At 39.4% G+C, this 72,089-nt stretch overlaps 1 non-coding gene across 1 annotated transcript; it reads right to left on the reverse strand.

Moving 5' to 3' along the window:
* Window positions 1-45,872: 45,872 nt before the first annotated feature.
* TRNAL-CAA lies at window positions 45,873-45,983 on the reverse strand. Its single transcript has 2 exons — window positions 45,946-45,983; window positions 45,873-45,918 (listed from the first exon to the last, which is right to left on the reverse strand). It is a non-coding gene; the product is annotated as a tRNA-Leu (tRNA).
* Window positions 45,984-72,089: the final 26,106 nt, after the last annotated feature.

Below are 72,089 nucleotides of genomic sequence, written 5' to 3' on the forward strand. Positions count from 1 at the left end.
ACACACACATATAATGACATACTCATATATTTTATATGTATACATATATATTTTTTAATAAAATACATTACATATAATTTTTTAATAAAACGTATTTTTTATATATATGCATGATTTTAAACATATATATTTCAACATGCACATATATATATATATATATATATATATATATATATATATATATGTATGCATTTTTAAAATTATAAATGTCTGAGATTTTAACTTTAGCATTATATTTTTGCATTTTAATTTTTGAATCTGTGCAGTGTCTGAGAAGTTTAAAATAATCTGTTATGTGTATATACATTTTAAAGCATTGTATATTGTGGTTAGGATGGTTGGGATTTTATTTATACATTTATTTTATTTTATTTAATTCAATTTATGTGCCTGTGATTCGATCTGGAATAGTTTCACGAACATTTTCACTGGTTTGAGAAGTTTGGAATAATGTATGGTAAGAAAGTGTAATTTAGAGCATCATATTTTATGGTTAAGATACCTTTAATGAATTCAAATATTTAAATTTTTAATTGATTTGTTTTTGGCACCATTCTAGGATGAAGTATTCAAGAACTTATAAATACAAGCGCCTATGTGAGTGGGGAACTGTTTCTGAAGAAGTTCTGCAATTTAGCGGAACGAAAAACGTGGTGTATTTTTGCGTTTAAAGTTTAAATAAACGGTGTTAGTTGGAAGGCATCGCTTGTGGCATCTTTGTGATAGTTTGGTTCTTCTTTTTTCGAGATGCCCTATGCAGCTCGACTGAAGAAACTCCAGTTGTACTCGGTTGCATACTGCCTACTCAGAGGTGATCTCTGCCTGACATACAATGCCATGTCCAACCCAGAATTGATGGACATGCTTCACCTAAAGAAAACCTTATCCCCTCGATCCACATGCTCTAGGGATCTAAACCTTACCACAACAATAACTAGGACATGCTGGAGGGATAGATTCCTGTCCCAGAGACTTCCCATGCTTTGGAACAAGATCCCAAGCTACATTAGGCAGAGCTCCTCACTAACACTCTTCAAAAGAAACCTTGACGAGCGGATGGGAAACAGAAAGTTTACCTCGGGGATCACTTCAGTGGCTCTGCTGGACAGAGACACAGGGAACTAATCTAAGGGGGCGGCGAAAGCCAACACATTCTGGCCAGGCTTATAAATGCCTTCGGGCAGATAGCCTAGTACCAACCTCTGAACCTATGACCCTAAAAACTATCTCTACCCTTACAGCTTTGCAACCACAAAATAAATACTCAGCAGTATATCTACCACATGAGTTATTCTATTTCATAGGGTAGTTAGGAGACAAATAAAAAGGAGTTCTGTTGTGTATAGAAAAGTGTCTGTGTAACAGTTGACCAAGGAGTGCAAAACCAGTAGAATCTGATATACCAGTGTATGGTAGCAGGACACTGTAACAGTCTTGTTTGCAGCTGAAATGCAGTCCACTCAAACTGGACACAACCTGGTAGTGGCTGTAGGTGCAATGTATGCAGAAAAGAAAATTGGTTCATCTTCAGATTACCTTAAAATGCAAACTGAAACTGAAAAGACTAGAGCTGGAGGTAAGATATCCTGAAGCCGCCAAGAGAATGGATTAGCTTGAGGCAAAGGAAAGAGAAAAGCAGCACCAGCATATGGGAGTGAGATGATGCTGGTCCTCCATTAAAATCATAACTGATCTTGGAGCTTTACAAAATGGCACAGATATATAAAACATACACATCTACTAAGCTGATTATATAATGGTGCAGTCCAATAACAAAATGGCACAGATGTATAAAACATACACATCTACTAAGCTGATTATATAATGGTGCAGTCCAGTAACAAAATGGTACAGATATATAAAACATATACATCTACTAAGCTGATTATATAATGGTGCAGTCCAATAACAAAATGGCACAGATATATAAAACATACACATCTACTAAGCTGATTATATAATGGTGCAGTCCAATAACAAAATGGCACAGATATATAAAACATACACATCTACTAAGCTGATTATATAATGGTGCAGTCCAATAACAAAATGGCACAGATATATAAAACATACACATCCACTAAGCTGATTATATAGTGGTGCAGTCCAATAACAAAATGGCACAGATATATAAAACATATACATCCACTAAGCTGATTATATAATGGTGCAGTCCAATAACAAAATGGCACAGATATATAAAACATACACATCTACTAAGCTGATTATATAATGGTGCAGCCCAATAACAAAATGGCACAGATATATAAAACATACACATCTACTAAGCTGATTATATAATGGTGCAGTCCAATAACAAAATGGCACAGATATATAAAGCATATACATCTACTAAGCTGATTATATAATGGTGCAGCCCAATAACAAAATGGCACAGATATATAAAACATATACATCTACTAAGCTGATTATATAATGGTGTAGTCCAATAACAAAATGGCACAGATATATAAAACATGCACATCTACTAAGCTGATTATATAATGGTGTATTCCAATAACAAAATGCACAGATATATAAAACATGCACATCTACTAAGTTGATTATATAATGGTGCAGTCCAGTAACAAAATGGCACAGATATATAAAACATATACATCTACTAAGCTGATTATATAATGGTGCAGTCCAATAACAAAATGGCACAGATATATAAAACATATACATCTACTAAGCTGATTATATAATGGTGCAGTCCAATAACAAAATGGCACAGATATATAAAACATATACATCTACTAAACTGATTTTATAATGGTGCAGTCCAATAACAAAATGGCACAGATATATAAAACATACACATCTACTAAGCTGATTGTATAATTGTGTAGTCCAATAACAAAATGGCACAGATATATAAAACATATACATCTACTAAGCTGATTGTATAATGGTGCAGTCCAATAACAAAATGGCACAGATATATACAACATATACATCTGCTAAGCTGATTATATAATGGTGCAGTCCAATAACAAAATGGCACAGGTATATAAAACATATACATCTACTAAGCTGATTATATAATGGTGCAGTCCAATAACAAAATGGCACAGATATATAAAACATGCACATCTACTAAGCTGATTATATAATGGTGCAGTCCAATAACAAAATGGCACAGATATATAAAACATGCACATCTACTAAGCTGATTATATAATGGTGCAGTCCAATAACAAAATGGCACAGATATGTAAAACATATACATCTACTAAGCTGATTATATAATGGTGCAGTCCAATAACAAAATGGCACAGATATATAAAACATATACATCTACTAAGCTGATTATATAATGGTGCAGTCCAATAACAAAATGGCACAGATATATAAAACATATACATCTACTATGCTGATTATATAACGGTGCAGTCCAATAACAAAATGGCACAGATACATAAAACATATACATCTACTAAGCTGATTATATAATGGTGCAGTCCAGTAACTCCACAGGACTCCACAATACATCAGTCCATCTAACCTCCTGCAGTTCTAGAAATCACTGGCAGCTGCCTACAGCTGACCAAAAGATGGTCCAGAAAGTCCCAACAAGTGACCTCCAATACAGACACAAATCAACTGTAGCACCCATTCTAGATCCAAGCAGGAACTATTTGATAATAATCTAAAAACTGGCTACCTGACCCTAGGCAGCCTTAGTAACAAACTGGACAGTTTGAGTCATGTCTCCTCCTTTAATGACCTGGGTTTCGATGTGCCAATCCCATAGCAAGGATATCAGTTAAACAAGACACCTATGTCAGTCCTTTTGTGTGAAACAGATATCAGATATTTAGGTGTGTCAAACCAGCCTGAGATCTGGTGGTGATGTACTTCTATACGGAAGCCCACCTCCTAAACACAGCGTTTCACTAATTGATATTGTGCTCACATCATTAGCAATTCAAATGTTTGTGGACACCTTAAGCATTTTATAGCTATTACTTGTGTCCTTTTACTTCTCTTTCCTCAGCTATTAAAAAGTCTTCTAAACAGATGTCTGCACTCCGATCAACAGCTTAATTTTCAACTCTCCCAGTGTGAAAACAGAAACTGGGAAAAGGGAGTTAGGGGATTTGTCAGTCTGGGTAACATTCATTTACTGGCTAGTAAGTGCACTGCCTGGGTGCCAGCAAAGAACTAATTTGGATAACCTGAAAGAAGATCAACCAGAAAACGTGAAGAGAAAACCGTAGCTGGGAAGGATCGTGCAGCTGTTCAGTGAGAGCTGACTACTCTTTGCAAAGATAAAGCACAAGGACCAGATGGGCAGCCTCCCAGGGTGATAAGAAATCTAGCCAGTGTGTATTGGCAGACATCTTGATGGAGATGGTTAATGGGGCACTGGCTAGTACAGGACTGGAAAACACTGATTATGGATAGCTGCATGATTCAGTGGAAGGACACAAAGCATTAGGGTGAAAGGACAATGCAGGAATTTGGAAAATGAGAAATGGTGTATTGCAGGGGTCTGTTCTGTGTTCAGTAGTCCTCAATGTATTTTTCTCAGACAAATATGAGACACTAGAGAACAGCATCAATCTCTGCTGATGAAACAAAGATAGGTGCAGTAGCAGACGATGAGGGCAGATTCTAAAGAAAGATTTTAAAAGACTGAACAAGTAGGCAGAAAGATGGCAGCTGAGGTTCAATGCAAACAAATGCAAATTATTTCACTAGGTCAACAGCAATGCTGGTATGAAGTATCCCTAGAGGGAAGGAAACTGTTGGTAGCAGAGCAGGGACAGGAAAAGATCTAGGGAGTGTGATCATTCACACTTGGACTGGACTACTGAAAGTAGAGTGAGAAGGCAGTGGCACAATCAGACAGAAGTAGTTTGTTACCATTTACTGAATGAACATAGGATGTAATGGGATCCTATCTCGCTTACATTCATAACTGATGAGTTCGGAGCCGATCCGTCGGCTCCGACTCGGCCACTATACACTAGAACGAAGTCTCTCATTGGCTGGGCTACCCCTTATCCCATAATGCACCACACCTGCTTCCCCAGATCTCGTTTACCGCTTTTCAAGCCGGACGTGGTCTCGACTTGGCTGGAGCTAAGTGTTTTTTCTTGACCTTTTGGTCTTTTTTGACTAGGGTTTCTGTCAGAATTTAAACAAACAGCTGTTTTAACAGCTTTGTGAGCATTTGTGGTCAGTTTGGTGTGAAATTTAATTTATTCATTTTCGTGCTACTAGTGGACTGGGCAAGGCCCGTTTTAAGTTAGAGGGCCTTTGCCCTTATTGTGTATTTATCAAATTTTCTTTTAGTGTGACTGAAATAGTTTTCGGGCTAAGCCCGTTTAAGTTAGAGGGCTTTATCCCACGTAGTTCCTTCTCTGTGTGTTTGATCTGTTGTGTCGGGCTAAGCCCATTTAAGTTAGAGGGCTTTAGCCCATACATTTGTTACTGTTTTTTTTTTTCCTTGTGGTTAGTTAAATATTTTTTCCTCTGAAAATGTCTAAAGAGCAAAAGTCAGGTTTCAAAAAGTGTACAAAATGTAATTATAAAATGCCTATTACAGACAGCCATGCTGTCTGCGTGTACTGTTTCGGGCCAAAACATTTACAGGATAATTGCAGTGTGTGTCACGCTTTTTCCTCCAGAGTTCTCCAGGAGAGAAAAAATAAATTGATACTTAGAGGTTTGATTAAGCCTTCATTTGAAGAAGCTTTGGCTTCATCTCCAGCTTCAAAAAAGAAGAGATCGTTGGCTCCGACCAGTCCGTCGGGCCCGACACCCAAGAAGCATAGATCGTCGGCTCTGACCAGTCCGTTGGACCCGACAGCTAAGAAACAAGGGTCGACTTCTTCTTCCTCGGCTCCAATGGCTTTGGAGCCGATGGCTGAAGGGTCTGCCTCGGTGCTTCTTTCCTCGGCTCCATTGGTGTCGGAGCCGCAGGTTAGTGCATCGAGAGGCCAATCACCTACCTTGGCTCCATTGGTCTCGGAGCCGTTGGAGGTGTGCAGCTCAGACTCTTCCCCCTCAGCTTCGGAGCCTCCTTCGGCGCTGACACTGTTGCAAACGGTTCCGGTCTCGGCTCCGATAGTGCTGGAACCCTTTCGGAGCCGATCCCCTGCTTTGTCGGAGCCGAGACAGAAGTCTTCTCGGCCCCAATCTGTTTCCTCCAAATCCTCTAGGTTATCGGATTTGGATTTGGATAGGGTTATCCAGAGGCTGTTCCAGTCCCCAGCTTTTACTAAAATGATCTCGGCTCCAGCCCACGCAGCTTTGGAGCCTACTCCACATCCCATGCATTTGATTCCTCCTCCGACCCCCTTGGAGCCATTGGAGTCAGTGCAGGTAGAACGGAGCGGAATCGTCCAGTCGGAGCAGGGACCCCCTCGGAGTTTCGCTGCTCCGACTTTCATTCCTACCCTGTCCTCGGTGTCAGGGTTTGATACCGGGTCTTCCTCGGTGGGGGCTGAGGGCAACACTGTGGAGCTCGCCTTTTTGATGCCCAGTCTTCCCCTCGGAGCATCGGCCGCAGGTATTCCCGGTACCGTCATGGTCTCTCAGCAAGTGCCCTCTGCAGAGTCTGGAGGTCCTGCTTTTGAGGCCATGAGGAGTGCACTGGCCATGACCTTGCCGATTCAGCAGGTTTCTACCTCACCGTCCCAAGTTTTGGGTACTGGTGCCTCTGGAGACATTCTTTCCCATGACAGTGGGGCCCCAGGGCCTGAGGATACCCCCTTGGGGGGTTCCCTTCTTCCGGGGGGTCCTTCTGAATCTGCTTCGGATGAACCCCCAAGGAAGAAACTGTGTAAGAGGAAGCACGTTGATTCCCAAGATGAATCCGTCACTTCAGATACTGACCTCGATGATGCGGAGGGGTCCCCTAAATCATCCTCGGATGACGTCTCTTTCTCAGATATCCTTGAGATCTAGAGACAGAGAGGCGATTGGCAATCCAAAGCCCCTACCGCTGAGGAGTCAGTTTTCCTCAAGGCCTTCGGGGCCCAGCCCTCCTCCTCCTGGGTGTCTCCACCCTTCGACGAGCTATTGGACCTAATCTCTCAAAGGGTGTGGGAACATCCTGATATGGCAGAACCAGTGCCTGCCAGGCCCAATAAGTTTCTTTCAGCCCCTCCCCAGAAGGAATTCCTCACTAAAGGTGTTGCGGTTGATGCTATGGTGGTGGCATCTGCCACTCAGCAGGACGTGGCAGAGGCTTCAACGTCTATTCATCCTCCTAATAAGGATTCTAGGAGCATGGATAGGTACGGGAAGCATACCCTTTCTTCAGCGACCTTTACCATGCGGTCGCTGAACTATCTTTGTCATTTTACAAGGCTCCAAAGGGACCTCCTCAAGGAGTTAGGAGAGTCCCTTGCGGGTAACCTTCCTGAGGCGTTAGCACAGACTGTAAGCACCCAGATGACTACCCTAACTTCTATTCTCAACTCGTCCATGAGGCTCATTTCCTATGCAGCCGAAGGGGCGAGTAGAGCAGCAGGTACAGGAGTGGCTCTTAGGAGACAAGCCTGGTTATGCTTGTTTCCACTCGCGGAGGCCTTTAAGTCTTCCTTCGCCGATGCCCCCTTTGATGGGTCTTCTTTGTTTGGAACCAAGGTGAAGGACACTCTTACTCAGTGCGAGCAGGAGGGCAAGACCTTGACTGCCCTTGGGGCCCATTTTTCCGCTCCCTCTAGACCTTACCCCAAGGCCCAGAGAGGAGGGAAAATGTGGTTCAGGAAATCCCAAAAGTTCTTCTCTACTCCACCGAGTGATTCCCCCCTCCAGAGGCAGGGGGGGGATTCAGGAAGACGCCATCCTAGAGGTGGCAGAGGCCCCCATAACTCTGGAGACCGTGACTCCTTTCGTGGTTCCTCCTACCCTCAACATCCCTAGGATGTGGCCCGGCTGTGCTTCTCTGGAGCCGGTCGGGGGTCATTTTGCAAAACACCCACAGGCTTGGGAATCGATAACCAAGGATCAGTGGGTGCTTCGCATTGTAACCGGAGGCCACCTCATCCCCTTCTTCAAGCCCTCCTCCTACAAGGAGAATCCCGGATGTGCCACCCAGTCAACGGGATCTGGCAGCCGTAGAAGTTTCAAAGCTGCGAAGCAAAGGGGTCATCCAGCCCGTCCCCGCCGAACAGATCGGATCAGGAACTTACTCGAGATTATTTTTGGTGTCAAAAAAGACAGGGGACGTAAGGCCCATTTTGGACCTCAGCCTTTTGAATCGTTTTGTAAAGAAGTCCAAATTCCGAATGGTCACCCTTCAAGCCATTGGAGCCGATGGCTGAAGGGTCTGCCTCGGTGCTTCTTTCCTCGGCTCCATTGGTGTCGGAGCCGCAGGTTAGTGCATCGAGAGGCCAATCACCTACCTTGGCTCCATTGGTCTCGGAGCTGTTGGAGGTGTGCAGCTCAGACTCTTCCCCCTCAGCTCCGGAGCCTCCTTCGGCGCCAACACTGTTGCAAACGGTTCCGGTCTCGGCTCCGATAGTGCTGGAACCCTTTCGGAGCTGATCCCCTGCTTTGTCGGAGCCGAGACAGAAGTCTTCTCGGCCCCAATCTGTTTCCTCCAAATCCTCTAGGTTATCGGATTTGGATTTGGATAGGGTTATCCAGAGGCTGTTCCAGTCCCCAGCTTTTACTAAAATGATCTCGGCTCCAGCCCACGCGGCTTTGGAGCCTACTCCACATCCCATGCATTTGATTCCTCCTCCGACCCCCTTGGAGCCGTTGGAGTCAGTGCAGGTAGAACGGAGCGGAATCGTCCAGTCGGAGCAGGGACCCCCTCGGAGTTTCGCTGCTCCGACTTTCATTCCTACCCTGTCCTCGGTGTCAGGGTTTGGTACCGGGTCTTCCTCGGTGGGGGCTGAGGGCAACACTGTGGAGCTCACCTCTTTGATGCCCAGTCTTCCCCTCGGAGCATCAGCCGCAGGTATTCCCGGTACCGTCATGGTCTCTCAGCAAGTGCCCTCTGCAGAGTCTGGAGGTCCTGCTTTTGAGGCCATGAGGAGTGCACTGGCCATGACCTTGCTGATTCAGCAGGTTTCTACCTCACCGTCCCAAGTTTTGGGTACTGGTGCCTCTGGAGACATTCTTTCCCATGACAGTGGGGCCCCAGGGCCTGAGGATACCCCCTTGGGGGGTTCCCTTCTTCCGGGGGGTCCTTCTGAATCTGCTTCGGATGAACCCCCAAGGAAGAAACTGTGTAAGAGGAAGCACGTTGATTCCCAAGATGAATCCGTCACTTCAGATACTGACCTCGATGATGCGGAGGGGTCCCCTAAATCATCCTCGGATGACGTCTCTTTCTCAGATATCCTTGAGATCTTGAGACAGAGAGGCGATTGGCAATCCAAAGCCCCTACCGCTGAGGAGTCAGTTTTACTCAAGGCCTTCGGGGCCCAGCCCTCCTCCTCCTGGGTGTCTCCACCCTTCGACGAGCTATTGGACCTAATCTCTCAGAGGGTGTGGGAACATCCTGATATGGCAGAACCGGTGCCTGCCAGGCCCAATAAGTTTCTTTCAGCCCCTCCCCAGAAGGAATTCCTCACTAAGGGTGTTGCGGTTGATGCTATGGTGGTGGCATCTGCCACTCAGCAGGACGTGGCAGAGGCTTCAACGTCTATTCATCCTCCTAATAAGGATTCTAGGAGCATGGATAGGTACGGGAAGCATACCCTTTCTTCAGCGACCTTTACCATGCGGTCGCTAAACTATCTTTGTCATTTTACAAGGCTCCAAAGGGACCTCCTCAAGGAGTTAGGAGAGTCCCTTGCGGGTAACCTTCCTGAGGCGTTAGCACAGACTGTAAGCACCCAGATGACTACCCTAACTTCTATTGTCAACTCGTCCATGAGGCTCATTTCCTATGCAGCCGAAGGGGCGAGTAGAGCAGCGGGTACAGGAGTGGCTCTTAGGAGACAAGCCTGGTTATGCTTGTTTCCACTCGCGGAGGCCTTTAAGTCTTCCTTCGCCGATGCCCCCTTTGATGGGTCTTCTTTGTTTGGACCCAAGGTGAAGGACACTCTTACTCAGTGCGAGCAGGAGGGCAAGACCTTGACTGCCGTTGGGGCCCATTTTTCCGCTCCCTCTAGACCTTATCCCAAGGCCCAGAGAGGAGGGAAAATGTGGTTCAGGAAATCCCAAAAGTTCTTCTCTACTCCACCGAGTGATTCCCCCCGGCAGGGGGGGGGGGATTCAGGAAGACGCCGTCCTAGAGGTGGCAGAGGCCCCCATAACTCTGGAGACCGTGACTCCTTTCGTGGTTCCTCCTACCCTCAACATCCCTAGGATGTGGCCCGGCTGTGCTTCTCTGGAGCCGGTCGGGGTCATTTTGCGAAACACCCACAGGCTTGGGAATCGATAACCAAGGATCAGTGGGTGCTTCGCATTGTAACCGGAGGCCACCTCATCCCCTTCTTCAAGCCCCCTCCTCCTACAAGGAGAATCCCGGATGTGCCACCCAGTCAACGGGATCTGGCAGCCGTAGAAGTTTCAAAGCTGCTAAGCAAAGGGGTCATCCAGCCCGTCCCCGCCGACCAGATCGGATCAGGAACTTACTCGAGATTATTTTTGGTGTCAAAAAAGACAGGGGACGTAAGGCCCATTTTGGACCTCAGCCTTTTGAATCGTTTTGTAAAGAAGTCCAAATTCCGGATGGTCACCCTTCAGTCCATTCTCCAGTTATTGGAGAAGGATGTCTGGATGTGCTCCATAGACCTCAAGGACGCTTACTATCACATATTGATACGTCAGGAGTCCAGGAGTCATTTACGCTTCCGCCTAGGAACCAGTCATTTCCAGTTTCATGCACTGCCCTTTGGTCTCACCACAGCCCCCAGGGTGTTTACCAAGTGTCTGGCAGTGGTGACAGCTTACTTGAGAAGTCTCGGATTCCAGGTGTTTCCCTATCTCGACGACTGGCTCCTCACTGCCACCTCCAAGCATCTACTGATTCAAGCACTGATGACCACAGTAACCTTGGGTCTCTTGCTGGGAATCACTTTCAATTGGGAAAAATCTGTGCTGCGGCCATCTCAGCGTATCACCTTTATAGGCGCAGAGTTCGACACAAAAAGGATGTGGGCATTTTTGCCATCAGAGAGAATTCAGGTTCTACAATCACAGGTTCTAAATTTGTTACCCAAATCTCGAGTTCCTGCCAGACAGATTCTTCAGTTATTGGGTTCGATGGCTGCAACTATCCTCCTAGTACCATTAGCCAGGCTGCACATGCGAGTGCTGCAATGGCTATTATCGGTTCAATGGTCATACCAAGAACTTCCCCTGAACCACTTAGTTCTGGTTGTGGACAGCTGTCGTCGGGACCTCCGTTGGTGGCTTTGTCGGTCCAACCTGGACCGGGAGCGTCCCTTCGCCCTTCAGCCCCCTGTTGCCACAGTGACCACGGATGCCTCCCAGATAGGGTGGGGAGTCATTATCTGGACAGGTCTGTCCAAGGCACTTGGCAGGATTGCGAAGCGCATCTTCACATCAATATCCTGGAAATGAGAGTGGTGCTTCTGGTTTTACAAGCACTTCATCATGCTCTCCCCCAAGGTACTATTGCGATTCTATCTGACAACATGTCGGTAGTTTGGCACATAAACAAGCAGGGCGGAACCAGGTCCTACCCCCTTTGCAGGGAGGCCATGAGAGTATGGCGCTGGGCCATAGCCTCTCGACGTTTCTTAGTAGCCACGCACATTCCGGGAAAAGCCAATGTGATTGCAGACAGGCTCAGCAGGACTCTCCTGTTGCCCCACGAGTGGTCCCTCAACGACAGAGTGGCTGCGCAGATCTTCGTCAAATGGGGCCTCCCTTGTTGCGACTTGTTCGCCAACCCCAACAATGCGAAGTGCAGAGAGTTTTTCACTCTGACACCCTCTCAGGGACAGTCTCCCAGGGACGCTCTAGCCCACAATTGGCCCCCGGGTCTGCTTTATGCCTTCCCCCTGATTCCCCTTCTCCTGAGGGTGATTCAGAAGGCTCTTCATGTCGGGTGTCACATGATTTTGGTCGCCCCACATTGGTCCCGTCAGGTTTGGTTCCCATTTCTCCAGAAGTATACGGTACAGGGCCCCTGGATTCTGGACCCAGTGCCAGACCTGTTATCCAGTCTGTCGGGACTCTCTCATCAGTCCCTTCGGTCGCTGCAACTGGCTGCTTGGTTACTCCACTTCCATCCTTAGTTAGAGACCTTTCTCTTTCTTCAGAAGTGATGCACATCTTGTCTTCTTCCCACAAGCCGTCTACCGTTAAGCTGTATTCCAGCAAATGGAAAAGGTTTGTTTGTTGGGCCCAGCAGCGAGGCATTGATCCTCTTATGGCCCCAGTTCTGCAGGTCTTGGAATTTCTAGCTTCATTGTTTCATTCTGGCTCTTCAGTCTCCACACTTAAAGTTCAACTGGCGGCTATATCTAATTTTCATGTTGCTATAGAGCCTTCTTTAATGTCTAACACAAGTCTTTTCTTAAGGGAGCCTGGCTCCTCAGACCTCCTATGGCTCATCCCGTGCCCCCTTGGGACTTAAATTTGGTTTTGGCCTCCTTAACTGCCCGTCCCTTTGAGCCAGCGGCCACTTGTGATGTTAAATTCCTGTCGTGGAAAACTGCTTTTCTAGTGGCAATAACTTCTGCTAAGCGTGTTTCAGAGCTTCAGGCTCTCTGTTCTTCTTATTTGATCTTTCACAAAGACAGAGTTTCCCTTAGATTGAATCCTTCCTTTTTGCCTAAGGTAGCATCCCCTTTATGTATTCAGCAATCATTGGAGCTCCCAGTTTTCTTTCCAAATTTTTCTAATGGAGCAGAATATACCTTCCACCAGTTCGATGTTCACAGGCAACTGCGTTTTTACTTGGATAGGACCTCTCAGACTCGAAAATCTGACCAACTGTTTGTGTCTTTGCGGAGAATAGGTTAGGTCTTCCAGTTGCCAAAGCCACCATTGCCAAATGGATTAAGGATTGCATCTCTTTCATTTATTCCCAGTCAAGCAGAGAGTTGCCTTTCCCAATCAAAGCTCATTCTACCAGGGTTATGGCCACCTCTATAGCCTTTCATTCCAAAGTTTCAATAGATGATATTTGTGCGGCTGCTACTTGGTCTTCTCCGCACACCTTCATTTCTCATTACAAGCTTGATGTGGCTTCCCGAGGCAGAGCTTCATTTGGTTCCGCAGTTCTCAGGAGTGTGTTCCAGTGAGCCACCCAGGGTTTTAGTTCTAGGGACCGCTGTCCCATCAGTTATGAATGTAGGTGAGATAGGATCCCATTACATCTTTTAGTTATGTACCTACCATAACTTTGGATGTATGGGATCCATCTCGCCTACATTCATACATACCCACCCTCCTTCCCCCTACCTTTTGGATTTGGAGGAAACATTGGTCTTGCTGAGCTCTTCTCTGGAAGGTTTTTAGTTGGTTACAGTTATTGGTATGTTTTTCTGTACCTGTATGTATGTATGAAAGCGAACAAACAAGATCTGGGGAAGCAGGTGTGGTGCATTATGGGATAAGGGGTAGCCCAGCCAATGAGAGACTTCGTTCTAGTGTATAGTGGCCGAGTCGGAGCCGACGGATCGGCTCCGAACCCATCAGTTATGAATGTAGGCGAGATAGATCCCATACATCCAAAGTTATGGTAAGTACATAACTAAAAGTTTTGTAGTTAGTCAGGGTTTAGAACAAGTAGGATCCCTTTGTCAGAAGTCAGTTTAACTCTTGATGAAGGACTCATTATCTTAGTCTGAAATCTTGAGTAACAGTAAAACATATGTTGGCCATTAAAAAGTATCAGATCACCTCTGTTTTCAGTATTTTCCACAAAAAGAAGTAGATGAGAGGTAGAATCAAACATAAACAGGAACACAGTTGTGTTTATATGTATAGAGTCCTGGAGAAATGCATAAAGTTAGATCACGAGGAAGGAGGTGGAGAAGAAATTAGAATGGAACGTATGAGTTAAGAATACTTATAATTTCCAAAAAAAAAATAAAATCACCACAAGGAGTATACATAACCACTGTCCCAATTTCTGGGGCTTTGTCTTTTTCTGAAAATATTTCAAGTCCTGCATAAACTAAAAACACTGCTTGTAATTCCCTGCTGGGTGAGGAAAGTAAACCTATGTCTTTTTGTCTGTGAGTGATAGAGTTGCTTTCTGTTTTACCTGCTCCATTTTGTTTTCTGTTTTAAGAAATCTTCTTGGCTTGGTGTTTTTGTTCTCTGTGAGAGATAGGCACTTATATTATCTAGGCTGCACATTTCATGTGCTTTTTCTTTGGATAAATTGTCTCTTGAGTGATACTTAAATACACAGTGAATTTCTGGGGCTTTGTCTTATTCTGAAAAGATTTCAAGCCTGCATAAACTAAATCACGGCTGGTGATTCCCTGCTGGTTTTTCCTACCCACACTGTCCTACTCTGATCTGCTTTCCCCTTTGTTGATCTGCTTTTTACACCTGGAGCAAGGGCACCCACAGGGAGGTGCAAGGGGGTACATTTGCACCCCCTGGATCAGAGCTGGTTCAAGCATTAGGCCCACTGGCTGGCCGGGAGATTATTTATTTTTTAATTTAAAAAAATGTTGTTGTGTCTTTCGGCTTTTCCCAGTTAGGGGTCGCCACAGCAGAACTCCGGTCCACTAATGATTGGTAGTTGTTTTTAACGTGCCGAGTTACCAGCCCTGATGCACAACCTTCAACGAAGGTACTCCCATTCGTGCATGTCTCCACGCAGAAGACGCTCTAGCTGAGAATCAAACCGGATAGCGTCTTACTGTGAGGCGACAACGCTACCGCAGCACCACCACCACGGGTACAATTTAAAAAAATGTATATATATATATATATATATATATATATATATATATACATTTTTAAGGGCGTTCTTCTTTAAGAACACCCTTTGTGTCCGGTTACACAGACACAGAAGATGAAAACAATCTTCTGTGTCTGTGCGACCCATCGTTTACATCTTCATCTTCCGTGCGTGTGGAATTTAAATTCCAGAAGACGTTTGGACTGCGGATGAATGGACAAGTTAGAGGTGTGTGTGTGTGTGTGTGTGTGTGTGTGTGTGTGTGTGTGTGTGTGTGTGTGTGTAAGAAGTAGGTAGGTAGAGGTGTGTGTGAGTGTGTGTAAAAAGTAGGTAGGTACAGATGGTGTGTGTGTGTGTGTGTGTGTGTGCGCGTGTGTGTGTGTGTGTGTGTGTGTGTGTGTGTGTGTGTGTGTGTGTGTGTGTGTGTGTGTGTGTGGCACAAGCGTGTTTGCATGCATGTGTGTGTGTATATTTTACAATTAAACATCAGGAGTACAATGAATATTGCATTTTAGCTGTGGTACAGTCTGAACAGCTGGATTTTATATGTTTGGAGCCTTATAGAGTGCTTTGCATGCTGTCAGTAGGAACAAAAAGTTCCCTGCAAATTTTATAGGGTTAAACCTTTGGAGGTTCAGGTATCCTTAGGTCTGGTAATGAAGCGGTTATTTGTATCTACTGGCAACAATGAATTGTTTTATCATTTCTCCAAGAACACTTTACTAAGAATTGTTCAGTATCTCAAAATGTATTTATGTGTAGGACTTCTGTTTTTTTGAATAATCTACATTCTAGTCTAGGTAATAGTGCTATTATCATATTGTCATATTTCTAATTTCTAACTCTGTGTTGTCAACTCTAGTGGGTAGGTAAGGTGTCCCTGTGAGACCTTCAATTCATTTAATGCTACTGATGTACTACAAGAAGCAGATTTTGATATAACTGGAGTGAGATCTATTTGAGAAAAACTATAGCATTCTTAGACGTACCTACAAGAAATACCTACCATGTACAAATGCTTTCTCCTACCCTTGGTAGTTAAAATTCTACATTAATGTAAATCACTGCTTTCAGTAATGATTAGCATCTTTCTCAGGCAGAATGCATAGTCTCATGAAATGTATTTATTTGTCTCAATGGCAAGCTTTAAACTATTTAATAAGGGAATGAGTTACTATACATTCTTCGTGGGGAAGAGCTAGGAGCAGTCTTTATGCATTTTATTGGGGTGAACCTAGTTTAAGCAATCATTAAACAGTAGCTCTAGATTTCTGTTTAAACATCATTTTCTCAGAGTGTGTGTGTGTGTGTGTGTGTGTGTGTATGCAATTGTAGATCAAGAAAATCTGGGAGGGCGATAATTTTTTTTCTGAAGAATTGAAGGTTAGCTGCACAATATACATATTCAATACATTCATACAGAACAGGCAGACTGAGATTTGATGGTATCATTTACTGAATTGCATATATCAGAGTCGTGTACTCCAGCACAGATGTCTTTTTTTCTTGGATGTGCCACATACCTCTCAACTGTACAGATTTTCACAGAATGTCCAGATTTTTGTCTCATATTTTTGGTCCATTTTTCATAAAATTGTGGTTTTCTGGCAAAATAATAGTAAATCATTAAAGATTGAAATTAGAAAATAATGACAGACATTTGAGTTTCAGACTTCATACCTGTCAGAAAATTAAAGCTAATGTAAAACTTGTTATTCCATCAACTTTCTAAGTTTGTAAGTGCAGTATTTAAAAATTGTCCCTATTTTTGGGCATTTGTCCCACTTTTATTTATGGTGTTTTGTCCAGACTTTTTCCTCTATGAGGCTGAGAGGTAATTATTTCCTTTATTTTCTGCATACTTCACTTTATTGCTTCACTGTTATGTCATTTGATGTTACAAATGGAAATAATACATTGCGTTAATAAGATGAGGCCCGATGGCAAACAGACATTAAATATGATTTGAATAGCATTTCAATCTATTAAAACAGTAGAAGGACATTTTGCTCTGATGTTAAAAACCGGGTCTATATCACGTTGTCAAACTCTTAAAAGTTCGAACGTCATAGGGTCGAACCATATGATCAAACTTTTAAAAGTTCGAACGTTTCAACGGAGATCTCTGTACAGTATGGAATGGGAAGATTTCCCTTTGCTGCACTGTAGTGTGATCTCAGAGTTGGTATATTTAAAGACCGGGGGTGTGGGGATGCATGGGGGCTTGCCCCCCCCTGCTTAAACCGTTCAGGTAGGTTTTTTCTTTGGTTTATTTTTTTTATTACATTTTTGAACTTTTAAAAGTTCGATCATATGATGTTGACCATATGACGTTCAAACTTTTAAAACTTCGATTATGCAATATAGACGCTAAAAATCAGCAGCAGAATAAAAAACAAGTTGTTCATCAAAAAGATCATAATGCTTCAATGTTTTTGTACATATTTAATGCAAAATTGAGTGAAATAACATAGATGTTCATATAACATAACTTGTTTGGTGCTTATCCATTACTTATTTGTCTTTCAAATTCAGATTGTTCATTATTTCTATACCTGTCAACTGTCCAGATTTTCACAGACTGTCTAGATTTTCGCCTTATATTTTTGGTCTGTTCCTCATAAAAAATTTTTATTTTTTTTGACAAACCACAGGGATGAGCTAAGGATTAACGTTTCTAAATGATGACATGCATTTGAGTTTCAGACTTCATATCCTTCAGAAAAATGCATTCTAACACAAATCCTGTTATTCTAGCAACTTTCTAAATGTGTCAATAGTTTTTGGGCCTTTGTCCCCAACATCGTAATAGGCTTTGTCCATATTTCTTGTGCTAAGAGACTGACAGATATGGTATGTGTGTGTGTGTGTGTGTGTGTGTGTGTGTGTGTGTGTGTGTGTGTGTGTGTGTGTAAGAGGGAGGTGGCATACCCCTCAGTTGCCCAGGTTTTTGCAGAATGTCCAGATTTTTGCCCCATATTCCTCCTAAAAAGAATTGAAATAGCTAAATAATAACAGATATTTGAGTTTTAGACATCATATCCTTTAGAAAAATGCATAATAACACAAATGCTGTTATTCTACCATTTTTAAGTTCATGATAGCAATATTTAAAATTTGTCCCTATTTATTTTAGGCGTTGTACAGATTTCTTGCACTAAGAGGTTGAGGTGTTTGTGTGTGTGTGTGTGTGTGTGTGTGTGTGTGTGTGTGTGTGTGTGTGTGTGTGTGTGTGAAATGCCCTATTTAGAGTTAGCAGGTGGAATTTAATTTCCAAGTGCATTTTCAAGGAATTGTGAGTTTCAAGGGAAGAGAAGTTTACTGCTGCTCATGCTAAGCCTGCTTAAAAAGTGCAACTGTTTTGTTTAGCAAATGGTATGACTATTGTGGTATAGAGTTTTAAATCAGTGTTAGTAGCACAGCAGGTAACATATTTGCATCTTGATGTAGAGGGCTGTAGGTTCTACTCCAACAGCATGCCGCTTTGTTTTTTAAGGGGGTGGGGTGCTGTAGTCCTGAGTAAGTCCTCCTTTGGATGAGATGCCTAGTAACTATGAACCTGTTTTTTCAGCTTGCCACCATTTCCCTATTGCCATATAACAGCTTACCATTTTTTTTTAAATGTAACATAGGCAATTTATTCTTTAAGGGCAGCAGGCACTGAATTTGCAGATGAAACACTGAAATATAAAGTTTTCTAGCAACAGCCTCCATTAGTTTCAGATCTCTTTAATGTGGAATTATTCAGCTGAGTTTTACTTCTGCAGTGATTATGCATATTGACTGATATTGGTGGATTTTAATGATAGATGTTCAAGTGGCCTTTTATGGCTGAAATGTTCTGAATAAATTGGGCAGTTTGTCATTATTGGTTCATATGTTTTGTTTCATTGCTTACTGGAAAAATGTTCAAAACTACAAATTTAAAACACACTCTAACAAGTGGTACTGTATTATACAAGGGATGTAATTTAGTTATTACATATTATAATTAATACAGTCAGGAAGGTGAATCAAATAACTTTTGCATGGTTCTAAAAATGTGTGCAAGGGGCCTATGGTTTGAAAACAGCCCAAAGGTAAACTTAACCTGCCACTGGCAACATGTATTTTCTTTGAATGTGGGTTTCAGTGCTGTTTCAGTGAATGTGAGTTTCAAAGATAGAGAAGTTTTAATGCCAAGTCTGTTTTCATTGTAAGACTATTGTTTTGTTTAGGTTTAGAAAATGTCTATCAGTGTTTGTGCTATAAAATTTTAAATAAAAGTTGTAAATTAAATCCATTATAGAAGTAAAGCATAAAACAGTATGCACACTGAGAGTTTTGAACAGTGTTTATAACAGTTGGGGAGAAATAGTCAAGTAATGGGCCAATGGATTGGCTGCATGGGGGGGCTCTGGGTGGATTGGCTGCATGGGGGGGGGCTCTGGGTTTGCACCCCCCCTGCAAAAATTCCTACGGGCTCCCCTGGCCTGGTGATATTAATATGTCCACCCCTACTGTAAATTGAGCTTAGTAAGCTCCTCCATTTCTATACTACTGTTGATATCTTGAATTATTTATTTGCCTTGCCTTGTGCTTATATTGAAAATGTGCATTTGCCTCTCATTGTCTGTTCTACTGATTTACTTGCTCTGAATTCATTATCTAGCCAGCTGTTGAATAAAGTAGTGTATTTTAACACTCTACCAAGCACTTGTTTTTACATCAGGAGGTCAATGGATTTTCCATCTAGTGCAATGGGAGGTAGCCTGATCTGTTTAGGTTGTGGAAACACTCTAAATTTCTGCATGTAGTTTTATTGCCTGGAGGACTTATTAATCAGCTTATCTTGTTTTAATGCCTTAATAAATTCTGTACAATTGAGCTACTCTTGGTTTATTTATAAAAAGCAAAGTACTTTTATTGAATAATCACACTTCTGTAAGTTGTTTAAAGCACACTGCTGTATCTGTATCTTTAAGTTTGCTTGTGGTAGCATTTCATATCTTTTAAGTTTGATTGTGGTAGCATTTTATCTGGCCACTGCTTTACTGTGATTTTACAGTAGGAGGACTGGGATTATTCATCTAGTGGCAGTAGGTGTTTACCTGTTTTTTTCTGAGCTGGAAAGCACACAATAGGGTTCTAAGTATTTTTTGCACATCTCATATATACTGTGACTGTACTTTAGTAGTTTCCAAAAAATGTACTGTCTGCTGCTTCTTAAGTAGTTAATTGCACTGTATTACACTGTATCTGTTAGTTGTAGGGCTGTTGTAGATAGTTTGTGTGGTCATGTTACACGTGGGTTCCAAGCCAGCTATCCTACATTAAGAAGGTGTTTTCTGCACCCTTGTAGCATAAGTGTGCTGATCTAACCTGTCTGAGTTGGCGATTGCTGGTGGAAGTCTTATTGTGTGCTTTTCTGTTTGGTAGTTAGCTTGAAACTTGTTTGCCTTTGCTCGTATTTAAGCCTCATGTCAGTTAGCAGTGCCCTGTATAGACATAAAAGCCTGGAAGCTCAGTGTTCTCCTAAACAGGTCTATGCTGAGCCATGAAATGAAAATTCATTTGAATGGCTAAACAGTGAAACCTAAGCATCGAAACTGCACTTACAGAATATTCACTTCAGTGAACGAGTGAGATGGAGAAAGTAAGTAGTTGCCCAACACTTCCCACCCCTACATCCTCCTTAACTATATATACCAACTCTGAGACCACACTGCAGTGAGTAAAAGGGCAGACAGGGGAGTGTTGGACATCTAGCTACTTTTCCCGTCCCACTCGTTTGCTGGAACAAACGTTTGGTAAGTGAACTTTCGATGCATATGGTTCAATGCTCAGCCATTCAAGTGAATTTTCTTTTGATGGCTGAACATAGATCCTTCCTAAAAAGTTGTCAGCGAAACCCTTCCAAGCTTTTCTGCTGCTGCTCTAGGAGCAACTCAGTTGCACACCAAGTAGCATTCCCTTATTCATCAACCTTAGTCTACACAAAATATAGTTCCCTCTTGTAGTCTCAGTGCTACCAGCACAGTCCTTCATTCACCCATTATCTTCCCGAATAAAACATACTGTAAGAGCCTGCTGTCATGGATGGATAATTTCCCATCATCTCTCTGGCCAGCCTGATAGACATGGGCATCCTGAGACAATGTAGCAATTGTCTCAATTGTCTCATGTATACAAACAACCCCTTACTCCTGAAACGAACAAATACTTATCACAATATGTGAGAGCTGCAGTTACACTATGAAATTGGATGCAAGATTCTCACATAAGGACAAATCGAATGCCAAACAGGTTGTCAGCACACACACACACACACACACACACACACACACACACACACACACACACACACACACACACACACACACACACACACACACACCTCCCACATGAAATAAGGGCATGACACATAAATCCATATATGCAGAGGTGGTCACTAGTAACTTGGCAAAAGATCAGAGGCCTCCCAAACGGAAACCACTTGCACACATGACAATGCAAAAAACAACCACAACATGTAATAACACACACACCAGTGTCTCAACAAATAAGCTCATAAGGCTTAATACCACAAAACCTAACGTATTGGTCATAAATGACTCCATTGTGAGACACACACAGATATTGACCTCACCAGGCTGGATAAGGAGCTGGTTACTGTTAGCTGCCTGTCAGGTGCCAGGATCCGTCAAGTCACTCAAACACTCAAGTCACTCAAATGCAAGTACTGGCATGACTGTGTCATAGTCCATGTAGGGTAAATGACTTGAAATGTACCTCACTGGACTATATGAAGGAGACATGACTGCACTCTCAGATTATGTGTGACAGGCAGGTATAAGCCTAGCCTTAAGCAGAATTCTACTTTCTCCAAGGATGATGCCACAATGCAAACAAAAAATGATTGTCTCTAACAATTGGCTTAGCTTCTGGTGTCATCCTAAGGGGATTCAATATGAGTCAGCCTGGGAAGACATGGTCGACAGGCCATGCTGCTTTGCCAGAGATGGTCTGCACCTATCTCCTCTAGGCTTTCGGATACTGGCAAAAGCATTAACCACCTGTACTGTGCCTTTTTAGGGAGTTTCAAAATAACCAACATCCTAACATAACAAAATCCTCATTAGATAAACTCAAGGTATTGCTGCTTAACGACAGGAGTCTAAACAAGAAACTGCACTCCCTGGAAGCACTCCTCACTTTGGAAGATGCTGATATCTGTACAGTCACCGAGACATGGCTCAGAGTTGTGGAAAGCACCCCAACCATGTAGGGCTACAGTGCCTTCCATACATTCAAATCACAAACTGCGTGGGAAAGAACCAAAGGAGGAGCTGTATCCATCTTCATTAATGATAACTACACCTCAAGACTGGTCAGACAGTATGACTCTCTTGAGCTACTCCATGTCCAGTTAATTATAGGCAAAGCTCCCTACCACATCATAGCTAGCTATAGGTTCCCCCAACATTAAACAGGAAAAGCATACCACATACCTGGACTTACTGGAGTCACTTGCCATACAACCCAACACCTTACTCATGGGTGATTTTAATTATCCTACCATCGACTGGAAAACATGCATGACCACAAATGTGCTAGCTCAGAGGTTCTGACACTCTGTCAATACAAATGTTCTGCAACAGCTAGTCAGCACACCCACAAGAGGGTCAAATATCCTGTACATAGTACTCAGTAACATGGGAGAGCATTGCACCCCTATGTGATGTTTTCCCTAGTATGATTGGACCATAAACAGTCTTTTTCAATGTAATTATAAAAACAGATACCCAATCAAGCTAAACACTTAAGAATTTTTCAGAGACAAACTACCTCCCACTAAGTGATGGAATAAGAAGTTTCAAAGCCCCCTTGAATGCAGATAACATGGATCCTGTTGCTCATTTTGGTTTACCTATTGAAAATGAACAGGTGAGGTAGTTTGTTTATGTGCTTTATTACACAGAAACACATCACAGCGTTACAAAATACAAACAAACTGATTAACTGACAGACTACACAGACATGCATGCTTACATCTCAACAGCTTACTACAAAATGGCAGTCAGGCTCGCACGTGCTCTGTATTTATACTTGTGCAAGCCCCTGGAAAGCTTCTTAAAAGTATGCATACATACCGACCTACATCCTCCCTCTTTAATGAATTGCCCACAATAAAATGACATCTGAAAAAGGCATGCAATTATATAGACACTGAGGAATAAACACAATGTTCATGTCCAAGTTACCGTGTATCTGGAGCATGGTCTGGAAATGCAGTCTGATCTAGTGATATTGCAATCAAAACTGGGTTTAGCAACAGGGACAGTCACTGGTGAACAAACAGTTTCTGGAGTTTTGGGACTCTTCTCAGGAACAGGGATATTTACTGGAAAGGGCTCTGTAACTGGAATGCTGGATCACTCACGCTGAGATTTAGAGTCTTTATCGCAGGTATGATACTGCAATACAGGCTCGGATACTGGGACCAAATGTTTCTGATTCCGCCTAAATTCTACTCCTTGTGATTCCACAATATACGATCTCGGCACTGGACATACACTTTTCATGACTCCAATCCGATCAAAACCTTTGGACGTCTGCATCCTCACTATCTCCCCTTCTCGTAATGGATTTAGTGGTTTTATAGTCTTATCATAATAGGCCTTCTGGGATAAGAGCTTCTTAAACAGATGGACTTTCACTGATCTGTTGTTCTTGACACATGGAACCAATGGATTACTGCTAATTGGTAACATGTTTCTGGTTTGTCTCGACAGAAGTCTCTTTGCAGGTGAACCAAGATGTTTATCACAAGGAATATTTCTGAGATTCAAGAGATTCAAGAAAACATCACTATTGTCTCATTTTGACTTCTCTAGTAATTGTTTCACACTTTGAACTGCACTTTCTGCCAAACTATTTCACTGTGGGTAGTCAGAGCTACTCTTAACATCAATAAAGTGCCACTCTTCAGCAAATCTTTTGAACGGCTGGCTTGTAAATTGTGTACCATTGTCAGAAATAACTTTGTGTAGACTACTACTCGGTTAAAAAAACTCCAGCTCTACTCAGTTGCATACCACCTACTTCGAGGCGATGTATGCCTGACATACAAAGCTATGTCAAATCTAGAATTAATGGACATGCTCCACCTCAGTAAATCTAAATCCCTTAGAGCCACACGCTCGAGGGACTTGAACCTCAGCACAGAAATAAATAGAACTTGCTGGAGGGACAGGTTCATAACCCAGAGGCTCCCTTCGCTCTGGAATAGAATTCCAGTTCATGTGAGGCAGAGCACCTCACTGAATCTCTTCAAGAAGAATCTCGATAAGTGGATGGGGGATCGTAGGTTTGTCCCAGGGATTACTCCCGTGTCACTATTAGACAGAGGCACAGTAAACTAAACCTTAAAAAGGGCACAGTATACTCAAATCAAGGGGTGGCGTAAGCCATACAGAATCGGGCTAGGCTTATAATTGCCCCAGGGCAGATAGCCTAGTATGAACCTATGAACCTATGAACTATGGACTGCAAAATGATGCTTCACCTTAGTAATGACAGTACTGGATGCTTGATTAGGAAGTAGATCAATCTTGAACCAACTAGAAAAAGAGTCTACTAACACCAGGTAATGTTGACCATTCCATTCGAAAATGTCTGTAACTACCGTTGACCAAGGTAGTTCAGGAATCTGGTTTATCTGAAGGGGTTCTTTCTGTTGATGTGGCTTAGTATTATTACATACAGAACAGGATGAAAGTACTTTCTCAATATTCCTTGACATAGTAGGCCAAAATACTAATACTCTCGTCCTTCTTTTGGTAGAATCTATTCCTGGGTGGCCACGATGCAAAATAGTAACATGTTCTTGTTGTAAGGATTTTGGAACAATCACCTTTGGACCTTTCATGATGATACCATTGTCAAACAAAATCTCATCTCTGTAAGAAAAATAAGGTTGCAGGTCTACTGGTAAGCAAGATTGCTTTGACGGCCATCCTCGACTGATAAAGTGGTTGAGCTGCTGAAGAACTGGATCTGAAGTTGTATGACTTCTAAGCTAATCAAGACATGTAGAAGAAAAATTTCTCACTTCCATGACTTCAAAATCAAGTTGCTCATATTCATGCTGTTCAAAGGTATTTCTGGCCGATCTGGATAAAGTATCAGCGAGATAAAAAAGTTTGCCTTTTGTGTAGACGAGACTGAAATTATTTTTTTGCAATTTCAACATCATGCGTTGCAATCTGACAGCAGCTGTATTCATAGGCTTTCTCAAAATAGTGACTAGAGGTTGGAGGTCTGTTTCGATCTTGATAGGTCTACCGTAAATATAATCACGGAACTTCGAACATGTAAACACAATTGCCTAGAGCTCTTTCTCTATCTGCACATACTGCATTTCAGTTTGGATTAGAGTTCTGGATGCACAGGCTACTGCTCTACCCTCTTGAAAAATGACTGCACCAAACCAAATTTCGAAGCATCACAAGAAAGAGTTACTGGTTTGTAAACATCATAGTATCTGAGAGTTGCTGGACTAGTAATTCTCTGTTTTAGTACATCAAATGCTTTTTGATATTGTTCTAGCCAGGACCAGGAAACATCTTTGCATGTCATCTCCATGACCGCTGCTAAAAGTTGGCTTAAGACTGGAATGAATTTGCCTAGGTAGTTAACCATGCCAAGAAAACGCTGTAGGGCTTGAACATTGTCTGGAGCTGGCATCTCAAGAATTGCTGTTTTCCTTGAAGGATTTGGTCATAAGCCTGAACTGGTAATCAAATGACCAACATAAGTAACTTTTAGCAGCTTGAATTTGCACTTCTGAGGATTCAGCTTAAGATTCACTTTACATGCTCTTTCCAGAACTTTCTTGAGGTTTCTGTCACGCTCGGCTTTACCATTACCTCCTACTAGAATATCATCTACTATAATAGCACGCAAATACCCAGAAAAAAATTTGTTCCATGTAACACTGGAAGACTTCACTGGCAGAATTTATCCCTATTGGCATTCTCAAAAATCTGTACCTGTCAAAAGGAGTACTGAAAGTGGTTAGCAAGGAAGATTTTCAGTCAAACAAAATTTGCCAAAATGAACTGTAAGCATCCAGGATAGAAAAAACAGTGGTATTTGGCATAACAGCATCAACTTTTTCGACTGTACACATTGGATGATGAGGTCTTTTTAGCACTTTGTTCAAATCTTGTGGATCAATACATATTCTGAAATCATCTGAGCTTTTCATATGGGCTACGACCATGGAAGATAGCCATTCAGTAGGTTCAACAACTGGACAAATCACACCTTGCTGCACCATTTTATTTAGCTCAGCTTTGACTCTGTTCTGCATTGCTACTGGAAGTTTCCAGGCTGGTGTGACAACTGGATTGACTTCAGGGTCTAACTTCATAGAGTACACAACTAGTTTACCTAGTTTGCCTTTGAAAAGATCAGCATAAGTAGAAAAAATAGACTGGGCGAAATTAGAACAGTGGTCTATCAGGCTTACATTGTGCACTTCCTTATTAAATGAAAGTAGTCCCATTTCAAACTGTCTCTGAGGCCTAATAATGACTGTACATGCCTTTTGACCACATAAAATTGCAAGTCATAGCTGTTTTCAGCAGAGTAACATGAAAGCACTACTGAACCTTCAGTTTGAATTTCTTCACCACCACAAGCAACTAGGTTCGCACACCTTACCAAATCAAGCTTTTCACCAGCACATACTCTAGCAAATGTTTCTGCTGACATAACATTGCACTTTGAACCTGTAACAGCTTTGAGCTCCATGGGTCTTCCATTTACCTGGACAGCACAAAATACTTCATTATTTGCCCATAAATCTACTGTATTGACTATTTCATTAAGCACAGACACATCATCAACATAAAAAATAGGGTCACAGATTTTTAATTGATCAACTTATCTGTTTGAATGTTCTCTTTTAATAAAAGAATGTGCCTCTTTTGATTTACAAAATCTTTGGAAATGATTCCACTTTTTACATCTGTGGGATTGCTTTCCAAAACCTCACCAAAAGGATCAAGGGTCTCCAACATATGTCTTATTCTGCCAGACTGAAGAAACTTCAGCTCTATTCAGTAGCATACCGCCTGCTCAGAGGTGATATCTGCCTGACGTACAAGGCCATGTCCAGTCAGGATCTGATGGACATGCACCACCTCAAAAATCCAAATCCATCAGGACTACGAGAGCTAAAGACTTAAACCTCGGCACAAGTATGAATAGGACATGCTGGAGGGATAGATTCATAACCCAGAGGCTTCCCATGCTTTGGAACAGGATCCCAGTTCGTATCAGGCAGAGCCCCTCACTGACTCTCTTCAAGAGAAATCCCGATGAGTGGATGGGAGATCGTAAGTTTACCCCAGGGGTCACATCTGTGTCACTGCTAGACAGGGGCACAGTAAACTAATTCTATTATATAAGGGGACCTTCACTGTGTCACTACTAGACAGAGGCACAGTATCCTAGATTTATTCTGTACATTTTTGTACCATTTCATAGGGTGGCAAAAGCCACATCACTATGGCTAGGCTTACAAATGCCCCAGGGCATATAGCCTAGTACTATACTATGAAACTAAGAAACTATGAAACTATGAAAAGCTAATCACTCTTCTCTTTTAGACATGATCACCACCACAATTACAACAGCTGACTATGAGGTTAGAGGAGGGAATATGCTTTGAATTTGCTGACTCACCCTTATGCTTCACTGACACTGTGCGCACTCTGGAATTTGCTAGAAAGCTATGGGGTTTACCAGTGACTGTTACAGGGTTTATGGATGCTGCCATGTGCTTGGGCCTGTTTCTTTTAACCACATGCTGCATACTATTAACATGAGCACTAGAAGATACCCGAAGCATGCATTTCTCATTTGTACGCTTATTTGTGTGGTTTTCTGTGAGCTCATATAGCTGACAAATCTCAATGGCCTTATTCAAAGTTAAATCATTGTCACAAAGCAAAATCTTTCTCACAGCATCATCTTTAATACCACACATAAGTATGTCTTTTATCAACTCATCCCTTAAATCACCAAATCTGCACATTTTAGCCTTATTTCTCACGTCAGTTATATATGCTGCACAAGTTTCACCTGGCTTTTGATCCCTTGTGTAAAATAAGTGCCTTTCCATTGTAATATTCATTTCAGGTTATACATTTCTCTAAATTTACGTTTTAAGCACTTGAGGTCTTCCCTTGTTTCAGCTGGTACAACTATGTGACAGTTCCCTCCTCCCCTGCAAACACAGCAGGTGCATACACAAATGAACACTCTCTTTCTATGGCTTCTGAACCAGCTAAATTAAGGAGAATAAATGCCTTTGTATGGTCATTTTATGAGAAAATGCAGCTTGTATGAAAATATCGTACTCTTGCTCAAACAATCTCCAGTTCTCTGCAGTGTCATTATCAAATACAAGAGGACCTGGTTTTTGAAATCCGTATGTCATGCCAACAAAGGATGGCCAAATACACTGATGGCCCTTGTAATTATATACAAACATGCACACGCAGCCAGTACTTGTAATAACATTCAAATACACAATAAACTCTTTGAAATACTGTACTTTGTGAAATGTGCTTTGAAATGGCTGCATTTTGCAAAATAACTGCACTGTAATACTGCACAAACTTGCGAGCACTTTTTATATTTTGGATATTCTGGATAGCTTTAATTAATGTGAAAAAGTAGCACATAGTGAAAGATGTGTCTGTTTTCCTTATTTTATACATTTTATGTGATTCAGACTTTATTTCAAACATTTTCGTAACTATTTTGAATATTTTTTATCAATATGTCACAGTTTCAGACATTTCGTTTAATTAGAAATTTGATTTGAGCATTATGAGGGCTTTGTTTTATATTCTTTGAGTAAGAAATCATTTAAGCAAGTTTTAATACATAAAGTTCATTTCTGACCTGTTTTTGTGACTTGTACATGCAGTAGGGATGATACATTCCTCTATACTCCTCCAACATTAACTGAGTAACCAAGAGGCACTTGAATCTGGATCCCACTTCTGACACCATGTCACTCTTCTTGGCTTACTATTGAAGACACACAGGTTGGGTAGTTCATTTATATGCTTTATTACACATAAACACATCAGGATGGATAGCAGCAGTACCAAATATAAACAAATTGATTAACTGACAGACTACACAGACAGACATACATGCTTACGTCTCAACAGCTTGCTACAAAATGGCAGTCAGGCTCGCACGTGCTCAGTATTTATACATGCGCAAGTCCCTGGAAAGCTTTTTAAAGGTATACATACATACTGATTTACAGATCCTATGCAGAGGTGTATGCCAATTCCTTGTATAACCACTTAAGCAGTTGTATAGAATCAGCTGTAGCTGACCAGATTAAAACCAGATCTTGATAAAAAAGCCACCCTGGTGAAGCCCTAGTATAAACTGGCTATACAACAAGAGAAAGAAACTAATATACAAGAACAAGAGGGAACTGACTCAGCAGAGGAAGCTTAAACAAGCAAAACAAAAATCTTGTCATGTCCTCCAAAGCTAATTATTAAGCAAAAATAGCCTCCCTAACTAAGGATAATCACAAGGCATTCTTTAACTACATCCAAAATCTAAAAGGGAATACCCAGCTATGAGATGAACTGGTTGTGGACTGCACCACCCATACTCAACTGGAGGTAATAGCCCAACCTGCTAGCTGACCATTTTGGAGCAAATATCATCCCCCATCCCCTCCAGTCACCCTCCCCCAAAGTATACCTGCCACCATTCTTCAGCCTATTATCCCAAGAGAATATGTCATCTCAGTGCTTTCCAAGGCCATAAACACCAAGCATCAATGGAACAGACTACATCCCAGGTTGCCTTTTAAACAACTTAAAACATGGCCTAGCAGACCCACTTGAATCCCTGTTTAATCACAGCCTGCAAACTGGCTATGTTCTGGCAGAATGGAGGACAGCAACAGAAATTCCTCTGTACAAAGGTGTGCCATCAACTGACCCTGGGAATTATAAGCCCATAAACTTGACTAGCCTCATCTGCAAGACCATGGAAAGAATCATTATGGACCAAAGGAAGGGGAGAAATCGAATACCATCATGGAAGTATCGAATAGAGAAAAATATAAAGCAACTAAGACAAGAAGTGTCACTGTTAGAAGACTATAGCAGAGGGAACAGATCAACAAAAATACTAAGAAAGATAGATGTGATAAAAGCAATGCGCAGTATTAGAAAAGACCAGGATCTGTCATGCACTAGCACAAATAACACATTAGAAATTTCAACACAGGCGGAAAAACTTAGAAGATACACATATAAATATAAAGGAAAAGTACAAAATAAGCAATTTATTTATGACCCAAAAAGGTTTTATAGAGAATTAGGAAACAAGGTAAAAGGAATTGAAAGACCACCAAAAAAAGAAGAAATAGATGCATTTTGGAAAAGTATCTATGAAGATCCTGTGGAACACAACAAAGATGCTAAATGGATAAAAGAAGTAAAAGAAAGAACAAGAAGTTTAAAGATACAGGATATGAAATGGGGTGAAGTAACAGCCAGAGAGATTGAAACAAAGTTAAGAAAAGCCTTTAACTGGAAAACCCCAAGCTCAGATGCAGTACCTAACTTTTGGTTAAAAGTATTAACATCTTTGCATGAAGACTTAGCCATGAGTAAGAACTATTTATATGCACATCCCAAACAGACACCAACCTGGCTAACAACAGGTAAATCAATGCTCCTACTTAAGAGTGAACCTGCAAGCTACTCCAAAAATTATAGACCAATAACTTGCCTTCTGACGACGTATAAACTATACATGGGAATTGATGCCGGCAGAGTTTATAGTCCCTGAGAAGAAAATTTAATTATGGCAGTAGAACAAAAGGGTGATAAAAGAAAGTCATATGGAAGAAAGGATCATTGTTGTTAAATAAAGTCATAGTGGAGAACTGTAAAAAGGGAAAGAATCTAAGTATGTCATGGATTAACTACAAAAAAGCATTTGATAGTATCCCACATTCATGGAAAAAGAGTGCTTAAAAAGGTATAAGATACACCCTATACTGATCAACTATGTTACAGTGACCATGAAACAATGGCAGACCACTTTGCAATTAAATCATGATAAAGGACAAATTGCTCTCTCAGGGATAAAAATTCAAAGGGGCTGATTCTCTGTCTCCATTGCTATTCTGTCTTGCCCTTAACCCATTAAGTTGTCTGCTTAACAGCTTAGGCCATGGCTATAATTTGGCTCCTACAAAACAACAAAGTCTAAAGACTTCTCATCTTCTCTTTGTTGATGATGTAAAACTGTATAGTTCATCAGATGAGGAACTGAAAGCACAGCTGCAGGTTGTCAAAACTTTCTCAGATGATATTAGAATGTCATTTGGTCTTGATAAATGTGCAAAAGCAACCTTTAAAGCAGGAAAACTGAAGCACCAGGAAAATATCAGTTTGGGTCAGGAGTGTGATATAAAAGAGCTTGAGCAAGAAGGAGTGTATAAATACTTGGGAAATGATGAAGGATCAGCAATAAAACATGAACAAATGCGTATAAAACTTAGTAAAGAATACTTCAGAAGACTAAAATTAATCCTGAAAACAGCATTGACGTCTAGGAATAAAATCCAAGCTATAAACCAAGTTAGCGACCAAGAACAATGCAGGACAACCTTCAGGTTAGTACGATGCCACCACAGCAGGAAACGGAACGGAACCAGCGTTGTTTAAATAATCCAAGTTTATTAAAGTAAACAAGCAGAACATCCAATGTTTGGGTAAAAGGTAATGCCCAAAAATCTATATAAAATTCTGTCTTTCACTAAACAGCAATCTGAACACAGTAGAAATCCAATAAGTCAAGCGCTTTCGCCCGGGCTCTCCCGGGCTTTTTCAAGATGCTTTCTTTCTCTGCAACCTGTCTTTTTATATACCACCTGGTTGCTTAATTAATTGCCTAACTATTTCAATTAAGATGTCTTTTAAAAAGGGGAATTTCTTTAATTAAAGCTGTATTCCTTCTCTAAAATCCATTGTGTTAAAATTTCTAAGGTATTCTTTAAAACAGCTAAGGAGTAACTAAGTTAGTAAATGTTGCCGTAGTTTTGCAACATATGTTACCTTTCTTAGCCCCTGCGCTCTATTGTGAAATGTTTTTCTTTTAGAAATGTTACTGTTACTGCAGTAAAATTAAACTAGTTTTTGCGTGCTAGTGGACTCGTTTATTTAAATAAATAGCAGCAAGTGTTGTCAGGAGCTGGTCATATGTGGTATTCACCATTCATTCTTAATGTCGGGTCGGGTCGATCCTGTTACACTAATATATTTGCATTTTATGGAAACTGTACTGCATTATGTTCTTTGTTTAAAACCAATGTTTTTCATCAACCAAACAATGTTTGATTATTTTGTTATTATTTCAGTTTGTCATGTCCGTTGTATTTACTGATAATGTGTATCTCTATAAGGTCAATATCTATCCGTTTTATTATTTTAATGTTTTTGTTTCCAATATGTATCTAAAGTAATTTCATATTTCAATTGTTAAAATATTGAATGTAAAATCTATAATAAATGTTAAATAGAAACCAAAAAAATGATAAATAGGACCCAAAAGAATAATAAATATTACATATTAAATATTAGATATTGAATATTAAATATTAAAAATTTTTATTTATTCAGTGAATATTTAACAAGTATGTAGATAAATATATAAGTAGATAATGTATAAGTACAGAATTGATCTTTTAATTTATTTTATATGATGATTAGATACTTTTTAAATAATTAATAAATATTTATACAAAACATCTTCTACCTTTTATCTTAAATAAATAAATAAAAAATCCAGTAATTAAAATTGAGATTATGAAATCATTTAAAACCTGTGTGTTTAGTGTCTGGGTGTTTTTACATTCACTTTATTTTGTTTATAATTTTGCCCTTCTCTGTTTTAATACACTGCTTATACTGACCTGTTCATTCATCCCTGGTGCTTTTGCAGCATTCAGCTTAATTTGCCAAACTAGTTCTCTATATTCCAGGGATGTTTCCCAGTCACCTCCTCTAATGTCGTTTTTTACCTGCTCAAGTACCAAGAATTTTATGTTCATTTGTTTACATGTTAAAGAATGTTTAAAGAATGTGTTTGTTTCTTTTTTTGTTTTAATTTCATAGGAATGTTCGTAAACTCTTCTTTTTAATGTTCGTTCTGTTTTTCCTATGTAAAAAGATAAACAATGTTGACATATTCCAAGATAAATTATGCCCTTCGAATTACAATTGTAATGTCCTAGTGAATATAGCCCTAACTTTCTAGATTTTAAATATAAACCTGTATCATTCAACATAAAACTACATTGGTTACAGGCCCCACATTTGTAGGTACCCCTCATTAATTTTGTGTTACTTGGGTTGTTACCTACTTCTTTTTCAAACAAACTTTTAAGGTTGTTATTTTTCTTCCTTATAAATTTTGGTAATGATGGAATTATCTTGTTGATTTCTGTATTATTTGTTAGTATTGGCCAATATTTTAGAATAATGGCTTCTATTTCCTTGTTGTCACTGCTGTAAGTATATGCAAATGCTTGGTTTTTGTATTCTTCCTTGTTTTCAATTATTTTTGTATTGTTTGTTGTTTCAATATTTAAAAGTGGGGCATATTTTTCATTTCTTTTTGTTGTAATTTCATTTGATACAGCTTCAATCAAACTTAAGGGGTATTTTTTCTCTAGAAAAAGGGTCTTTAAATATTCTATTTCTACTTGGAATAAATGGTCTGTACTGCAGATTCTTGATGCCCTAATGAATTGGCCTTTAAGAATACTGTTTTTTTGAAAGTATGGGTGACTGCTGTCAAAATGTAAAAACATGTTAGAGTAAGTATTCTTTCTGTAGACACTAGATTCAAAGTTGTTAGTTTCATTGTTTTTCATTAAATTAATGTCTAAGTAATGCAACTGATTTGGATTAATTTTATAAGTAAATTTTAAAAAGTTCGTGGATTCATTAATATAATCTATAAAATTAGTAAAATCATAATAAGTACCTTTCCATAAAATGCATATATCGTCCAAAAATCTTTTGTAGTGGACAATGTGTTGGACCCAATTTGGTACAAAAATGAATTCCAATTCCCAATGGTGCAAAACAAGGTTAGCGTATGCTGATGCACACGGTGTTCCCATGGCTACACCTTTGTTTTGTTTAAAAAGTTCACCATTAAAAATTAAAAAGTTGTTATTTAAAATAATACCCATAAATTCCACTATTAACTTAATGGTGTCGCCACTGAAATTCGTAAGCTTAACTAACATTTCATTGAACCATTCAAGTCCTATTTCATGTGGGATACTTGGAAATAGGTTGACTATATCAATAGTGACCAAAAATTGAGTTTCTGCAAAGAACTCATTTTTTATTCCCTTTAAAAATTCCCAGGAGTCTTTGCAGATACATTCTAGTGATGTTATACATTTTTTGGTCATATTGTCGATGTATTTTCCTAAAGGTTCAGTGATGCCTTTAGCTCCTGCTACTATTGGCCTAAATTTTAAAGGTTGAAGGCCCTTATGAACTTTTGGTATTCCAAAAATAACAGGAGTTAGTGTTTTTTGCACTAGTAAGTAGTTGAAGAGCTGTTCATTTATTGCTCCTTGCAAAAGATGATCTTCTAAATAATACTTAATCTTACTGTAAGCTATATTTCTTTCATTAATGGAAATTTGTGTATATTGTTCTGTATCGTGCAACATATTGTGAATGAATGCTTCATATGCTTGTTGGTACATAAGCACTATCCCACCCCCTTTGTCCGTTTTCATCACTCTTATTCTCTCCTTTTTTAATGATGTTAAGAGTTTGTTATATTCATCTGGGAAATTGTTAGATACTTTGTATTTAGTTTCCCTATTTAATTTTCTAAGTTCGTTCTCCACTAATTCCTCATATATCTTTAGTGAGGAATGTAATGGGGGATTGAATGTGCTTTTCCTATACAAACCTTGTTGTTTGTTTTGCGTATTACCAAAATAGATACTTAGGTTTAATTGCCTCATGAACAATTTTAAATCAATAATGGTATTAGTAATGTTTATAGGGGTGTCGGGTACAAAATGTAATCCTTTTTTGAAAAGTTCAAAAAATGTTTCATTAATTTCCACGTCTGTAAAATTGTATATGGAAAGATTGTCTTGTTTTTACTATGTTACATGTGTGGGCAGTTGTGTGAATGTTCTTGTCCTGGTTTTCAAGGTTATTTGTTCCCGTCACCCCTGTATTGTTAGTGGTTATCTCCTGAATCTGCTCCACATTTGCATTGGCTGGTTTACTTCTCGATTCCCTTGTCTTCCTGGTGCTTGCTGAAAAACCTGCTTAGTACCATAATTACTTTTTTGTGCCAGTCTTTCACTCCTTCTTGGAACCTCTATCCATTCATTGTTCTCATTCCCATTCATTTCATTGTTGGATACCCCCCCTGATAATTTTGTCTTGTTGAGGCAATTCTACTTTTTTTATTAAAACAATATGCTGTACCATTTTTATATTCTTCTAGATCTCTTTCCAGTTTTTTTATTTTTCTCATAACTACTCTGTTGCAATGGTCATCTACCTCCTTAAATGCTTGTTCATAATCACGCTTTATCCCACTAAAATTTCTATTGTTAGTTATACTTTCATTCAATTTGTCTATGTCATTCAACAAAACTGCAGCCTTGTTTTCATAATCATTAATCATTAATTTTAACATTTCTATCCCTGTTTTGTTGTACAAAGCAGTGATTTCGTCAAACAGTTTTGTGCCCGGTTGTGCATTGTTTGGCAGTCTATTGCACCGTAGCCCTTTTGGGATGCGTTCGACCCTTATGCATTCAGTTAAATAGTCAATTTCCATTTGGGCCGTTTTATACGAATACAATTTGTTATTTAGTTCACTCACTAAATGTTCAGTATTATTATTTTGAGCATTGTAGTTTTGTTTTACAGTACCTTGTGCAAACATAAAATGCTTGCTTGTCCATTTTTTTAAATTGAAGTCATTGTTCTGCTGACCCGGGTTTGAGTGTGGGATTTTGTTTCTTGTAGCCTGCGAACTCTGATTGTGCACCCGGTCTTCTTCGAATACTTCAGTGGAAAGTCTTTTCCTTTTAACTGTCGGTTCCTTTTCGACTAAAAGCTCCTGTTGGTTTGGTGGTAATACCTTGTCGTTAGTGGTGTTGTCTTTAGTTAGTAACCCACTCAGTTGTGAGAGTAGGCAAATCACTTGCCTGAATTCTCCCCGTGTTACCGGTGCGTCGTCATCTCCGTTGTCATCTTCGATAAGTATATTGGGCGTCTTGTTGAAATCCGAGGTTCCTACGTCTTCCGCCATGTAAAAAAACTAATAAGCGACCAAGAACAATGCAGGACAACCTTCAGGTTAGTACGATGCCACCACAGCAGGAAACGGAACGGAACCAGCGTTGTTTAAATAATCCAAGTTTATTAAAATAAACAAGCAGAACATCCAATGTTGGGTAAAAGGTAATGCCCAAAAATCTATATAAAATTCTGTCTTTCACTAAACAGCAATCTGAACACAGTAGAAATCCAATAAGTCAAGCGCTTTCGCCCGGGCTCTCCCGGGCTTTTTCAAGATGCTTTCTTTCTCTGCAACCTGTCTTTTTATATACCACCTGGTTGCTTAATTAATTGCCTAACTATTTCAATTAAGATGTCTTTTAAAAAGGGGAATTTCTTTAATTAAAGCTGTATTCCTTCTCTAAAATCCATTGTTATAAACCAAGTTACCCTTCCTGTCCTAACTTACAGTTTTGGAGTGATTGATTGGCCCCAAAAATGTGTTGGATAAATTAGATATTAAAACAAGAAGGATGATTCATGCTCACCAAATGATCTATAAAAATCAATGCATACCAAGATTATATATTCCCTGTTCCGAAGGAGGGATGGCCCTCCTTGAAATTGATTAAATGTATAGATCTGCAATTGGGAGACTCCACACATATCTGCTGACCTCACAAGATCCAAATGTAGTGAAAGTTTTGAAACATGAAGAGAATAAATCTAAGATGACTTCTCTGCTTAACCTAGCAGAAGCATATTAGCATCAAGCAGAAATGGAAATCAAACCAGAAGTAGATAAAAATCAGGCAGCAAATGAATGTGCCAAAAAACAAAAGAAAGAATATAAGCTGAAGGACCAGGTGAAAAGGCAAGAAATGTAGAAAACTCATAAATATAGTTGCAAGTATAGAAAACGTCTGGAAGAACCTCATGTTGATCAGGAACGAATGCAGGAATAGTTAAGGAGAGGTGAATTCAAACTAAGAGATGAAAGGTTAATATTAGCGGCTCAAGACAGTGGTGTATGTACACACTGGTTTACAAAGTCCATTGAACATGTGGGAGAAACAGACAAATGTAGGTTTTGTAAAACAGAATGGAGAACAGTTGCATACCTTGTTGCTGGTTGTGACATGCTAATGGCAGAAGGACTATATACTGAAAGGTACAGTAATGTGGCGAGACTGTTGCACTGGAGATCGTGCAACATTATGGTTTTATATTGGCTTAAAAGCACTGGAAACATGAGCCACAAAGAATCATAGAAAATGATGAAGTCTACATCACATGGGATCATCCATTACCAACAATTCAAAAGATAGATGCTAGAAAACCGGATATAGTAGTCCAAGAAAAGAAGACAAAAGTAGCATTGATCATTGAAATTGCCACACCCAGTGACTACAGTGTCCTGCGTACAGAAAGACACAAAGTTATAAAATATCAGGATCTGCAAGCAGAAATGAGAGCATTGTGGAAGAAGGATAACCAGACAGTTCCAATAGTAGTAGGAGCAACAGGTCTTATAAAAAAGAGTCTACAATCATATTTAGATATGCTACCAATACATGTAACTCCATGCGAATTACAGGAGTCATTACTGGGCACATTGCGGGTGCTGCGAAGAGCACTTTTAGCTGACATCAAAATGTGAAACAATAATAATTTCACGAACTTTAATTGTACTTTGACTTAGGAATGGGGTCCATTCCCATCATGGTATTAGAAACCCAAAAGATTTGAAGAAATGAAAAAGGGAGAGACCTTATTAATAATAACATAAGTAATCTCCAGACTTTGGACCCAACCCAGTATGAATTTGTTAAAGTAGATCATACCTGTTAAACATGGTTGTCTTCTTCAAGATAGTCACCAAGGCCCTTGATGAGGAAAAGACAGTGCATACCACCTATCTTGACCTAGCCAAGGCATTTGACACATTCCTCCACTCATGTACTATAGAGTAACTCTCCCATTTGGGAATTAACTTCCACATTACTAGATGGGTAGCCAGCTGGCTCACTGACAGGACACATACTTTCAAAGTGGGTGACTTCACCTCTAGCAAAAGACCAGTCACCAGTGGGGTACCACTGGGTTCTATGCTGGGCCCCTTGCTGTTCAGTATTAATTTCTCAGAGGTCCAGGTAAACTTGGACAGTCTGTGGCTGACCAAGTTCACTGATGATTGCAAATTGGGAGCAATCACTGAGTCTTCCAATAATGTTAATATAATGCAGACAGTGTCAACACAGACAAATGATTGGTGTCAAAGCCACGGATTAAAGCTAAATGCAAAAAATATCCATTATTATTCTCTTTTGGAAAGCTGACATCCCTGCTAATTACATTATTGACAGCACCCTCCTAAGTGTAGACCCAGTGGTACGTGGTCTGAGTACTCAAGTTGATAGCAATCAGAACTTTGACCACTGCATATCTACAGTAGTAAGGAAATCCTTCTATGTGGCACATCTTCTAAGTAAAGTTGTCACATCTAGATCTAAGGATGTTATAATTCCATTATACTCAGCCCTCATCAGACGAATAACTGAGTATAGTGTTCCTTTTGCATGTACCTCACCAGGCACCTGCAACAATTGGAGAGACCACACAGGTTTCTCACCAATAAATTACAGGGTACACAAAACAAGACTTATGTGGAAAGACTGAAAGATGCGTCACTGTATTCTGTCTCCTACAGGTTGCTAAAAGATGACCTGTTCCTTGCTTACAGGGCAGTCTCTGATCTGGCCCTGATGGAAATGCTACACATCTGAAAATCAGACTGCAAATTGAAAGTCATGCTGCTTTATGCTAGGAGCCTTAGCCTGAAAATGCACTCACTGGAGGCTCTCCTTGCATTGGAAGATGCCAACATCTGTGCAGTCACAGAAACTTGGTTGAAGGCTGTGGAAAGCACCCCTGCCTTACCAGACATTACCTCATTCCACACATTCCAATCCCAAAATGAGGTCAGGAAGACTAAGAGTTTTGGAGTTCCTATTTTCATTGAAGACAAGCACACCTCCAGACTGGTTTGCCAGCATGATGCACTAGAACTACTCTAGGTGCAACTGACAATTGGCAAGACACCCATCCAAGTTATAGCTAGCTATAGACCACCCTCCATAACTCAGGGCACTCACGCCTCCTACCTGGACCTACTTGACTCCATCAAGGTACCCCCTAACACCCTGATCCTTGATGACTTCAACTACCCCACCATAGACTGGGTGAACTATTCCTGCTCTAATGCACTCACCTAACGATTCCTTGACTTCATCAGTTCTAAAGCACTAGACCAGCTTGCCTCATCCCTCAGAAGGGGAGATAACATTCTAGACTTGGTTCTCACCAACATGGGCAACTGCTGCACCCCCCCCCCCCCATAGTATGTTCTTTCCTGGTGAGATCAGACCATCGGTCTGTCTCATTTGAAGTGTCTATCCCATCCAATTCCCCCCCAGCTGTAACCAAGCTAAAAAACTTCTCAAAAGCTGACTACATCCTTCTAAAGGAGGGTATCAGTAGCTTCGCATCACTGCCCCCCTCTGAGGATGCAGATAACTATGCTGAACAGTATGCTAGTGCAGTATACAAGCACCTGTACAACTGCATGGACTCAGCCATACCAAACAGAACTAAAACCTTCTCCCCAAGGAAATGCAAACCTGTCTGGTGGACATCCTCTATCAACAGGCTTTACAACAAAAGGAAGAAACTGTGCAAAAATAAGGCAGGTAGAGCTGAACTTCAATAGCTGAATCACTCAAATCCAGTGTTGTTAGTAGATCATCTGATGAAGTTTAACATAGCCTTAAACGAAAGCACTTACAGAGTGTCATATTTCTTATGAATAAAGTGTGTTTCTACTAACAACACTGGATTTGAGTGATTCAGCTATTGAAGTTCAGCTCTACCTGCCTTATTTTTGCAAAAGGAAGAAACTGTTGTCCAAGGGTAAAAAGGCACACATTCCCAATTGGAAAATCTCCCTCCTTAGCCTCAACAAGCAAATTAGATCACTAATGAAAACCTGCAGAGCCAATTATGAACAAAACTAGCCTCCAAAACAAAGGCTAACCACCAAGCATTTTTCAGTTACATCAGGAACCTCTATGGCAAAGCCTAGGTTTGTTCCGAATTAGTTCTTAATGGTACCACTTACACTGATCCTGTTGACTTAGCCAACCTGCTAGCAGATAGGTTCAGTGCAAACTTCACCCTCCCTGTCTCCCCCCCAAAGGCCCATTCAGCATCCCCGATACTTGCCCCACACCTCACATCTCCATAGATCAAGTGTTAAAGGCCCTATCCAAGGCAAAAAACACAGCTCCCATGGGACCTGATAGTATCCCAGGCTGTAGTCTGCACCATCTCCAGCAAGAACTAGCCTCACCATTGAGCACCCTATTCAACCACAGCCTAAGTACAGGCTTCATTTCAGCAGAATTGAGAACTGCAATTGTCATCCCTTTGCACATATGTGGTGCCACTACTGACCCTAGAAACTATCGCCCCATTAGCTTGACAAGTCTGATTTGTAGGGCCATGAAGTGTATTATTATGGACCTCATAAACAAGGACATAGACAATCTCCAAGCATTTGATCCCACCGAGTTCAGATTCATCAAGGGCATATCTTGCCTGTTGAACCTGGTTGTCTTTTTTGAGACTGTCACCAAGGCACTGGATGAAGGAAAGTCAGTACATACAACTTACCTTGACTTGGCCAAAGCCTTTGACATAATTCCCCACTTGGGCATCATCGAAAAGCTAACAACTTGGTGTAAATCCCTGTCTCACCAGGTGGGTGGCTAACTGGCTCACTGATAGGACCCGCAAAGTCAAAATACGTGCCTCTTACTCCGTCAACAGACCTGTCACTAATGATGTTCCCCAAGGATCTGTTCTGGGACCCCTACTGTTTGGCATCTACTTCTCAGAGCTCCAGACAAAGAAAAAAGGCCTGTGGCTGACCAAGTCTGTGGACGACTGTAAGTTGGGTGCTGTCATTGACTCCCCATATGATGTTAACATACTACAAGAGGGTTTCATAGCAACAAATGACTGGTGCCAAAGTCATGGCCTTAAGTTAAATGCAAAAAAAATGTATTATCGTACTATTTGGCAAAAAACACGGCCCCTACTGATTACCACATGAACGGCAACCCTCTAAGCACACAACCTGTGGTGAAAGACCTGGGTTACACAGCTTGACAACATCTCACATTCGACAATCATGTAGCGGAGGTGGTCAGAAAAGCCTTTTACTTGGTTCATCTCATAAATAAAGGGATAACCTCCTTTTTTCTGGATGCAATTGCCTCTCTGTACTCCTCCCTCATTAGGCCAATAATTGAGTAGAATGCCCCATTTGGTTTGTACCTCTCCAAACACCTGCACCAACTGGAAAGGCCACAGAAATACCTCACAAAGAGAATCCATGGCCTCCAACACCTGTCCTATGTGGACAAGCTCAAATCACTATCATTCTACTCAGTAAAGTACAGACTGCTCAGAGGTGATCTGTGTCTCGCCTACAAGGCAGTCGCAGACCCTGGTCTACTAGAGATGCTCCATATCCGTTAAGTCTAACTCCTCACACACTACCCAGTCTGCCCTGTCTCTGGAATAGACTACCCATACATGTCAAAGTACGTTGCAGATCCTCTTCAAGCACAACCTTGATGAGTGGATGGGAAACCACAAATTTGTCCCAGGGGTTTCACCTGTGTCCCTCACTGACAGGGGGGACAGGTGCTGACTGAGGTTTCTTTTTTGGGGATAAACACTTTGCTAGGCTTGCAAGGGCCCTAGGGCCATTAGCCTAGTAATGTCCTATGATCCAGTGATCCTATGCATGAGGATCACTCGCTCCAGGATCTTAACTTAGCCTCTGATGTGAACAGGCCATGCTGGAGAGACAGCTACCTCTCCCAGAGACTGTCACTTTTCTGAAACAAGCTTCCAATTCACGTGAAACAGAGCCACTCCCTGACCCTCTTCAAATTCAACCTCGATCAATGGAAGAGTGACTGCAAATTCACTCCTGGGGTGGCATCCATGTCCCTCCTTGATTGAGGAACTCGGCGTTAACTATTATAGCCCCTTACCTCTGTCACCTAACCACCGCCAATTGGAGCAACTCAGGATAAATATGGCTAGGCTTATAAGGGCTCTAGGGCCATTAGCCTAGTAACCTTCTATGAACCTATGCATTCCAAAATGAAATTCCACTAGTCAGCACAGTACAAGAAATGAAAGCTTTACTGAGTGCTTTCAAACAAGGTGCCTGGACTTCTTCAGAATGGTGAATAACAATAACTGCCATACTTAAATACCCTACAGTGACGTAACTGATTACATGATAAAAACAGTCACTGTGACCAATATCTAACAAATTCTGTAGGGGCAACACTGTTCAAACTCCTACACATACATATTCTAGAGTTAGAAGACTGGTTAAAAATTTGATATAGTGACTGTACATAGTATCAGAATTTATAATGTTCATTCTGAACAAATTAGCTGAAATGTTTTTCTGCATTTAACTATATGCATGTATCATACAACATGCGTATGCTGTCAACCTTCCATCTCCAAAATGTAGAACACTATGTCTCATAATGTGAAATGAATAGACAAAATGTGGAACACATACTAACAACTTCCTACAGGTTCAACTAGGAAGGTCACAGCTTGGCTAAACATGTTACTTATACTTATAAAAAGTTCTTCTAGTTAATTAGTATGATTCAATATTATTGCATAAAAGGTGAAAAAATAATACTGTATGTGTCAAACAAGCACAGCAAGGAACACAGATGTTTTCAGACTAGGATTACCACCGTCTCAGATATCAAAATGGGATATTTTTTTGCAGAAATGTGAGATTTTGCAGGACAAACCATACATATAACCATTGCAAAGAAACAGACTCCACTTTTTTGCAAAAAAATAAAGGCTTATTTTTGTAGAAACTGAGCTGTTTGCATTATTTGATATCATACTAAAGTATTGTGTGTAGAGGATAGTTTTTATGCAAAAATTAGAGGAAAGTTAGAACGTATTTTTTTGTCCTAATTTTTCAGGACATTTGCCATTTTTCACCTTTTTTTCGTAGGGCACAACTGACAAAATAGGAAGAGTCCTGTATGAAAAGAGACATGTTGGTAACCTTATTTAAGACTCAAACTGAGAAATGTTTCTCATTATGAGGAATATTTGAGAGGCAGGTACAGTGAATAGGTAACTGTTGCTTTAAGAGTTATTGGTACGGTGATAGGTGTCTCTTCTGAGTTTGTTTACTGAGTCAGACTTATACCTCTCAACTGTCCAGAATTTTGCAGTATGTCCAGATTTTTACTTATTCATTTTAGTCTGTTCCCTCACATACTTGGTGGTTTTCAGGCAAATCACTGAAAGCTGCAGTCAGACTTTGCAGCTGCCCCCATTTTGGAGGCAAGTTCCGGTGTTTAGGCCTGATTTACCCCTGCATATGATGTACCTATTTTTCGAGGTATATTCCTATTTTCAGGCTTGATTTAACCCTTCAAACAATTTTCTGAATTCCAATATACCCTTACCACACATATTTTTTTTTTTTTTACCACACATAATTTTTGAGTACACAGTATAAACCACACTGCATGACCAGCAATGCCTCTCAACCTCTTAGAGTAAGAAATCTGGAAAAAAAAACATAAATAATGGGGAAGTGGGACAAAGATCCCAAATAGGGACACTTTTTAAGTATTACTCTTACAAACTTAGAAAGTTGATAGAATAACAAGTTCTACATTAGCATGAATTTTCTGAAGGATATGAAGTCTGAAAATCAAATGTCTACCATTATTTATTTATTGATATTTGTTTACCGAGAAGGTCCACTGGGCTAGAGAGCCCATTTTTAGTGGAGGCTCGGTGAGAAAAGCTCCAATTACATGTTAAAAGTTACATTTCATATTAACAACAACCAATTGGGTTACAGAGTTGCAAAGTTTCTAACAATACAAATATCTTAAAGAATAATTAATACAAAAGGCAAAAATGAGACAAATATTGAACAATAATTAAAGTAAGGGAAATCAGTTTGGGTTACACTGAACAGGTTTGACAAAAGTGGTACTTGCTTTCTTGTTGCAGCTTTCATGTTATTTCTTCAGTTTCTAGATCAGAATAAGAGTATGGGAGAGATGCAAGAAATGGAAGTGATGAAAATGCAAGTAGGCAGAAGCTTATTATTATTGTCTGACATCAGTCTTCAATGATTTGCTAGAAAACTGCAACTTTATGAGAAATGGACCAAAAATATGAGTCAAAAATCTGGACAGTTGAGAGCTATGGAGCATACCAATGGCAACATTAAATTAAAGAATGAGGAAACACATCTCACAGCTCCTTTTTCTGAAGGAAAAATAAATGACCTTGTCTGGTAGAAATTTTGGATACTGTTCATTAAAGTCTACAGATTTACACTGCTTCTTTGACAATGTTGCTTACATTTTCCAATAATGTTTGTCACTGTTTGAGTAAACACATTTTTGATCCACATGCCTACACAAACGGGAAAAGAGTCATTTGCTGTTATTTGGCGTTCAAATTTTATGTTAATTAGATGTTTTGATTTTTGGCTGGATGTGACTACTTTTCAAAGGGACTTTTTTTGTTCCTATTTTCAAAGTCTGCAGGCTGAGATGTATAGTTGCAGTCATTAAATAATGACACACGTTTGAGTTTCAGACTTCATATCCTCTAGAAAATTTATGTTAATACAAACTATATTTCCAAGTTTATAAGAGCAATATTTAAAATGTGCCCCTGATTTGGTGGATTTTGCCTCCCCCATTTCAGTACATTGAGATGAGAAGTTCAGTGCAGATGACATGCAGTTTTTATCAAGTACGTATTTAATGTACAACACTTACACCGGAGCACCACTAGGAGGCAGTAGTGCGGCGAATCCAGGCGTAATACATATACAAAGAGAAGTTTATGTTTCACAGCGGGTTTGAAGCACGAGACTGGGGACGACATGTATAAGTACATTGCTGTCATTAGCGGACCGGAGTTCCGCTGTAGTGATCCGTAACCGGGAAAAGCCGAAAGAAGGACAACAACTACATTGTTGTAATTCCATTTAACACTTAACAGTGTCCCGATGCAGTCGTTTAGGTGATTTTGGTACCCCAGAATTTGAACAATCTCATTTGCAAGACGTTTGTATGTGCCGTATCTACGCGGAATTTGCTCTTCCTTCCTAGAATTGTTATCATCTCGCTTTGTTTTATTACATAAACACACAATTTCCTCATCAATTGGAGTATAGTTACACTGGGAATCCCAATAAGCATTTGTGCAGGTTTGGGGGATTTATGAGTTTACAAGGTGTGTATAGGCTAACCAGTACACTTCGGAAACAACAGCTTCGCAATGGTTTAGTGTGTGTGTGGGTCCTCCTTACATTCCCCAACAGAGGAGTTGTAATAAAACAATTGCACACCGAGACAAGTTCATTGCACGATCCCCTTTATTCCTTTGTAATTGGCCAAACAACACAATTTTTTTAAGAGGAACAGACCAAACGTGGAGCAAAAATCTGGACAGTTGAAAGCTAAGTTTTTGACGAACAGAAACAAAATAAAAACCTTAGCTGTCAGAAGTGGGATTCGAACCCACGCCTCTATTCAGAGACCAGAATCCCCAAATTCAGGAAGGAGTTTATACCTTGAGTCTGGCGCCTTAGACCACTCGGCCATCCTGACAACAATGGTGCACCCCTTTGTTCCATCCCTCTGTGAAGTAAATCAAACAACTGACGCTTTATATAATTATAAAAATTAGTCGCCATTGTAAAATCGCCAATATTTGTAATTTTTCAGTATTATATTTTACTGTTAATCTTGATAATGTAGGTAGTTCGTTTTAAGTGTATTGTTAAAACTGTTGGGTTTAGGGTTGCCACCTTTTCAAATGCCCAGAGCGGGGCTTTTTTGGTACAAACGTCAGATTTTGTAGGGAGAAACATAAGGCCTTTAGAATTACAAAGGGCAGAACTTAACTTTTTTTTGCTTAAATAGAATCTCATTCTTGTAGCATTTTAGTTGCTTATTCTGCTTCTTATAACAGTTAGGTGTTTCAGATACAGAATAACTGTTTTATGCAACCATTACATAAAATATAGGAAATAATTTTGTCCCAAAATCTCGGGACATTTGCCATTTTTTTTGTAGGACACGACTGCCCAAAGAGGGACTGTACCTCGCAAAGTGGGACAGGTGGCAACCGTAGTCGGATTATGTACAACTATATTGTTTAACATTTATTATTTAGTTCTTTCCTTCGTAATGTTTGTAACGTCGAAGTTGCTGGGTTTCCGACAAGTTACTTCAGAGTGTGGAAAACAACATGACAGAGGGGTGGTTTTGTTTACTGCTGGGATACAGCAGTTCAACTGAAGAGTCTTCAGTGAGACTTCCAAAGCCCACGTTGCAATTAAAAGAAATTCAGGTGCTTTTGCATGTTGGAGGCAGTGAATACAGAACGATAGTTAAATGACGGAGACAGACATTTTGTAGTTGGGTATTCATCATATCCCCTCAACTATACCTCATTTGTATTGTGTGGAGATTTTCTCCCCGGGCCTCTACTGAAAATGGACATATATCCGTCTAGACTAGCCCGGTCAACAAATGTAAAATAAATAAATAAATTATGAGGAAAGACATTTCTAGTTCTGGGTCCATGTTCCTCACAGTTCCACACACATTCCGTGTTAGGATTTTTAACCAGTATCATAGGTAAATACTAGGCTATCTGCCCAAGGGCATTTATAAGCCTAGCCCATAGTTATGTGGCTTTCGCCACCCCTTTAGTTTGAATAAAAACTATGCCTATCATTTTTCTGTGCCTCTGTCAAGCAGTGACACTGAAGTAATCCCTGGGGTATATCTGCGATCTCCCATCCATTGGTCAAGATTCCTCTTGAACAAGGCCAGCGAGGTGCTCTGCCTCACATGTACCGGGATTTTGTTCCACAGCATAGGGAGTCTCTGGGTGATGAATCTGTCCTTCCAGCACATTCTATTTATAACCGTGTCAAGGTTTAAGTCTCCCGCCCTTGTGGTTCTGAGGGATCTAGATTTTTTGAGGTGAAGCATATTCATCAAATCTGGGTTTGACATGGCCTTATATGTCAGGCACAGGTCACCTCTGAGCAAGCGGTATGAGACTGAATAGAGCTGGAGTTCTTTCAGTCGGGCAGCATAAGACATATTTTTGAGACCCTTTATCCTTTTGGTGAGGAACTTTTGGGGCCTTTCAAGCTGCAGCAGGTGTCCGGTCAGATACATTCCGAACGGGGCATTGTACTCAATCATAGTTCTAATGAGTGATGAGTACAGGGGGACGATGACCTCCCTTGATCTAGATGTGAATCCCTTCATGATCAGGTGGGCGATATAGAAGGTTTTCCTAACTACTTTAGCAACATGAGTGTCAAGCGAAGGCTACTGTCAACTTGGGTCCCCAGATCCCTGATGACTTTTCTGTGCTCAGTGGATTGCCACCTATATGGTAGCTAGGGGTAACCTTGTTTTTCCCGAAGGGTATGACTATGCATTTTTTGGTGTTTAACTTCAGGCCATGGCTCTGGCACCAGTTATCCATTTCTGTGAGGCCCTTCTGGAGGATATCTGTGTCAGATGTGTTTTCGACTATGGCCCAGTTTGCAGTCATCTGCAAACTTTGTCAGCCATAACCCTCCTGTGTTTGCTTGTACTTCAGAAAAGTAGATGCCGAACAAGAGTGGACCCAGGACTGAGCCCTGTGGGACACCACTTGTGACAGGCTTTGAGTCTGACATGGCTCCAGCAACTCTGACCCTGTGGGTTCTGTCACTTAGCCAGTTTGCAACCCATCTTGTGATGTATGGGTTTACATTCAAGCTGATGAGTTTTTCGATGATACCTGAGTGGGGTATTGTGTCGAAGGCCTTTGCCAGGTCGAGGTAGGCTGTATGGACTGCCTTTCCCTCATCAATGGCCTTGGTGACTGTCTCGAAAAGTCAACCAAGTTTAAGAGGCAGGATCGGCCTTTGACAAAGCCAAACTGGGTTGGATCCAAAGTCTGCAAGTTCCCTATGTCTTTATTTATGAGTTCCATTATGATCCTCTCCATGGCTTTGCAGATAAGGCTTGTCAAGCTAATGGGCGGTAATTTCCAGGGTCTGTGGAGGCACCGCCCTTATGAAGTGGGACCACAGTCACCGTGCGCCACTCCTTGGGTACGTATCCTGAGGTGAGGCTAAGATTAAACAGCTGTCCTAACTGTGGGTTTAATTCCTCGTTGAGTTCATGAAGCACACAGCCGGGGACACCATCCGGTCCCATGGATGCTGTGTTTTTGCCTTAGTGAGGGCAGTTCTCACCTGGGCGTTGGAGATGTTTGGGGGCTACAATCCTCTGGAATAGATATCTCTCCTTTTGGGGAGGGGGAGTTTGCACTGAACCTGTCAGCCAGTATGTTAGCAATGTGTGTAGGTTCAGTAATTTTCACATCATTTTGAACTAATTCTGAGCATATCTGGGAGTTTCCTCCTAGGTTTCTAACATAGCTAAAGAAGGCCTTATGATTGTCTTTAGAGTCCTTGGCGATTTTTCTCTCAAAATTTGCCTTGGATGATTTTATGAGAGCTCTTAGTTTTTACTTATAATGATCAAAGGTGTCTTACCTTTCAAGGATTTTGCTCTATCTTGTAGTAGCTTCCTCCTTTTGTTGTAGAGCTTGTTTATGGCTGGGGTCCACCAGACTGGACGCTTGCCTTTGGTACAGAGAGTCTTAGTTTTGTTTGGGATTGCCTGATCCATGCAGTCCTGTAGGTGCTGGTAGAAGGCATTTGTAAGTGATTCAGCGGTTTGAGTAATGTTTACCACTGGCTCAGGGGCCTTAAAGGAGACCACACTAGTTTTTAGAAGTGTGAAATCGGCTTTTGAGAAGTTTTTCACTGTGGTCTTTTTGTTTCAGGTGGGGCGGGATGAGGACCTCCAGCGAGATTAGTTTATGATCTGATCTCACCAGTGAGGGGTATACTTCTGGTGTTGAACATTTTGATCCCATGTTCGTGATGATGAGATCAAGTATGTTTTCTCCTCTTGTGGGGATGGTGACTAGTTGTTCCATGGCATTTGAGTTTATGAACTCCAGGAATCTTTGGGTTAGAGTGTTCGGGCTTGAGTAGTGTTCCCAGTCTATATTAGGGTAGTTGAAGTCACCTAGTATGATGGTGTTTGGGGATACATTTATCCCCTCCAATGTTTTCAGGAAGGCCATGTGAGGTTCCTGAGTTTGAGAGGGTGGCCTGTAACATGCTACAAATTGCAGAGCAGTCTTGCCTATGGTTAATTGCACCTGGATGGTCTCCGATGCATCGTGCGTTGCCACCAACCTAGAGGTGTGGGTGTCCTTTATGAATATGGACACCCCCTCCTTTCTTGGTGTTGTCCGGATTTTGGGGCCGGAACGCATGATATGAGGTGAAACCTGTTAGTGCTGGGGTGCTCTCAGGAGCCTTGAACCAGGTTTCTGTCACAGCACAGACATCGATGTTCTCCATATTGAGAAGGGCCTCGAGTGCGTGCATCTTGAGATTGAGACTTCTGGCATTGAGCAGCATTACCCTTAGTTTTTTTCCTTTTTGGTGTTCTAGGGTGGTAGGTTTAGAATTTGAGCCTTGCCTAAAAAAGGCACTATGGGGGTGGCAAGAGCCTTTGCCAATATCCGGAAGCCCTTACGTCTGTGCCCGTACGTCCATGTTAATAATAGTACTATACTTCTCAGCTGTACAAATGTTCGCCGAATGTCCAGATTTTTCCCTCATTTTTTTGGTCTGTTTCTCATAAAATTGTGATTTTTCTATCAAAGTACTGGCAAATCATTGAAGATTGAAGGCCGAAAATAATGACAGACATTTGAGTTTCAGACTTCATACCCTTCAGAAAATCCATGCTAAAGCAAAATCTGTTATTCTATCAACTTTCTAAGTTTGTAAGACCAATATTTAAAAAAATGTCCATAATTTTGGGGCTTTGTCTCCCCATTATTTATGGCTTTGTCCTGGTTTTTGCTGTAAGAGGTCCAGAGGTGTGAATTAGTACTAAATCATATTCGTTCATAAAACGACTTTATAAAAGTATAAAGTGGTACATTTTATTCTGTGAGCTTTCTAGCTGAAGTTGTTAGTAAGGGTTCCACATTTTGTCTGTTTCACACTATGAGAGGTAGTGTTCCTCATTTTTAAAGGTGGAAGGTTGAGTGTTACGGTTACTGTCATACTTGTCAACCTGATAGTGCACAAAATCTGCAAAAAAGCCTGAAATAATGGGGGGGGGGGGGGGGGGCAAAGGTCTCAACATAGGGGCAGATTTTAAATATTTATCTTATAAACTTAGAAATTTGCTAAAATAAATTTGCAACTTAGTCTGAAACTCAAATTGTTTAATGATTTCAGTACTTAGTTATTTGCTAGAAAACCACACGTTTTATGAGGAACAGGCCAAAAATATGAGGCAAAAATCTAGACAGTTGAGAGCTATCTTGTGTGTTTATGAGGTTGTTTTGGCGATAATGGAGAACACTGAACTGTGTACGTGCAAATCCAGAATACCAAGTAATGCAGTCCAGTGTTCTCCATTATCATCTGAAACTGTTACTACTCCTAAATATGATAAAAAGTAAAAAAAAGTTTACCATTATGGGTTAACATATCTCCGGGCTGTCCCTGGTTTTAACTTAAATTGCTCTGAAACTAATAATAATACATCCTAAAACTGGCAATATAGGAAGAAAATGAGGTGAGTTTCACAGCATTTAATAAACAATGACAATAATTAGTTATAGACTTTTACTTCTGAAAATGTCAAGAAAATTCACATTCTCTTACTTTGCCAAATTCTTGTGTTTCTTCTATTATTATTTTTGAAAGTGTTAATGATTATTGCTGGACATGTTCTTGATTATGGGAAAGAGGTAGAGAGCTATAATTATTGAAAGATCTGACCGTTTGGTGCATGTGTCTTAAATGGCCCTGATTTTGCCATGTAAAATGCTACTTATTTTTTGATAAACCACTGAAAATGATTTAACTGTTAAAAGTTTCATACTTTTTTTTGTTTGGAAAAAGATGTGTTGATGCTAAACCTGTCATTCTGCTAACTTTTTATGTGAATTTAATGTAATAAGAGTAAAAAAAAGTCCCTGATTTTGTGCTTTTTCTACCCATTATTTTTAGCTTTGCCCATGTTTCTTGAGCAAAGAAGTTGAGAACTGTATGGGAGATGATATACAACAACTCGTAGATGTTACACAACTGCCATAATGCTCTCAGAGCTACACAAAAACACTGGTGCGGTCCAGTGTTCTCCATTACCACCATTGTTTCTATGGGTCTAATGGGATAGAGCCCATTGCAGTCATTAAATTGTTCCAAATAACACAGATTTTTTATGTTTAATTAACACTTTTTTTTGTTTCAGTTGCATATCCTGGACAGTCTTATGGGAAGTAATACAACAGAGCAGGGCCCCAGGCCTCATGCTTCTTGTTATTTGGCTCCTGTATTTAACAAATGAGAGTTGTGTCCACAGTCCCAGCATTAAACTGAGTATATACAAGGGAATGGTAGGATTTCATCAAGGGTTCATTTTGTCTTAACTACTGTTTGTGATTTTCATGGCCAGAATATCAAAGTGCAGCCAAGATCTGGAAAGCATCCACTTTGAGGATGTGAGAGTTGTATGTGTCTTGTTTGAGAATGATGTTCATCCTTTTGCTTCAAGTGACTGGAGCGATTCTCTGCTGGGTGCAAAGTGGATGTGATATAATCAACATGTCCAAGTCAGAGGTCATGGTTCTTTCCCAGAAAATGAATGCAATAGCAGGGGTGTTGTAGGTGTTATAGTGCATTGTAGTGGGGGATACGAGCGGAGTTATAGGTTGAAGATATAAAGTTTACTAGTTAGTCTTTTTTATTTCTAGTCTTGAGCATTGGTTGTGATAAGAAGGATGGGATCACATGCAGACATGGTCAGCCTTAGATTAACTGGCACCCTAGGTGAAAGGGCTCCACAATGTCCCCACACACACCACCAACACACACACACACACACACACACACACACACACACACACACACACACACACACTTAGTTATTAATAGTTATTTACTGGGGTTGTGGACTGATCGATACTGACCAATTTCAGGCTCAGTCCAGGTGAAATACAAAACACTTTACAAAAAAAAAAAAAATGAAATGTAAGCAACGACAGAGTATTTTAGATTAGTTCTACAGAAAAACTGTATTTGTACATTTTAGTAAACAAGCAAAGTGTAATGTACAATCTGTGCATTTAGTTTGTAAAGTAAGATTTTCAGCTTTTCTGATCATTCAAATTGAGACATTATTTAAGTAAGACAAAGAAAAAGACTTCTACCAACTCTGATTCAACTAATATTGAATGGGAGGCCCAGAAAAGTTTGACTGGTAATAAATTCATTTTTCATGCAACTGACAAAGGTTAAATTCTAATTGTGATGAAGTGACTGCACTTAACTTGAAATATGATGTGAACTTTTAAATGGTGATGCTTAACAAGTAGGACGCTTTGCCTTCAGTGATGGATGATCAGAAGGGTGTAGGCTGCATTCCCACACCAGTTAGTTGGACTTGTTTTCCAGTAGTGTTGCTGCAGTGTAGAAAAAAGGGAGTGCAGTACTCACGAGTGTGACCTCCTTCAGATGATATATTAAAAGATGCCCCACGTGCTTGAGTTGGTTGTAACTCGGGTGGATGTAAAAGATCCATGGCATTTACTGAAAAGAGCAGGGGGTTGCTTTAGATATATATATATATATATATATATATATATATATATATATGTAAACCAAAAAAATCACTGAGAGCAACCAAATGGAGAACGAGCTGAAGAACAGTTTATTCAACCAAAATACAAAATTCCAAAGGACGTGCTGTGATTAACTCTGTGTACTCAAAATTGGCGTTTTCGTAAAAACTTTGTCAGATACACACACCAGAATGCCTAAACAGTTTAAATAATAGAATAATTATGATACCATTGGACAACCAATTAGTTAATTGACTCCAGTGAAAAAAACAGGGCTGAAGGCAAATTCTTAAAAGCCTAAAAAAAATATATGTTGCAAAACTGTGAATGTTCATTGTACTGCTAAAATCAATTATATAAAAACATTCATATAAAAACAATTATATAAAACTTTTCACTTGTATAACTTAATTATCTAGTCTAAATAAAATAAAATACATGAATCTACTGCATAGTATAATATGTAATGGTATATATATATATTCAAATACATTCCAATGCTGCCATCTGGGAACACACTTATGTTTTTAACAATGAATTCAGAGACTGTTGGTCTTTATATAAGCGTTTTTTTAGATGACATCTGTATTTTGTGGACGGCTAGTAAGGATAGATTCCTTGAATTCCTGACCTATTTGAAAGGTACCACAACATTTTTGGATTTCACTTACAGTGTGAACCATGAGGAACTTAACTATTTGGATGTCAGTATTACTAAACAACACGGCAAATTTTCATCTAAGGTGTATAGAGAGAACACCTTTTCAAATTCTTACCTTCATTTCAGTAGTGGGCATCCTTTTTATTAAAAGAAAAATCTTATAAAGGGTCAAATGGTCAGAATTAGCCGCATGACATCTGATGATAACGATTTTGTGGTAGAAACCAATATGGTGAGTGAAATGTTTAAAGACAGGGGTTATCCCACCAATTTGATTGAAAAGTCAGAAGTTTTAGAAGGTAGGCAAAATAGGTTTGCACCTATTTTGGGACATGATTTAGTTCCATCAGTTATTGAAACATCTTCCAAATATATAAACACTAATAATGATAAGCAAGACGCATATATTCTGGATTTCAATGGGGATTCAGGAATTATAAGAAATGTTGTTGGTAAGGAATGGGACAAATTTAAAGAAATCACTGACATTGATCAACTTCGTAACAGTCAGTTAAAGTTTACCTATCGAAGAGATTTGAATTAAAAATGTTTTTTTGAGTTTGGGCATGGTTCACGAACTTCGCACCACAGTACAAGATTGTGTATTTTCAAATGCGGTGCTTGTTCACAGTGTAGTTACATATTTAATGCTTCCCATATAGATATAATTAGTAGGAATAGAACAATAAGGAGCAATTGTTTTTCCAGTTGTCACACTAGTGGGCTGGTCTATCTTGCTCTATGTAAGGTATGCCAATCCTTTTATATAGGCAAGACAGAAAGAAAACTTAAAACCCGCATTTATGAACATTTGTACAAAATAAGTAAGGCCAACAAAAACAATGCACTTTTTCATCACAAGATAGTATGTGACAAGGCAATATTTACATTTTTTTGTGCTGGAAGTTGTGCCCAAAGAAATAAGGGGTGGCATGTGGGAAGCGAGATTAGAATATTGTGAGCTCTATTGGCAGATAGTGTTGGATGCTTCAAAACAGCCAGGGCTCAATGATATGCTTTCAATTGTGCCTGTTCTAAAATTAAGAGCTGCAAAGTTGTAAACTTTTTTTTATATTCCTAGAGGGCAGCATTGGAATGTATTTGAATATATATACCATTCGATTCTCAGCTAGAGCGTCTTCTGTGTGGAGGCATGCGTGAATGGGTGCGCCTTCGTTGAAGGTTGTGCGTCAGGGCTGGTAACTCGGCACGTAAAAATCCACTACCAAACATTAGCGGGCCGGAGTTCCGCTGTGGCGACCCCTAACTGGGATAAGCCGAAAGACACAACACAACAACATATTATACTATGCAGTAGATTCATGTTGTTGTTTCTTTCGGCTTTTTCCTGGTTAGGGGTCGCCACAGCTGAACTCCAGTCTGCTAATGATTGGCAGTAGATTTTTATGTGCCGAGTTGTTAGCCCTGACACACAACCTTCAACGAAGGAACGCCCAGTTACACATGTCTCCACACAGAAGAAGCTGTAGCTGAGAATCGAACAGGACAACGTCTTACTGTGAGGCGACAACGCTACCGCAGCACCATTAAGTTATACAAGTGAAAAGTTTTATATAATTCTTTTTATATAAATGTTTTTATATAACTGATTTTAGCAGTACAATGAACATTCACAGTTTTGCAACATATTTTTTTTAGGCTTTTAAGAATTTACCTTCAGCCCTGTTTTTTTCACTGGAATCAATTAATTAACTAATTGGTTGTCCAATGGTATTTGGTAACATCATAATTATTCTATTATTTAAACTGTTCAGGCATTCTGGTGTGTGTATCTGGCAAAGTTTTTATGAAAACGCCAATTTTGAGTACACAGCATTAATCACAGCACGTCCTTTGGAATTTTGTATTTTGGTTGAATAAACTGTTCTTCGGCTCGTTCTCCATTTGGTTGCTCTCAGTGATTTTTTTGGTTCAAGTTTTTATTCACCGACATCCTTTTGGTTCTTGGTTTTTGGTTCGTGATGGCTGAGCATCCAGGGGTTAAGTCCGAAGAAGAGTTTAAAGGAGGTGAAAGAAGTGAACAAAAGAAAATGATTGGTCAGCTTTCACAGTTAGTCGAACTGTTAACTCCGGCTTGCCAATCTATTGTCACGTTGATGTCTGACGTTCCAGGCAACCAGGAAGTTTTGCGAAGCCAACAGAGATTGGCGTCTACGAGTTCAGTCGCTCCACATTGTTCTACTCTTTTCAAAAACATTTCCAAGGCCAATGAATTATTGGGTTTACCCAATATTTTTCAAACCAACGAAGATGGTGGGGATTCTCAGGCCAGGGTGGCGACCAGTTCCAACGCCAACATTAACGCTAATCAAGGTGACTTTCAACATTCTAATATTAATGTGGTTTCAAACATGAAACCGGCTTTTACTTTTGATGACATTATTGAAAAGAACTATGAACTTGGTAGGAAGCTTAACCAATTCAACACGGACACCAGGATTCCTACTTACAAGGAAAGCCTGGATAAATTGTATTTTTTAATGGACAAATATAAAACATTTGAATGTGATAATGCTTATTTGAATGAATGCCTTAAACAGAAAGTTGTCCCAAAGGGGCTTAGAATCTGTAAATATCCTAACAGAGTGCAGGATGGCTCTGAATTTCATTCTAGTTTAATTGCCATTTTTGACCAGTGTGGTTTAGAAACTGTGAAAGCCATTAGGGATGAAAATGATAGAGAGAAATTGTTTCTAATGAAGGAAATGGAGCATGTTAACCAAGTTATTCTTAAGGACCTGTTATTTACGGTGGAGGGTGAAAGGGCTAAAATTATGAGATATTTGCACAAGTGGACAAGAATTGTAATATTAATATTATAAGGAAACAGGGCAAGATTGACAGGGATTGTAAAGAATACAAAGATGGTATTGCATATCCCAAGCTGAGATCTTTTCACAAACGTAGGAAACAGGCAGGTAGGGGAATCAATAACAGACCTGTTACCGATGAATATCACCAGTTTGGTGAATCCGACCTTCACCAGTCTAGCTATCAAGGTGAAGTCCCTTTAGAAAATGTATATCCCCCTCCCCCCAGATGATCCAACAGGATCAGGAACAAGCCACGAGTTTACTACAATTACAATCACTATGGGGGCAAAACAGGAAAGAAAGCATGGTATTAACGGAGCACCTCTCCGACAGTATTTTGGTATCCGATCAAGTTTGTACCTACAGAGGTTATAACATTTTTAATTACAGTTCTATTTCTGTGAACGTACATCATTTTAATTTATTCTCAAAAGGTTTCAAATTCATTCCACTAAGAAAGGTTAACGTAGCTAGAGCTATTGTTGATTTAAAGCTTTTTATTAGGAAGAAGAATTTAGCTATATTTTTTAACAATCATAATGACTTCAACAATCCATCTTCCTCACTGAGGAGAAACGGTACATTTAATCCTCCTTTCACCCACAACTAAAGAACCTAGAAAATATTATGGAAAGGGAAATTAGGAAGGAAGTAGCAAAACACAGGGTATTTTCTAACCTTTCCAAAGAAGAAAGAGATTTACTTGAGTTTCTTAAAGTTGATCGTTCTATCAGAATTATGCAACCCGACAAGGCTGGGGGGACAGTGTTGATGGACGGCATTCTTTACGGGTCCAAAATGAAGGACAAGCCTAGCAGTTCTTTTAAATACTCCCTAGTTTCCATCAGTGAGGTCAATATAGCAAATTGAAGAATTCATCTTATGCTTAATGACCTTCTTTTAGAAGGTTCCATTAATTTGGAAATGTTAAATTTTTTATACAAATATCCCAGGGTTCCTTCCGTGTTTGGAATTCCAAAGGTCCACAAGAACACTGTGGACCCACCCCTTAGATTGATTGTTTCCTCAGAAGGGGCCATAGCATCTTCCCTCTCAAAATTTGTTGACAACAAACTCAAAGAATTGTCTTGGATAGGGCCAGCAGTGTTAAGGGACTCCTGGGATTTTCTTAGACAACTAAAAAGAGCTTTACAATGATGAATTGCTCTTTATTACACTGGACATAGTCAACCTTTTTGGTAGTATACCCCACGACATTGGTCTACAATGGTTGGAAGATTATATGGGCACATTTGGTAAACTTTCTAACAATGATTTTACCAATGTTCTTTTGTTTATGGAAACTATCCTCACCAACAATTACATGTATTATGAGGGAGAATTTTATAAACAGACAAAAGGCGTGGCGATGGGGGCTAGCTGTGCCCCCACTTACGCCAATATAGTGTTGACTTGGTGGGAACGCTCTTATATTTTTAACAGTGAATTCAGAGACTGTTGGTCTTTATATAAGCGTTTTTTTAGATGACATCTATATTTTGTGGATGGCTAGTAAGGATAGATTCCTTGAATTCCTGACCTATTTGAAAGGTACCACAAAATTTTTGGATTTCACTTACAGTGTGAACCATGAGGAACTTAACTATTTGGATGTCAGTATTACTAAACAACACAGCAAATTTTCATCTAAGGTGTATAGAAAGAACACCTTTTCAAATTCTTACCTTTATTTCAGTAGTGGGCATCCTTTTTTTCAAAAGAAAAATCTTATAAAGGGTCAAATGGTCAGAATTAGCCGCATGACATCGGATGATAACGATTTTATGGTAGAAACCAATATGGTGAGTGAAATGTTTAAAGACAGGGGTTATCCCACCAATTTGATTGAAAAGTCAGAAGTTTTAGAAGGTAGGCAAAATAGGTTTGCACCTATTTTGGGACAGGATTTAGTTCCATCAGTTATTGAAACATCTTCCAAATATATAAACACTAATAATGATAAGCAAGACGCATATATTCTGGATTTCAATGGGGATTCAGGAATTATAAGAAATGTTGTTGGTAAGGAATGGGACAAATTTAAAGAAATAACTGACATTGATCAACTTCGTAGCAGTCAGTTAAAGTTTACCTATCGGAGAGATTTGAATTAAAAATGTTTTTTTGAGTTTGGGCATGGTTCACGAACTTCGCACCACAGTACAAGATTGTGTATTTTCAAATGCGGTGCTTGTTCAGAGTGTAGTTACATATTTAATGCTTCCCATATAGATATAATTAGTAGGAATAGAACAATAAGGAGCAATTGTTTTTCCAATTGTCACACTAGTGGGCTGGTCTATCTTGCTCTATGTAAGGTATGCCAATCCTTTTATACAGGCAAGACAGAAAAAAAACTTAAAACCCGCATTTATGAACATTTGTACAAAATAAGTAAGGCCAACAAAAACAATGCACTTTTTCATCACAAGATAGTATGTGACAAGGCAATATTTACATTTTTTTTGTGCTGGAAGTTGTGCCCAAAGAAATAAGGGGTGGCATGTGGGAAGCGAGATTAGAATATTGTGAGCTCTATTGGCAGATAGTGTTGGATGCTTCAAAACAGCCAGGGCTCAATGATATGCTTTCAATTGTGCCTGTTCTAAAATTAAGAGCTGCAAAGTTGTAAACTTTTTTTTATATTCCTAGAGGGCAGCATTGGAATGTATTTGAATATATATACCATTCGATTCTCAGCTAGAGCGTCTTCTGTGTGGAGGCATGCGTGAATGGGTGTGCCTTCGTTGAAGGTTGTGCGTCAGGGCTGGTAACTCGGCACGTAAAAATCCACTACCAAACATTAGCGGGCCGGAGTTCCGCTGTGGCGACCCCTAACTGGGATAAGCCGAAATACACAACACAACAACATATTATACTATGCAGTAGATTCATGTTGTTGTTTCTTTCGGCTTTTTCCTGGTTAGGGGTCGCCACAGCTGAACTCCAGTCTGCTAATGATTGGCAGTAGATTTTTATGTGCCAAGTTGCTAGCCCTGACACACAACCTTCAACGAAGGAACGCCCAGTCACACATGTCTCCACACAGAAGAAGCTGTAGCTGAGAATCGAACAGGACAACGTCTTACTGTGAGGCGACAACGCTACCGCAGCACCATTAAGTTATACAAGTGAAAAGTTTTATATAATTGTTTTTATATGAATGTTTTTATATAACTGATTTTAGCAGTACAATGAACATTCACAGTTTTGCAACATATTTTTTTTAGGCTTTTAAGAATTTACCTTCAGCCCTGTTTTTTTCACTGGAATCAATTAATTAATTAATTGGTTGTCCAATGGTATTTGGTAACATCATAATTATTCTATTATTTAAACTGTTCAGGCATTCTGGTGTGTGTATCTGGCAAAGTTTTTATGAAAACGCCAATTTTGAGTACACAGCGTTAATCACAGCACGTCCTTTGGAATTTTGTATTTTGGTTGAATAAACTGTTCTTCGGCTCGTTCTCCATTTGGTTGCTCTCAGTGATTTTTTTGGTTCAAGTTTTTATTCACCGACATCCTTTTGGTTCTTGGTTTTTGGTTCGTGATGGCTGAGCATCCAGGGGTTAAGTCCGAAGAAGAGTTTAAAGGAGGTGAAAGAAGTGAACAAAAGAAAATGATTGGTCAGCTTTCACAGTTAGTCGAACTGTTAACTCCGGCTTGCCAATCTATTGTCACGTTGATGTCTGACGTTCCAGGCAACCAGGAAGTTTTGCGAAGCCAACAGAGATTGGCGTCTACGAGTTCAGTCACTCCACATTGTTCTACTCTTTTCAAAAACATTTCCAAGGCCAATGAATTATTGGGTTTACCCAATATTTTTCAAACCAACGAAGATGGTGGGGATTCTCAGGCCAGGGTGGCGACCAGTTCCAACGCCAACATTAACGCTAATCAAGGTGACTTTCAACATTCTAATATTAATGTGGTTTCAAACATGAAACCGGCTTTTACTTTTGATGACATTATTGAAAAGAACTATGAACTTGGTAGGAAGCTTAACCAATTCAACACGGACACCAGGATTCCTACTTACAAGGAAAACCTGGATAAATTGTATTTTTTAATGGACAAATATAAAACATTTGAATGTGATAATGCTTATTTGAATGAATGCCTTAAACAGAAAGTTGTCCCAAAGGGGCTTAGAATCTGTAAATATCCTAACAGAGTGCAGGATGGCTCTGAATTTCATTCTAGTTTAATTGCCATTTTTGGCCAGTGTGGTTTAGAAACTGTGAAAGCCATTAGGGATGAAAATGATAGAGAGAAATTGTTTCTAATGAAGGAAATGGAGCATGTTAACCAAGTTATTCTTAAGGACCTGTTATTTACGGTGGAGGGCGAAAGGGCTAATATTATGAGATATTTGCACAAGTGGACAAGAATTGTAATATTAATATTATAAGGAAACAGGGCAAGATTGACAGGGATTGTAAAGAATACAAAGATGGTATTGCATATCCCAAGCTGAGATCTTTTCACAAACGTAGGGAACAGGCAGGTAGGGGAATCAATAACAGACCCGTTACCGATGAATATCACCAGTTTGGTGAATCCGACCTTCACCAGTCTAGCTATCAAGGTGAAGTCCCTTTAGAAAATGTATATCCCCCTCCCCCCAGATGATCCAACAGGATCAGGAACAAGCCACGAGTTTACTACAATTACAATCACTATGGGGGCAAAACAGGAAAGAAAGCATGGTATTAACGGAGCACCTCTCCGACAGTATTTTGGTATCCGATCAAGTTTGTACCTACAGAGGTTATAACATTTTTAATTACAGTTCTATTTCTGTGAACGTACATCATTTTAATTTATTCTCAAAAGGTTTCAAATCCATTCCACTAAGAAAGGTTAACGTAGCTAGAGCTATTGTTGATTTAAAGCTTTTTATTAGGAAGAAGAATTTAGCTATATTTTTTAGCAATCATAATGACTTCAACAATCCATCTTCCTCACTGAGGAGAAACGGTACATTTAATCCTCCCTTCACCCACAACTAAAGAACCCAGAAAATATTATGGAAAGGGAAATTAGGAAGGAAATAGCAAAACACAGGGTATTTTCCAACCTTTCCAAAGAAGAAAGAGATTTACTTGAGTTTCTTAAAGTTGATCGTTCTATCAGAATTATGCAACCGGACAAGGCTGGGGGGACAGTGTTGATGGACGGCATTCTTTACGGGTCCAAAATGAAGGACAAGCCTAGCAGTTCTTTTAAATACTCCGTAGTTTCCATCAGTGAGGTCAATATAGCAAATTGAAGAATTCATCTTATGCTTAATGACCTTCTTTTAGAAGGTTCCATTAATTTGGAAATGTTCAATTTTTTATACAACAAATATCCCAGGGTTCCTTCCGTGTTTGGAATTCCAAAGGTCCACAAGAACACTGTGGACCCACCCCTTAGATTGATTGTTTCCTCAGAAGGGGCCATAGCATCTTCCCTATCAAAATTTGTTGACAACAAACTCAAAGAATTGTCTTGGATAGGGCCAGCAGTGTTAAGGGACTCCTGGGATTTTCTTAGACAACTAAAAAGAGCTTTACAATGATGAATTGCTCTTTATTACACTGGACATAGTCAACCTTTTTGGTAGTATACCCCACGACATTGGTCTACAATGGTTGGAAGATTATATGGGCACATTTGGTAAACTTTCTAACAATGATTTTACCAATGTTCTTTTGTTTATGGAAACTATCCTCACCAACAATTACATGTATTATGAGGGAGAATTTTATAAACAGACAAAAGGCGTGGCGATGGGGGCTAGCTGTGCCCCCACGTACGCCAATATAGTGTTGACTTGGTGGGAACGCTCTTATATTTTTAACAGTGAATTCAGAGACTGTTGGTCTTTATATAAGCGTTTTTTTAGATGACATCTATATTTTGTGGATGGCTAGTAAGGATAGATTCCTTGAATTCCTGACCTATTTGAAAGGTACCACAAAATTTTTGGATTTCACTTACAGTGTGAACCATGAGGAACTTAACTATTTGGATGTCAGTATTACTAAACAACACGGCAAATTTTCATCTAAGGTGTATAGAAAGAACACCTTTTCAAATTCTTACCTTTATTTCAGTAGTGGGCATCCTTTTTTTCAAAAGAAAAATCTTATAAAGGGTCAAATGGTCAGAATTAGCCGCATGACATCGGATGATAACGATTTTATGGTAGAAACCAATATGGTGAGTGAAATGTTTAAAGACAGGGGTTATCCCACCAATTTGATTGAAAAGTCAGAAGTTTTAGAAGGTAGGCAAAATAGGTTTGCACCTATTCTGGGACAGGATTTAGTTCCATCAGTTATTGAAACATCTTCCAAATATATAAACACTAATAATGATAAGCAAGACGCATATATTCTGGATTTCAATGGGGATTCAGGAATTATAAGAAATGTTGTTGGTAAGGAATGGGACAAATTTAAAGAAATCACTGACATTGATCAACTTCGTAGCAGTCAGTTAAAGTTTACCTATCGGAGAGATTTGAATTAAAAATGTTTTTTTGAGTTTGGGCATGGTTCACGAACTTCGCACCACAGTACAAGATTGTGTATTTTCAAATGCGGTGCTTGTTCAGAGTGTAGTTACATATTTAATGCTTCCCATATAGATATAATTAGTAGGAATAGAACAATAAGGAGCCATTGTATTTCCAATTGTCACACTAGTGGGCTGGTCTATCTTGCTCTATGTAAGGTATGCCAATCCTTTTACATAGGCAAGACAGAAAGAAAACTTAAAACCTGCATTTATGAACATTTGTACGAAATGAGTAAGGCCAACAAAAACAATGCACTTTTTCGTCACAAGATATTATGTGACAAGGCAATATTTACATTTTTTGTGCTGGAAGCTGTGCCCAAAGAAATAAGGGATGGCATGTGGGAAGCGAGATTAGAATATTGTGAGCTCTATTGGCAGATAGTGTTGGATGCTTCAAAACAGCCAGGGCTCAATTACATGCTTTCAATTGTGCCTGTTCTAAAATTAAGAGCTGCAAAGTTGTAAACTTTTTTTTATATCCCTAGAGGGCAGCATTGGAATGTATTTGAATATATACACCATTACATATTATACTCTGCAGCAGATTCATGTATTTTATTTTATTTAGACTAGATAATTAAGTTATACAAGTGAAAAGTTTTATATAATTGTTTTTATATGAATGTTTTTATATAATTGATTTTAGCAGTACAATGAACATTCACAGTTTTGCAACATATATTCTTTTTAGGCTTTTAAGAATTTACCTTTAGTCCTGTTTTTTTCACTGGAGTCAATTAATTAACTAATTGGTTGTCCAATGGTATTTGGTTACATCATAATTATTCTATTATTTAAACTGTTCAGGCATTCTGGTGTGTGTATCTGACAAAGTTTTTACGAAAACACCAATTTTGAGTACACTGCGTTAATCACAGCACGTCCTTTGGAATTTTGTATTTTGGTTGAATAAACTGTTCTTCGGCTCGTTCTCCATTTGGTTGCTCTCAGTGATTTTTTTGGTTCAAGTTTTTATTCACTGACATCCTTTTGGTTCATATGCATATATATCCCTTTCAGATTATCAAAGTTTCAAAACTTCGAAAGTTATATGGTTGGGACCATATGATCAAAGTTTTGAATAGAGATCGCAGTACAGCTCGGAATGGGAAATTTACCCTTTTCTGCAATGTAGTGCGAGCTCAGAGTTGGTATATTTATTATTATTTATTTCAAGCATGAAAGGGGAAATTGTGTAGGCTTAAAATGGCATGTAAGGGCAGCCTAGTACTTGCCTATAAACCTATACATAGAAAGTCAGGGGTATTCAGAAACCATGTAGCTGAAGTACGGTATGTCATTAAGGGATCATTTGCATATATCGCATGGGTCTCCATTAAAGGGGGTTTAAGGTATTACACAGTGACAGCTGTAGCTTGACTGGTGTTTCTTGCAGTTTTTACTGAATAGTCTGTCTGTGTGACCTTATTACCCTTTCGTCTGAAGATGTGCATATGTGTGTGTGTCTATATATATATATATATATATATATATATATATATATATATATATATATATATATATATATATACATATATATATATATATATATATATATCACACCCATTCCATTCTATTGATATTTGTGAAATATTTTCAGTATTGTACATCTTCAGTTTTGCAAACTTTAACATCTGTTGTTTATCCCCCCATCCTTATCTCCACAATCATGTCTGTTCAACCAACCTATTTTAACTATTCCTATTTTTATTAAACAGCAGTTTATTACATAATTTTTTCCACAACACCAATATCTGTTACCATCGGTATCCTACCCCATTTGTCAACTGCACATTTTTTCATATTTCCCATACAGTATTATATATGTTTATATTTTGAAAACCATCCCACTTACTCATTTTGATTTTTTCAAAAAAATCTTCATTCTTTTTACAGTCCAAAATAATGGTTTGTTGCTTCTTCATTACAATTTTTACATTTTCTGTCCTCCATTGCTTTAAAATTTATACTACTTTTTGCAGGAAACGTAACTAAAAATAAGCTCAGTATAACTCCAGCCTAATAAAAGACCTTCACGTCTTTTCCTTAGGTTCATAGGTCACTACTAGACTAATTGCCCTTATGGGCCATTTTAAGCCTAGCCAATTACCTCCCATAAGAATCAAACCCCATACCTTGTGTTTGTAAGGCAAACACCTTAACCATTATGCCAACCTCCCATCCACTTTCTACTTTTATTGCTGAGCATCATCCTTATGATATTTTCATGGATATATTAAATAATATTTTTCCATCATCAAGTTATACCTTTTGTTTCTTTTTAGCTTCACCAGCCTTAATTCTCCATAACTTCATCTTATCATCATATTCCTTTTCCCATCATCTCCTACTTTTTACTTTGCTTTCCTCTCATTTTCCCATCTGTCAATAGTTCACACGCAGCATTTTCTCTATCAAGCTGTTTCCTTCTCCTTCATATTTAATAACTCCCGGAAGGTGAATAGACTTGAAATATACATCTAGATTTTTTTAATTCAAACTTTCTGTTCTTATTGAATATGATTCCCTATCTAATGTTATTGAATTTTAACCCCTCTCTTCCCAAAAAATGAAAAAACTCTAGCAATTATTTTTCCGTTTCCAGGAAACATATATACTACCCTAATATCATGACTTTCTAAATACATATGTATTTAAAATATGTATCTTCTTTCTAAATGATAGCTAGAACATTTTCCACCAACTAACTTCCTTAATTCATCCAAAATTTCTCTTAATTGTTCTTTTTCTGTTTTCAACAAACCTGATTTGTATGTTTATCTCATTTCTAGTAAAATATTCTTTCCCTTCCGCTAATCATTCATTTTTTTCATTTACACTTATTTCCTTATTATAATTTAAACCCATTCAATCCTGGTGTTAATTAATCCTTTCCTTCTTTAATAACCGCTTCCTCTTTCAATTCACTTCTTTCTTCTAATTTACATTTTGCTTCATCTAAAATTTTATTTACTTTTCACTCTCCACTTTCAACTTTTTCCTTCTTATACACTTCTTTCTATAAATTTTCTTTTTTGTCTATATGTTACTATCCCTTTCTCATCTACCATTCTATCCATATTATATTACCTTCTCTTCTTTTTAACTTATTTGTAAAAAGGTTGAAACTTCTTTCTCTTTAAAAATATTTCTGTCTTTACAATGTTGTCTTGTTTTTTCTCAATTTTTCTCATGCAATTTCTCATACAGACAGCCTTTTCTATTTTTCTTATTCTGTTACTTCTTTCTTCCATTTCTTTTTTGAAAGTCTTTTATTACTTACATCCCCTGTTATCGGCTGTGTTCCTTTTTCTTCATTATCACCTAACACAGTCCATACTGCTCTGTGATCTAAAGACTTACTCCTGCTGCCCACCCACCACTTCCTTCATGTTACTTGAATACCTAACATAATCTTTATTTTAAAAACTCTCTTATTGTACATCTCTTCTCTGTTTTTTCCTATTTTCAAGTTGCGATGACCCTCCACTGGACCCATAATCAAGGAGCCTCATTTCTCATCACTGGCAACAGTGGGGGAATGGTCACCGGGAGGATGACAAGTACACACACACTATTTCCAGATGCAGTTCTCTGCATCAAATGCAATTTCCCTTAAGAGCACACAGAGACCACAGTCAGTCCGGCACTGGTTTCTCCCTCTTCCTCCAGATCCCCAGTAAGACTCCCCACTGGCACAGCTATAGAGCTGAGTCTGTAAACAGGGTTCCAAGCCAAGTCCTCCAATACTCTCTCTGTCCAACCAGTGCTTAGTGTGCCTGCCCAAATAGCTTATACACACACTCTTTAAGATTTGTTTTACATACAAACACACCTAGGAAATGCTTGCACAGGTTTACTAGCTATGTCCCCTCCTGCCCAGACACAGCCACCAGAACTCCTTATCAGCTACTTTAACGCCCTTAACAAAGGGTGTCCAATTTTACTGTGTAATATTACTATTAATACAAATGGTAGTGTGACCAAGAGCAAGGCTATTATGAGTGGCCCACAGTGTCACCAAATAAATATTCAAGTACTCTTAAAACTTAAATATCTCTACAGAAATTAGCCACAATGAAATGTTTAAATATATGCAATAATAAATAATAAAAGAACAAGACAATACTAAATATATATTCACAGTGACATCAGAGTTCAAAATCACAGGAAATATTTAAAACAACATTGCAGGACAGTCTCAAATAAATAAATAAAAATATCTAAACTAAGCTTCACTATATACCTGACTGAATCTAATAACCTAAGAACATACTAATAGAGCAAGGCAGATGTGAATGGATCTTCTAGTTGTTGTCAGGTCCAAGACAAAATGCAGAACTTCTCAAAATAATATCTAAAATATTACTGCTGGGATAGCTTGGAGAATGACATCACTTCTTGTCATCTGACTTCCAGTTCCCAGGCAAAACAGCCATTGATGAAGCTTGCAGTACTTAGCATCTTCCTGTAAAAATATACAGGCAAGGGCTTCTCCTCAGATCTCTGGCAGATGCTGGAAGTCATAAAACAAGTGCATTCCTTCATGCTTTCAAGACTAGTAATTAATTCATCCTAAAGACAATACAGAACGATTCCTAGTACAGACACTGTGTCTCTTGCTGTATGGAAAACTGAAAGATACCATTTTTTCTGGCCTAGCCATAAAGTAATTTAATTTTAGTTATTTTTCTGAAGTTTTATGGACTGAAGTTAACCTCCTGTATTCCAGTTTCCACTATTAAAATATATACATTTAAACAGTTACAATAGTGCATGTACATTTCTGTTCTCTTCCAGCAGGGCACACTGTGGTTACATTTCAAACATAATACTCTACAAATACCTTTTCAACACACATCTGTACAAGCAGTTTAATATACACATGACATACAGTTCTAAAGCATTTGTAGCACAAACATCTTGTATAAAACATTTTGATATTCACCAGTGACATATAATTATTCACAAACTTCCAGCTAGTTGTGCTGGCAGTATCTCCTTTTATCACACAAGTTTCTACATGTTGTCACTGCTTTTATCACCTTTATATCCATGCAGTTTAAACACCTAATCATTATTATTTACATGTTTACTATCATATTTTTTATTTCTTCAAACATTTTTTTCTTTCCAACATATATATATATATATATATATATATATATATATATATATATATATATATATATTTGTTTACTATTAGCCTCACAGAATTTCCATTTTTTTCCCTCAAGTCAAGTATCATTACCCTTCATGATATCAGAGTTGTTACATCCAATATTTTTTCTTTATTTTCTCTTACTAACACCCTTAACACAAACATATTTCATATCATATTGACCATTTTATCTTTTCTTCCCATACAGCTTCAGTTTTTCCTCTTTATTTTTTCTTGTTTATCACATTGTGTACCCACCAACATGATGCAGTCATCCTTTTCTTTTTGCACCATTCAACAACCATTAAACCCCTCACTTCTCAAAGGATAAAATTCATCTCAGAATACACAGACCTTTAAAGTTTCTTGGGGGGGGGGGTCTTTTAAACCAACGCTGTATAAGTGAATTTTGACACAGGCTTTGTAGAACCACCACCACCACCAAGCAGTTATAGCCATGTCTAAGTACAATTCAAATATTGGGTTGTGATAAAAGAAGATGGCCATATAATGCACTTCACCTTTCTTCCAAGCAAACACTTGCCACACATTAAACTTATTCCAAGGGGCTTCACACAAATCACACTAGTCCTGCAAAGCCAGAATAATAAACTAACAACTATGGGCAGCTACTCATTTCATCCACACAAAGCCCAGCAATTATACCTCAGCTGTTTGTGCAGATCAAGTGTCGAGTTAAGTAGCTCATCTTGCATCTCTCAAATGCAAACTAGTCTTGCAAAGCCAGACAGTAGAAACTGCTTAAAACTGAGCAAAAGACAGAGTGTCAGTTACTTTCATCCAACCAACTCCAAAACTCTTACCTTCAGAATCATGGACAACCCCCCCCCCCCCCCCCGCAAAAATAAATAAATAAATAAATAAATAAATCAAAGATACACACTGGCACTTTTAACATGATGAGCTGGGTGTAAAATATGCATTTTCTGAAGCAAAAGTGTTCTATAACTGTAATTATATTGTTATTTATTATGTGTAACCCATCAGCGTTTCTCCACAAATTGCTAGTATTACTAGCAATTAGGGACAGTTGAGAGCTATGTCCAACACCTCCAGCAGTTATAGCCATTAGGCCTGATGGCCGTACCTTTCTACCTGTTAGTGCCCAAATTCTGAACAAAGCCAAAATAATAAGGGGATAAGTGTCCAGAATCAGGGGCAAATTGTAACTATTGCCTTTGTAAATGTAGATGGTGGCTAGAATAACAGCTTTTGAATTAGCATACATTTTATTAAGCATATGAAGCTAGAAACTCAAATGTATGCTATTGTCTTGTGACTTCAATCCTCAATGATTTGCCAGAAAACCACAAATTTTATGAGGAACAGACCAAAAATCTGAGGCAAAAATCTGGACATTCTCCAATGTAGAGGTATGCTGATGGTCATGTAATAATTTACACTTTGCTAGTCCACACAGATAATTTGCCACACGTTAAAGTTTTCTAAGTTGCTCCACATAAATCACAAAAGTGTAAATAATGCAAAATGTATGTAGTCGACAAATGCCAGCATTGCAAAAAAAAAAAAAAAAATACTAATCTTACTGCTTTTTGTCTCTCATGATTATGCTACTGCCTGCAGTATGAAATGCCCCGACTCCCATGTTGAAGATACAGCCGATCAGTGAAGCCAGACATTAGAGTCTGAACCTTTGAATAAAAAAATAACTAAAAGCAAACTGCATCACACGCTGCAGACACTCAGTACTTTCAGCACCACCACTTTGCAGCTGCCAGTTTGAATGTTGCAAAGTCAGAGAGCACAGACCTCACAAAGCTCAGTTCTAACATCACATTGCTTGACTTGAATGGTTAAGTCATGTGGAGCACCTCCTCCCTGTGGAGCACATCACACTAAGGGGTGGGCACATTCATCTTGTTGTAACAGGGCTCCATGTTTTATTTATTTATTTTAAGGCAATAAAATAACACATTTTGTTGCTCAAAAAATAAATTCAAAACAGCACCCGTTCAGGCATGGAGCCTTAGGCAGTCACTTAATTCACCTGGGCTTAAGGCTGGCCCTGCACACATAGCTAGCAGAAATGAGGTTTATTTACAGGGTAGTGGGACTCATTATCCATGACAGAGTGAGGGTCTCAGCAGTCTGGGAGGATCATGGAGTGTAGCCATTACTCTTCTGTGTTGAGAGGAGTCAAATGATATAGTTTGGACACCTTTTGAAGATGACCTCTGTGCACCTTTCACAGAAGATTACCAGGTACGGCCCACTGAGAAGAGGCGCTGGGACTTACCCAGGACATGTTTGAGAGTTTATATCTCTCATTTTGCCCGGGAATGCTGGGGGATCCCATAGGATGATCTGGAGATTTTTGCTAATGATAAGGAATTCTGGTCTTCCCTACTCAGCTTGCAACTACTATGACCCTCACTAGAACAAGCAATTTAGAAAAGGATGCTGCTGATGATTTATTACTGCTGTATTGAGGGAGATTTTTTTACACGCCTGTTCAGGTTGCTGTCATTGTTTGTGTTGTTTTCTGCATTAATCTGCTACAACAACTTTCTGGCTTTTATATAATGTTTAAAGTGAATGAACACAGTAATAGTAACTGCAGTCAAAGTCAGCATATTTTGTCAATCCAGTTTAGTGAAAGCAAGGCAAAGACCAACACTGAGCTTCAGTGAGTGGCAGTATTCATGTAATGCTGATCAGTATATGTTCACAGCACTCCTGTATGACAACCATCTCACACAAACAGTACTGCTTGCTTAGTGCATTATTTGTAATTAGGAATCAATTACTTTTCATGTTTACATTAGTATTTCCATACTATTAAAAAAATGCATTCTATTTGTTCCTTTCTTTGGAACTAAAAATTGTGGATTTAATAGTGGTTCTAATGCTACCACCCCAGCCCCGATGTGGCCATCATCTCATTCTCACTATTAGACTCAACCACGTAAATGCCACATGCAGTACCCTGCCTTCATTTAAACTCATCAGCAACCAGTGAAGGTAATTGCACAGATGGTTAATAGACGGCAGCTAGAAATGTGTTGACACTCTCACTGCTGTCTCATTTGTGGATTGCTCTAAAGCATTATTGGATGTTGCTACACCTAGTTCTCAGGTCAGATTTCTTCTCAGTGAATGCTACCCCAGAATGATGTAGAAAAAAAGAGAAAGAAGCTTTTAAAGTTTCCCCGTAAAGAAGGTCACTGTCAAAGTGGATGCAGAGATTATTAACTACGCATTAAACCTGTTAATCGACAAAGAGTGGGTAAACATCCATCCCTCTTCTTGCAGTGGCAATTACAGCTGTAGCATCAAACAGAAGAATTATTCTTCAGTGAGAGGCAGATACTGTTAGGTATGTGTAGCTTAAAAAAAACACAAACACAAATACTTTTCTTTTGGGGGGGGTGACATTTTTGCTAGGTGATTAGTTTAAAAGTTCCTGCAGCTGAAAATCTAGTTTGTTTTTGTAGTCTAGTAGTTTGCTTATAGGATTAAGAATCTGTTAATGAGCTATTTCTTGTGGTCCAGTGGTGCAAGGTTTGATTCTATCAACCTCCATTGCCTGCCTCTGTCTCTGAGCAAGTCACTTAATTAGAAACCATTCCTGGGCTGAGTCTGAAAAAGGTCCATGCAGATAAGTGCTCTATGGTGGAAAACAAACATAAATAAAATAAAAAATAAATAAAAAAAAAATACTTCACTGAGAGCATACTGTCACTCTCCAAGAAAAACAGTT

Source organism: Protopterus annectens, chromosome 4.part0 (genome assembly GCF_019279795.1).
Source record: "Protopterus annectens isolate FY-2018-M chromosome 4.part0, PAN1.0, whole genome shotgun sequence".
NCBI lineage: Eukaryota > Metazoa > Chordata > Ceratodontiformes > Protopteridae > Protopterus > Protopterus annectens.